At 35.6% G+C, this 72,089-nt stretch overlaps 1 protein-coding gene across 1 annotated transcript; it reads left to right on the top strand.

Moving 5' to 3' along the window:
- Nucleotides 1–49,176: 49,176 nt before the first annotated feature.
- On the top strand, nt 49,177–51,668 carry LOC131063835 (clavaminate synthase-like protein At3g21360). Its single transcript, XM_057997790.2, has 3 exons — nt 49,177–49,779; nt 50,011–50,264; nt 50,722–51,668. The coding sequence occupies exons 1-3, from the start codon at nt 49,423–49,425 to the stop codon at nt 51,077–51,079; spliced, it is 969 nt and encodes a 322-aa protein (XP_057853773.1). The 5' UTR covers nt 49,177–49,422; the 3' UTR covers nt 51,080–51,668.
- The last annotated feature ends 20,421 nt before the right edge of the window (nt 51,669–72,089 follow it).

Raw genomic sequence — 72,089 nt, 5'->3', positions numbered from 1 at the left:
GAGTGGAAAGCTCAGTGAGTAACCGGTTTATGATTGTTTTAGTTGTTCTGAGTTTTACCGGTTGCACTCTGTTTCAAACCGGTGTCACTATTTGCCATTCATTTGGAGTGATTGCTGTTGAACCGGTTTAGGTCTGTATTTTGTCTGTACTGATTCACCCCCCCCCCTCTCAGTACCGGTTTGGTACTATTCGATCATCATTGAGTTATCAATTGGTATCAGAGCACTCTAGGTCCTTTGTGTTGTAAGCTTAACCGCTTGAGGTAAAGATCCCAGTCAAATGATGAAGAGGGAAGGTCCAAAGTTTAACAAGAAAAATTTCAGTATATGGAAAGATAGGATGAAGATATTCATCAGAAGCATGGGTGCTCAACACTGGAGTTATGCTGAGAATGTCTATGTTGTCCCTACTAGTACTCTCACCGATGACCAAAAGAGAGAGATACAAGAAAATGGGCAAGTCATGGAAGCCCTTATTAGTAGTCCATCTGACATTGAGTTTATTGATGTTCAGGACAAGGTAAATCCCAAAGAGGTATGGGATGCTCTTGAAAATATCTATGGTGGTGATAAACATGTAAAACAGGCTAAGGAAGAAAGCCTGAGAGGGAAGTTTGAAGATATGCGGATGGTTGAAGGTGAGACCATTCAGCAGTATGGAATAAGAATCAAAACAGTTGTTGGAGAAATCAAGAGTACAGGTGGTAAAATAGAAGATTCCACTATGGTAAGCAAAGTCCTAAGATCCCTATTGCGGGTCTATGCAATAAGGGTTGCTGCTATTCAGGAGCTGAGATCAATAGACAAGACTAAGGTATCCTTGGACTCCATCATAGCCAAGTTGACAGCCTATGAGCTAAATAATTTTGATGGTAGTGTTCAAAAGACTGAATCAACTTTTAAAGCCTCTGCTATACCATCCAGAAAAGGAAAAGAAGCTAGCACTAGTGGTGAACCTAGACAGAGAAGAGAAATGGATTATGAGGAGATTCTGATGGCATTTGAAGCTCTCCTTGCCAGGAAGCTTCCTAAAGGAACCAGTAAATACAAAGGTAAGCTACCTTTGAAATGCTTTTCTTGTAACCAGATAGGACATATTGCTATAAACTGTCCTAATGGCGATAACAAGGACAAACCAGAAAGGTTCAGGAAATTCAAAGGAGGAAACCAGAGAAACTGTTTTGTGGTAGTTGATGAAGGTGTCACAGATGAAGAATTAGAGGATGAAGAAAATGAAGATATTGTGTTTGTTGTTGTCAAAGAAGATGTGTCAGACACAAGAAGGCTCTTGTCTCTTGATTTGATAATTCCAATGAGTGGATCATTGACAGTGGCTGTTCTCACCATATGATTAGTGACCAGAGCAAGTTTCTATCCTTGGAGGAGTATGATGGAGGTGTGGTTCGCTTTGGCAATGATGCACCATGCATGGTCAAAGGTAGAGGGTCCATCTCTCTGAATGGAAAGAGCAGTGCTGACAATGTGTACTGGGTTGATGGTCTCAGACACAACCTTTTGAGTGTCGCCCAGCTGAATGACAGTGGCCTCACTCTAGAATTCAAGAATGGAGTTTGCAGAATCAAAGTAAAAGATGGTGAATTGGTGGCCACCGGCATGCAGACCAAAGGTAACCTATTTCATCTGAATGCAAATATAAGTACATGTCTTATGGCTAAGTTTGATGATAGTTGGATATGGCATAGGATACTCTGCCATGTAAACTTTGATAACATTGTGAAGGCTAGTAAGATCAAGGCAGTTAGAGGGTTGCCGGTGCTAAGCAAACTGGATAATACCTTGTGTAGAGAGTGTCAATTGGGGAAAATATCTTCCTCGACCTTTAAAGGTAAATATTTCACTGCTGACAACTTGCTTGATCTTGTGCATACTGATTTGTGTGGTCCTATGAAAACTAGAAGTGTGCAGGGTGATAGGTACTTCATGATTCTCACTGATGACTGCTCAAGAATGATGTGGGTCACATTCTTAAAAGACAAGTCTAAACCCTTTGTGAAGTTCAAATCTTTCAGAGCATTAGTGGAGAAGGAAAGTGGTAAAAGGATCAAGTGTCTCAGAACTGATCAAGGAGGGGAATTCACTTCCGGTGAATTCAACAAGTATTGTGAAGAATTTGGCATCAAGAGGCAACTTTCTGCCCCCCGGACTCCACAACAGAATGGCCTAGCAGAGAGGAATAACCAGATTGTGGTTGAAGTAGCTAGAGCCATGTTGATTTAAGGAAAGGTAGCTCACACCTTTTGGAGAGAAGCGGTGAGCACTGCAGTCTACACAATGAACCGGGTACTCATCAAGAAAGGTAAGGACAAAACTCCCTATGAGTATTGGACCGGGAAGACACCCGTGGTTAGCTACTTTAGGGTATTTGGTAGCAAATGTTACATCAAGAGGAGTGAACATCATGGCAAATTTGAATCTAAATGTGATGAGGGAATATTCCTAGGGTATTCCACCAAGAGTAAAGCTCTCAAGTGTTACAACAATAGGACTCAGAGAATTATGGAAAGTATCAATGTAAGAGTTGATGAATCCTCTGAGAAAAATGAGGAAATCGACAGTGAGCAAGCTATAAATGAACCGGTTGCAACCTTTTGGGAACTGGTTGTCAGTCAACCAAGTACCAGTAACAGTGTTCCTGAACTAGTGAATGCTGATACTGATGAAGATGAGGATGAAGAGGAAAAGAAAGAAGAACCAGTCAAGACCATTCCTTGGTATGTCAAGCTGAATCATGATCCTAAGCAAATCATAGGAGATAAGGATGCAGGAATCCTTACAAGAAGAAAGATCAGAGAAAACTTATGTATGATCTCTGAATTTGAGCCTAAATCATTTAAAGAGGCTCATAAAGATGAAGACTGGATTAAGGCAATGGAAGAGGAACTTGACTAGATAGAGAAAAATGGTACATGGTCCTTGGTACCCTGACCAGAGCATAAAAATGTCATTGGCACCAAATGGGTGTTCAGAAACAAGCTGAATGAGGATGGCACAGTGATTAGGAATAAAGCCAGATTGGTGTGCAAAGGATATGCTCAAGAAGAAGGAGAAGACTATGGAGAAACCTTTGCTCTTGTAGCCAGACTGGAAGGAGTTCGTATGCTTCTTGCATATGCAGCTTTTAAAGGCTTCAAAGTATATCAAATGGATGTAAAATCTACATTCCTAAATGGTGTACTTGAAGAGGAGGTGTATATTGAGCAACCAGATGGGTTTTCCCTATCTGAAGATAGTGACATGGTATGTAGGCTACATAAAGCCTTATATGGTCTAAAGCAAGCACCTAGGCCATGGTATGAGTGCCTACATTCCCATCTTGTGAAGATTGGATTTGAGAGAATAAGTGAAGATAGCAATATCTACTTGAAGTCTGAAGGAAATCAGATCCTGATCTGTGAGGTATTTGTTGATGACATTATCTTTGGTGGTGATGACAAGATGAGTCATGAGTTTACTGATGAGATGAAGGAAGAGTTTGAGATGTCACTCATAGGGGAGATTAAGTTCTTCATTGGACTACAGATTCAACAGATGAAGGATGGAATCTTTCTCACTCAGTCCAAATATGTCAAAGAGGTGTTGAAGACCTTTGGCATGGAAGATAGCAAACCGGTTGGTACATCGATGGTGACTGGTTGTAAACTATCCAAAGAGGATGACTCTGCATTGGTGATGAGAAGGAATACCGATCAATGATTGGTAAGTTGCATTATGTAATACATAGCAGACCGGATATTGCACATGCAGTTGGCATTACTGCAAGGTTCCAGAAAAGTCCAAGAGAATCCCACTTGGTTGCAGTCAAGAGGATTCTTAGGTATTTGAAGGGAATTGTTGACTATGGATTGTGGTATCCATTTAGCAAGGACTTCAACTTGAAAGTGTTCACAGATGCTAATTGGGCTGGTAATGTAGATGACTGGAAGAGCACAACTGGTGGTGCATTCTTCCTTGGTGGTAGACTGGTCTCATGGATGAGTAAAAAGCAAAGCTATATCTCTCAGTCTACAATGGAAGTGGAGTATGTTGCAGCTTTCATGAACTGCACTCAGACAATTTGGATGAAGCATGTACTGAAAGGCTTCAAAATCCATGTACCTAAACCGGTAAGTATATTCTGTGATAACACAAGTGCTATCAATATTTCAAAGAATCCGGTTTTACATTCTAGAACCAAGCACTTTGAGCTTAAGTATCATTTCTTAAGGGAAAAGGTTCAGAACAAAGAGATTGCACTGGAGCATGTGTCCAGTAAGGAGCAGTTAGCAGACATATTCACCAAGCCTCTTCCAAAGACTACATTTACACATTTAAGAGGTGAATTAGGGGTATTGCCCCTTCAAGAGGTGAACTAAAGGTATATTCTCCACATCAGTCATGTATTGCATAGTCAAATATTTCTTTAGGATTGATGTGTTGAAGGATTCTACTCCTCAGGGTGAGCAACATAATGGAACTGAGAAGCTTGTGCCTCCACTTTGGCATTGTTGTCAAAGCTGGAGAAGATGTCAAACGGAGAAGATATCTATAGAAATTGGGGGAGAAGATGTGAAGCAGAGAGATATCTTTGTATATTGCCATCAATGCCAAAGGGGGAGATTGTTGGCATTATGTGAACCGGTATGTGGACATAATGACATTGTATGTTGTCATTGATGTCAATATGTTGAAGAGGTATGAACTGGCATATGTGAGAACCGGTATAACACTGTGAACCGGCATTTGTGCCAAAGTGAAGTGGTGTGCTTGTTCAAGATGAATCAGCATATGGTTATGGGAACCGGCACATGGAAGCGTTGTATGACTACCGGTTGGTAGTCTCAACTTTAGGGTTTCTGGTTGAAGTGCTTCAAGCCTGTATGGCTCAACCGGTGATCTTTGTGTAATGAGTAAGTAGTATAACAAAGAATAGATCATGTTGCCACGTCAGCCTTGCGTGCGTGAAGGATCTTGCATGAAGAAGACTATCCCTATCTACCTCGGGAATGTGCGAAGTTTGTAAACGGTGAAAACGCGTGATGGATTATCAACCATCATGAAATTGGTGGATAATGAATGATGGAGAATGTCTTGAGATTTATTCAAGATCTGTTGCATTTAATATAGTATGATCAATGATCAGGATTGAACTATTTGAATTCCTTAACCTAACAGGTCTAGGGTTTAGGGTTTATGCTACCGACCTGTCTGTTGTCCTATAAGGTCGATGTTGTGATTCTTTCAGAGGTTGTTGGCAAAAGCTGTGTGTGAGTATCTAAGAGAAGGGATACGAGATCCTTGCCAGACCAGAGGAGAGAAGTGATACCCGCAGAGTGTAAGTGCAGAAGGTGAAGAGGAGCTTAAGTGGATCTGCATTGACATTGAGTGTTGTTACCAGATCATTGTAATACCTGTTGATCTCTAACCACCTCAACAGTTGGAAAATCCCCTAACAGGGTAGCCTTAACTGGCTTGCTATAAATCCCTTAAAAGGGTAATTCAAAGTTATAGAGATCTGGAAAGCGAGAGAGCTCCGGAAATCCTTTAGCTATTGAGTTCTTGAAATCCTCTAACAAGGTACCCTTAATAGGGTTTAACCCTTAACCGGGTATTGTAGCCATCCCTTAACCGGGTGATCTCTAACAGGATCGGTTCCTAGCAAAACCTTTTGTAATGTCTTTAATTGGACAAGGCTTCTAACAGAGCAGACTTCCAAAGAGTTCAACAATAAGCTTGTGGGTATTCATCCCCATCGTGGTTTTTCCCAGTTGGGTTTCCACATGAAAAATATGTGTGTCATGTGTGATGCTTTTATCTTGTGATGCTTTGTTATTACCTGTTAAGCATATGATGGTTCTGTGTTTTATGCCTATCAATAAAACATGTTGAACTAGCTGTTGTGAAGATATGATGATAGATTACCTATTCATACATAAGGATGAAATGGTAGTGTAGTTCTGAGTTGAGTGGAAAGCTCAGTGAGTAACCGGTTTATGATTGTTTTAGTTGTTGTGAGTTTTACTGGTTGCACTCTGTTTCAAACCGGTGTCACTGTTTGCCAGTCATTTGGAGTGATTGTTGTTGAACCGGTTTAGGTTTGTATTTTGTCTATACTAATGCACCCCCCCCCTCTCAGTACCGGTTTGGTACTATTCGTTCATCATTGAGTTATCAAAGGACATTCAAATTCAAGCTAGAAACGGTCAAGTGGAGAACACAAAGCGGTGATTTAGCAATCGACGGAGTGTGAAGTGAAGGAGAATCAACAAGCCCTAATTTCACGTGTTTCAAAAGGTATTTCTCGAGTTCTTAAGATTTCTATCATGGTTTCCGCATCTCATACCAGTTCTAGTGCATTTGTCGAGTCTGCAAGTTTTATTCAATGGAAGTCCAAGTATAATGCTCTATCACAAGTTTCGGCTAGTGTGATAGTAGAAGAGGGAATTTATGACTACATAGATTGCAAGATTGAAGACGTAGGGTCTCTAGCTATCCACACCCCGTTAGGTTTATTTTGTGGAAAAGATAAGAAGATCAAACCAGAGTTTAATATTTTGGAGAAGAAAAAGCTCCATAATGTTGTTTACTTCTTGGAGAGAACACATGATATCACGTCGTAGGCAATTCATGCAGTCACTGGATTCTACAACACAGGGGAAGTGCCAGCCCTGAGGATGGTAAGCAAAACTGAAATGTCGAAGCTCACTGGTTCAGTGAGCGACTCACGAGGCATGATAGTAAATTCTATCAAGGATGATCTGGTGAAGTATGCATGCATGGTGATTGGATACCAGACATTCTCAGCCAGCAAAATTAACTTTGTATTTGTTGCAGCGATAAATGCCACTTATCGGATGATAAAGGAGGATGCATCATTTGATTAGTGCACAAGTATGCAGAGACAACTCCTGTTGAATCTAAAGTCGGTCAAACAGGATAATGCACTTAGGTTCAAGTTTGAACAACTACTGGTTGGGTTGTTTTTCTATTTCCAAGGCTACTTTCCAGGAGTAGGGGATGTCCAATGGTCTAGTGACCAACCGGTGACCAAGCAAATCAAGGAAAGCATTGAAGTAATTGGAATCGGCTACCCTGATGTTCTGAACAATTATTTTGATGAGTTCAGAAGGAAAATGAGCCAAAGAATGAGGATATCAAGTGACATCATCAAGAAATATGAAGACGATATCTGCTTCACCATCCAAGTAGATAAATGCATAATGGAGGTTGTTGAGCCTAGACAGGAATAAGTGGAGCCAATGGGCTATGAGGTGATGTACGATATGCTAGAAGGGTATTCCTCTACCCTTATTGCCTCACCGCTTGATCCTAAGGCAAAGAGAACCAGCACCTACCTAGAGAGGATAGCACCAGTTGAGGAACCACCAACAATGAAAGAAAAAGAATCGACAATAAAGAAGACAAAGGCAGTGCCTACAGCATTAGCACCGATTACTACTGCAACTCCAAAAGTGACCACGTGGTCATTAGTTAAGAAGAAACCGGAAGCTGCACCAGCTAAAGTGTTCCAAAGAAAGAGGAAGACAAGGAATACCTCTCCAGACTCAGAAGAAACTGTGTTTGAGGAAAAGCCAAAGAAAACACGTCAAGCAAAGAGAAAGACAAAGAATGAACCGACATCATCTACACCGGTAAATATAGATATATCTTCATATAAACCTTTGAAACATTGTCAAAGAACAATAAAGAATGTTAGGAGAAAAGTGCTAAATGACTTAATTGAGTGTTTTGATGACTTTAATGATGATGAAAAGGAAGCGGTTGAAAAGGAAATAATTCAGTATTTATGTGTTAATGACCGGTCACCCTCTGAGATTAAGTCTCAAACATTGGATTCTTTATATATGTCATTAGACAATAGATGGTGCATTGCCATAGAAAAGGAACAGGAAATTAGGGAGAAAGTTTTCGCACAGTACTTTCCTGACCTGTCAAATTTTGAATTGTTTGATGTTATTGACCAAAATAAAGGACTCTTCTTCACTAGAAGAAGAAGACTCTGGCTGTTAGAAGGTGGAGTTGATGATGTCGAAAAAGACACTCATCTGTATATGAGAACCAATGTCCAGACTCACAAAGTGCGTCTAGCCAACCAGCAAGCTGAAAAAGAACCGGTTACATCCAAACCAGATGAAGTATTTGATGATGAAGGAAATCTGGTTGTTGAACCGATTGACACCATTGATGTCGATGCACTAGATGTTGAGGATGTTACTCAGGAAACACCATTTGAGGCAACAAGACAAAAGCAACAGGCTAAACAGGTTGATAAGCAAGTCAAGGACAGATAGGAAGCAGCAAAGGAAGAGGCAGAGCAGAGGAAAAAGGATGAAGAAGAGAAGTGGAAAAGGGATGAAGAAGAGAAGAAGAAGAAAGATGGAGAAGAGAGAAAGAAGAAGGATGAAGAAGAGAAGAAGAAGAAAGATGAAGAAGAGAGAAAGAAGAAGGATGAAGAAGAGAAAAAGAAGCAAGAAGATGAAAAGAAAAAGAAGGAAGAAGAAGATAAGGAACAGGAGAAGAAGAAGAAGGAAGAGGAAGAAAAAGAAGAGGAAAAGAGGAGAGAAGAAGAGAAAAGGAAGAAGGAAGAGGAGGATAAGGAAGCGGAGAAGAGGAGAGAAGCGATGAAGAAGAAAGTGGAAGAGGACAAGGTGAGAGAAGTGGAGAAGAGCAACCAGATGGAGACTCCAAAGGCAACCAGGAGTCAAGCCAAACCAATTGATCTCTCCAGTCCTATCGATATCCAGTCTACAAGTGAAACGGAGCTAATGCAGAGCATCAAGGTAGCTCAAGAGTGCCTTGAAATCATTCGACAGAAGGAGCAGGATGTAATTCAAGCGGCTGTGGATACACTTACCGGTTTGATACCCGGTAAAAATCTTCCCAACATTGATTCATCACTAGCTAAACTCAAGCTCCTATGCACAGTAATGGATGATTAGGTGCAGAGCCTTGAAGAGGCAGCAGAGGCTAATGTCAAGAAGGAGCATCAAAAAGCTCTTAATATAGCTCCGGTGAAGAAGTTGAATGAACTCCAGACTGCACTAAAGAAAGAACAAAAGGATATAAGGGATACTCGAGATGAGGGGAATCTGCTACTCAGCAAGATCTGCCAACCCCATCTGTTCTATGATGATGTGCTAGCTCAAAAGCAAAAACTTGAAACGGACTTGCAGTCCTACTTGAGCACATTCAAGCTGCCTTATGATTCCTTTACAACTTATGGGCAAACCGTTCACCGGTTTCACATCTAGTCAGCAAAAATGGAGCAAGAGATCAACACTCGATCTAGAGATTTGCAAGAGCTACAACTGGTTCTACTCCCACGATTGCAAATTCTTCAGAAGTGCTATCTGAACCTGGATGCCTTAACAGTTACACAGGAGATGAGCACAATTGATGCCATGGAAGAGCAGGTCTCCCAGATGCAGACAGAGCAAGAAGTAGCCACCTCCCTACTTGAGTCCTGTTCTTTGTCGATGAAACAATTCTTGCAGGACTTTAAATCTGTTTTTGACAAGTATCATTCCTTGTTGTCATAAACTTTTATTATTTTTAATATCAAATGAAAATAGGGTTGTTCAACTGTACTTTGTCATTGTTGGCAAGTGGGGAGAAGAATTCTATTTGGAGAAGTATTTGGTAATCAAAATTTTGATTATATGCTCTGAATATCTCAATGTTTATGCTTTATATGCAAAATTGCTATACATTGTATTGTTAAAGGGATAGTGTATATTCTTGGGGGGAACAATTTTGCTAATGGCATGATTTTGTTGTAAAACACTTAGATGTCAAAATTTTATTTTCCTAAGTGTTGCCATCAATGCCAAAGGGGGAGATTGTTGGCATTTTTTATGTTTATGTTGTGATTGTCATTGATGGACACACACTTGCATTGAGATCCTCTTTATATGTATAAGTTAGAGCACAACTGGTATTTGTTCCAACTGGTATGTTGAATTATAGTCTTTAGACTATTGATGTTTTGCAGAATGTGTTTCCCGGTCTAAAGCGACATGTTGACCCCAAGCGGTTCGTGGATCCCAAGCGGTACGAGGGATTAAAGCAACATAACACATTTTTACCAGTCTTCATTTTTGTCAAACCAGCAACCGACATTTTGTATGAACTAGTAATACTCTGTGATGAGTTACCAACTGGCACTTTGTGATGAGTTACCATACACCGATTGTTTGATGGTGCCGACACATTAACGGTGCTTTTTGTGTCATGGTACCAAGTATGTCCAGGTTCATTGAACCTAGGAAATTGTAATGTAATCCTATTGGACTGACATGAAATCAGATTCCTTTATAAGGACATTGTGACTAGGGTTATAGGTTGTTGATGTGGATATAGCGAAAGTTTATATTGTTGCTAGGGTTTAAGGTGATTGAGGTGTTGGAGAGAATATGAATGTGTAGAAGACTGAAGTAATGCTAGAGTGCATTAGGAACGAGCTACCAAGGATCTAACCAAGCAGTCTGTGCAACTATCTAGATCAAACACTTGTTGATTACTCACATCTTTGACAAGTTTGTAGCCCTTAACCAGGTAGGCCCAAAAGCCTTTTGTAAATCCTCTAACAAGGTGGTTCACATCTGTGGATCTAAAATCTTCTAGCAAGGTAGTCTTTAATCAGACTTATCTCCTAACAGAGATTGAGATTCCTAACAAGATCTGTTCTGGTAAAGAACATTGTAAGACCTTAACTGATCTGACCTTAACCGGTCTAGTTCCTATTCTGTAGATAGTTACTTATAAGTTCCATCTCACCGTGGTTTTTCCCATTTGGGTTTCCACGTCAAAATCTCGTGTTATGGTGTTTGTGCTTCTATGGGTGAATGTATTATTGACTATTTGGTTTGCATATTTGTTATCCGGTTTGTCCGCTAAATTGTTTTACCGGTTTACTGTCAGTCTTGCAAAGTGTTTAAGTGCAAATATTTTTGGCATACTAATTCACCCCCCCCCCCTCTTAGTATTCATCAAGAACAGTACTCCACAATTGCACTGGCATCTCCTCTTTATCCTTGACCTTAATCAGGTCCATCTCCTTTCCAAAATAATCAGCCCCTTTGAACAGAAACATATGCATTAACATGGAGTACCATCCAAATGGCCTATCCACCTTACCATTTTTTTTTCCTACTAGCCCTTTATGAATTGCATCAGCAAGGTATGAGGCATAATCAAATGCTATTGCTAGGGAGGGGTTTAGAATTTGTGCAATCATTAACATATAATGGGTTGGCATATTCTTTTCAGCATCCTCTCCAAAAATCTGGCATAATTCCCAATACATACCCTTAGCTCTCAGAGTGAATAGGTTGAGAGAGAATGGTTCCATTGTGCTAGGGCCTACAACTGTTAAGCCCCCTATCTTTACAAAGAATTATTTCAATGGGCCACTTCTAAGATGATCCCTTTGTGTGTTGTAAACCTGGGCTAACGACTCAAAGTCAATAGGTTCTAACAAATTGGAGGACTCACTGAGTTTAAACACTTTCCTAAATTCATCTTCATTTATCTCAATCAAGACTGATCCCTTTATGTTCCTGATGCATCTTGCCACAGAGTCATAATTCTGTGCAATCAGGGCTAACAGATCTACATCCATAAGAACACCTGGGACCACAAGATTTCCTACATCCTGCTCCCATATGCCATTTAAAGGAGTTGGGGAATTCCTCTGTCCAAAACCGACTTTGAAGAGTCCTAAGCCTGACAATCCTATTTCAGGGTCCCTCAACCAATTACCCTTATCATAAAGGCCATCTCCAATTTTTAGACGAGGGTTCTTAGGTACTAGCTCTTTGGCCTTAGCCCCAGCATTGGTGGACATGGTTAATTGCTCTAAAAAATCATCACAGATATTTCAGTCCTGGTAATTCACTTTCCCTATTAATTCTCTTCTGGGTGCCATTCTGGTCAAACAATTATACCACTAGAAGCTAGCATAGACCTCTAATGAAGTAATTCACACAGCAGTATTTGAGAACAAACCAAGAGTTATCAAGAAAAGCACAAGAAACCTGATTATTCGCCTAAAGAAAATTGGTCTGCAACAATTCGCTCTGCAACAAACTTTGATGAAACAATACTTAGCAATCAAGTTGATGCGGACTCAAAAGGGCAAGTTGGCATTTAAGTTTTTAGAAATTAACTCCGCATGCTTCGGCTTTCTTTTCAGAATTGAATTCGACAAATCAAATTCAAAACTGGCTCCAACGGGTCATAATTTCTCTAAGTCTTTCCTCTGTTTCGCTCTTTCGCTACTTTGCAGAACATAAAACCAGTGCTCTTTTCTTTCATGAAACAACGCTGGCCGCTGGATCTCGAGAACTTACATTGCCTTTATCTCCATTTAATCTCTTTGCTTTAGTGTCGGGCCCTACCTCCTTTTCATCACTTTGTGGAGTTTAACAGTCGTGCACTTTTCCTTCACGAGGTCGCTCCAAGCGTTAGATCAAACTCAAATCACTCGGCCTTTAACTCCAACCGGGACCGTCAATCCTTTTAACTAACCGTGCCTCATCTTGACAGCTAACGGTTTTCGCCATTTCGCTGAGGTTAAGTTGCGGGCATCTTTGGGTCACGAAACAACGAGAAGCGTTGGATCAATCTTGAGATGAATGCCTTTTAAGTGGGCCCTTTATCTGGGAATTACTTACCCCACTTGGTCTCCGGTTAATAAATGCCACATGGCAGTCAGCCATTAGCCCTGGAAACTCCTTTTGGTTCCACCCTTAATCCACCACGTGTTCCCTATTACTATTCCCACATAACTGCCAGTTACACCTAGGCGGGCCCTCAACCACTTTTTTAAACCATGTGTCACTCGACACATTACTATCAAGCTCTACAAAAAGCGGCAGCTGTTATGCCACGTCACTCCTCCATGTGATTTCCACCTGTCTTTCATGACTTCACGAACATTATTCTTCATTTGGCTTGTAGCCACGAAACCATGAGAACTGTTAGATCAAAACAGACCTGATCTTCTTTTAACTTCATGCCATGCCTGTCCCTTGGGCCCATCGGCCTTTTCGCTACTTCGCAATGACTAACTTGCTAGCATCTTATCTTTGCGAATTTACGCGAGCTGTTAGATCTCAAGAACTTGCTCATTATTTACTCTTTTTATGACAACCTTGCCCGGACCCACTGCATACCACCAATTGAGTGCCTTGTCACCGCCATGTCATTGCCAACTAGGGTTACCACATTTACTACCACTCTTAGCGGGACCCTCCACCTTTTCGCTATTTCGCTGAAGGTATAGCTCATGCATCTCCCGGCCACGAAACAATGAGAAGCCATTGATCTTTTTCCAACCCGATCATTCTTTAACCAAAGAAGACCGCTTATCTCTGGGACCCGCCAAACCCTTTTGCCACTTCGTGAAGGTTAAAACACATTCAGCTTGATCTCACGAAACCACGTTGTCCGTCCGATCAGATGAAACTTGATCGGTGTTTAGCTTTGGTCCAAACCTATATGTCGGTTCCACCTTCGCCTTTCGCTACTTCGCGGAAACTAAGTTTCGAACACTTTTTGGTCGCGAATCAACACATGCCGTCAGATCAACAAAAAATTGCATGATACTTATAAGGCCCGACGGACATTAGAAAAGGCAGATTAAAAGTGAACAAGAATAAAATATTTAAAGGGACCGCCTAGGTAAATGACAAGGGGAGAACACTTTTATGATAAATGGACCCATCGCTTAAGTGAATAAAATAATGCCAAATTAGAAACCAAAAGGGCTTTTCTCAGGTATTGAAGCGACTTAAAACCTAAACCCTGAACCCCTTATGATTTAAAACAAATTGAAAGAACTTCCTTCCTTCGATGGCTCTTTTATATTTATTTTTTTTATAAAAATGATCATCGTCGGAATTACAATGAATACCAAGCTTTCAACCGATGACTTCTTTGACCGTTGGCAGAGTCCATTGGATTGTCGAATTTCTGATGGGCATGGCATCATCGACCTATCCGACGCCGAGTTTTCGACAGTGGATTTTGTTGACACTCTGACGAAAATTCATCGAAAATCCAACAAACAGCCATCGGAAATCAACTCCGAATGTACTAGTGATGGGTAGAACAATATTTATGAAATTAGAAGGCTCCGGGAAGCTATTTCAGAGATTTTGTTTGATATTGGAGGTAGATTGTTTCTTTTGGGGGGTGATTTCAATGCCATATTTTGACCATCCGATAAGAGAGGTGGGCTTGGATAGCAAAATGAAAAATAGAGGGACTTCAATGATTTTGTGACCAGTAATAGTCTTTTTGAAATTCAATTTAAAAGTGGGGATTTCAATTGGACTAATAGGAGAAGTGGTTTCTTAAATATAGCTAAAAAATTGGACATATTTTTCCTTGCAGGGAGTTGGGTAGATTCTCAGTGGAATTTTTAGGTAGATATCCTTCCCACCACAGGTTCTAATCACTGTGAGAATTCAAGAGGATGATGCACCCGATTGATACCTGTTTAAATTTGAAAAAATGTGGTTAAGAGAGGAGGGTTTTCTAGAGTTAGTTGTTGAATAGTGGTCTAATGTGCTACCGCTGGTTGGAAACAATGCTTTTTTTTTTTTTAAATTGCAATTCGTCAAGGAACAGTTGAAGAAATGGAACATAGAAGTGTTTAAGAATATTTTTATTGAAAAGCTCATACTTGAACAGGATTTAGGGGATTTACATCTGAAAGTTATAGAAGGGGGTATGAGAGAGGATGATTTTTTAAAAGAGAAAGAGCTTAATAAGCAATATCTAGAGGCCTTGGATAAAGAAGAGATATTTTGGAGGTATAAATCTAGAGAGACATGGCTCAAGGAGGGGGACTAAAACACACAAAAAAATCATAATTTGGTTAAAGTCGGGAGGTCTTGCAATAAAATATTTTCAATACATGGCATTCATGGAAATGTCCTTAAGGAAAAGGGAGATGTATGTAATGAAGTTGTGCACTTCTTCTCTGAGACCTTTAGGAGTAATCAGATTGGAACTCCTTAGGTAGATGAAATTATGGATGTAATCCCCCCTTGTGTTTTCGAAGCTCGGAATGCTTCGTTATCAAAGGCTATCACTTTGGAAGAAGTTAAAGATTCTTTTTTTAGCTTAGGGGATGACAAAGCACCTGGCCCAGATGGTTTCTTGACTTTCTTTTTTCAGCAATTGTGGGGGGTCTTGGTGAAGGATCTTTGGGAGGTTGCGGAAGAGTCAAGAGTGGGTGGTTTTGTTCTGAAAGATTTTAATAATACTTTTATTTCTCTTATCCCTAAGAAAGATGAAATTATCTCTTTTGGTAATTTTAGGCCCATCGTTCTCTACAAAACGGTCTATAAAGTCATTTCGAAGGTGATGGCCAATAAATTGAAAGGTGTTCTTGATGTGGTGATCTCTTTGGAACAAAGTGGATTTGCATTGAATCACTCAATCTATGGAGTAATTGTTGCCCATGAGGCGATACATTACATATGGATTGCCCGAACTGAAAGAATGTTGGTAAAATTGGATATCAGGAAGGCATATGATGAGGTTGACAACAACTTTCTTTTAAAAGTTCTTAGGAAGTTTGGTTTTTGTGTTTCTTGGGTGAACTGGGTTGAAAGCTGCATAAAAACTTTGTGCTTTTTGGTTCTAGTGAATGGTAGCTCTCAAGGTTTCTTTGACTCTGGGAAAGGATTAAGACAGGGGGAACCAATCTCACCTTTCTTATTTATAATCGTGGTTGAAGCTCTAGGAAGGATGATATCCAAAAAAAGGAGAGATGGACTTTGGAAGGGTGTGAAGGTGGCGGATGATATTGATACTCTTTCTCATCTTCAGTTTGCTGATGACACTCTTCTGTTGGGGATGCTTCTTTTAGGGAATACAGGGTGATGAAGGAGGTTTTGGACAAGTATAGCAATGCCTTTGGGCAATGTATCAATTGGAGAAATCCCGAGATTTTCTTTTTTAGCACTAGTTGTCAAAAACAAAGGGAAATTTGTTCTATTTTGGGTATGAAACTGGGTTCTCTTCTTGGAAAATAATTGGGTATTCCATTATTTGGGGGAGAAAATAAATCTACAGTGTGGAAGGAGTTGGTGGATTATTGTTTTAAATGTATGGATGGTTGGAAAATTAGGCGGCTGACGTCGGCTGGAAGGATTTTGATGTTGAAATCTGTAATTTATGCTACCCCTATTTTTTCAATGGCGTGCCTTAGGATTCTAAAAAAAGTCATAAAGGTAGTTAGGCAGAGAATGCAAAAATTCTTTTGGAATGGTGCAAATGATCAGGACAAAAAAGCCCTTCTCTCATGGGACAAAAATTGTATGGCAAAGGATAAAGGGGGCACGTGTCTAAGAGACTGGAACTTAATGAGTGAGGCTTTGGGTGCGAAATTGGTATGGAACATCTACTCCCAACCCTGCCAGTTGTGGGTTAAGATCTTAAAAGATAAATATCTAAATTCTATGGAAGACAATAGGATTCTAACCATGCGTAACCCCCCAATCTAGTTTGGCAATTTGGAACTTCATTATTTCATGCCGAAAGGTTATTGTTGATCATATTACTTGGCAGATTGGAAATGGTATGAAAGCGAAATTCTGGGATGATTCTTGGGATGGTTTTCCAGCTTTGAAGAAGAATGGTGATTTACATGATCTAAGGCTCTAGTTCCTTCAGCATTGGGGTGAAAAGGTTAGTGACTATTTGGTTTATTGTGGGGATGTTTTAGGAGGTGAATGGGGATGAAAATCTCTTTGAAATGCTAAAATTTCAAAACGTCAGCGAGTTTTAATGCAAGATATCTTTAATTCAAGAAAAAAACTTAAAGTGAATAAGGAGGATAAAGTGGTGTGGTGTGGAGCTATGGATGGCAAATATTTGGTCAAATTAGGGTATCAATTCTTGGAAGTAGAAGTAGGGGGTGAGGAGTGGCTAGCTAGTTTATGTTGGGGGAAAGAATGCTTACCTAAAGCAGGGACCTTTGTGTGGCTGGCAATTAGGGGTCGCATTCTGATAGGAGAGAGGAGAAAAAGGTTGGGTTTTTGTGGACCAACTGAATGTGTTATGTGTGCAAAGGCAGAGGAGACAGTTGATCACTTATTACTACAATGTAGGGTGGTTTCTTTATGCTAGGAGATGTTGATGAGATCGCTAGGGTGGCAGGGTCCACTTCCGGATACATTAAAAAAAGTTTTTGAAGGTTGGCCTTTGGAGAATAAAAAATCCACCTTCTCCTCCATATGGAAGGTCTGCCCATCTGTTGTACTATGGGAAATTTGGAAATAAAGAAACATGAGATGTTTTTTAGAAAAGGAGGATTCGGTTGATAGATTAAAGTTGAGAATTAATCATGCTATAGAGGAAGTGATTGGAGTGGTGGCCTCTCAATTTTTCAACCTAAGGGTTCCCTTTACATTGGAGGATAAACTAATATAGGAACAATGGCTGGGAATTCAACTTAGGCCCGTTAAGGGGCTTGGCTGGGTTAATTCAGCTTAAAAAGAGCCAATTGAGGTTGCCTGCAAAAAACCGATGGAAGGATGGTGGAAAATTAATTTCGATGAAGCGTCTAAAGGGAACCCTGGGCCATCAGGAGTAGGTTTCATCGTTCGAGATTGGAAAGGGGATATGGTGGCTTTGGGAGTGAAGAAATTGGATGATGGAACAAATAATGTAGCTGAAGCGTTAGCAACTTTAACGACTATTAGATTTGGCAAGAGTTTGGGAGCTTTGAAAATCCATTTACAAGGTGACTCCCTAATAATCATTCAAGAAATTATGAAGGGGAGAATCGATGCATGGCATCTCCAAAATCCAACTGCTAAAATAATGAAAGAATTAACATTTTTTCGAAGATTTCCGTATTAGTCATGTAAGGTGATCTGGGAATACAGAGGCTGACACCCTATCAAAATGGGCTATCACATTTGGAGAGGTTGGAAAACTAAGGATTGAAGATTTTAGGCATATTTCTTTAGAAGAATTTGGTGAACATTAAAGCAATTAGTTCATAGTATTAAATGAGCAAACTTTAATGACAAAATTACATGACTGTTTCTATCAGGAGAAGTGACGTGAAGGATGATGGAGTAAAAAGGGCACTCCCAAGTTTGTAGTGGAAGTGTTATTTAAAAGATGGCATGTCCTCTTTTTTTGATGATGCAACAGTTTGTTTTGTGTTGAGGAACCTTGTGATTAGGTGTGGAGTAGGGTGGTGACACTATTGTAGCAGCAAAATTATGGAGGTAAACTTTACTTTGAAGACCAAAAAGTAGTTGTGCCCTTTCTTCAGTGATGTAACTGAAAGGAGATTGAAGGGAATGTTTCTTTTAAAGATGACAGACTAGTTAAATGTGTGCAATTGATCTTGGGCAAGGTGTTTGGTGATTTGAGACACAAGTATCGAACAAACATGGATGTTTATTCATTAATCATGGCATGGGGATGGGATTTGGGTGAGTTGCTGGAAACAGTAAAGTGGGTAATGGAGTCAATTGTACACTGATTATTTGGATGGAATGGATTCAATTCTTGAGTGGGTGATTTTGGGTGTAGGAATTGGTGTTCATGAAGGAATTGAAAATGATGAGCATGAAGTTTTTGAGAACTGTGTTCCCTTTGTACGATGGTTAGAGGGACATTTCAAAGCTCGTTACAAAGCGGAGGCCGGACACGAATGGCAGGCTTTGAAATTCTTTGTGCAATTGATAGGTGTGGAAGCATTGATTGAACATGCTAAGGTAGAAGCGGAGTGTTCAGGGTGCAAGGAGCTACGACCGTGAAAGAGAAGCAATTGATGAGTAGACGGGAGGAGTGGATATGAGAAGCTCGCATCGTGCCAGTAAATGAATTTCCTTGCTTTGTAATGGAATTTTTACAGTTTTTGGGTTTGTTGTGTCTCGCATCATTGGGGTTTAGCCCTGTTTAGCTTGTAGTTTTTTTGTATCAATTGGTTAGAGCAAGAAGGTGGTTTATTTTTCTAATTTTTTTAAAAAAACTGTAAACTTTTTTTCTGAGTGATTTTTTGAAACTCGACAAAGTTGTAAATGGTTTACGGTAGGGTGGTTTGCTTGCTAGAAAACATGGACAAATGGTTTTGGTTTGGTGGTTTTGGTGGGTGGTTTTTTGGAGGATTGGAAGTTTACCTTAAAACGATGATGTACTCTATTTTAGAAATTGAATAAAATAAAATCTTACTACCGAACAAAAAAACAAACAAACAATGCTTCTCAATTTTGCAAGCAAGTTTTAGATCCAAAAGAAAAAACAAAGCAAATTCACACATGAGGTTTAGATACATGCAAAAGGATTAGATGTAGAATCACATATCCAATTCTCTAATTACATTGATCACTTTTGCATTTATAAAAGATGGCCATCATTGTCAATACATTTTGTATATTTAATACACTTGACCCACATACTTCAAATTTCCATGATTGAATCAAATAACATCAAATCAAAATATCGCTATTTATTATAAATTGAAATCATTTATTTTAATTATCTTTATGGAAGCCATCTCTTAATGCTAGAATATATGTTTATAATCTCTTTAAGTAAAAATTTAAGTCCTATTTCACTACAAATTTATATTTGCATTAAAGATGTACCTCATTTTACTTCTCAATAATATGAATTAGCTTTGTTTTTTATTCACTCAAAGTGAGGAGGAAAAGACACTTATGCTAGAAATGACAAAGACTATTTAAAGGCATTTGAAGATATGTTAGTATTTAAACCGACATATAAAATCATTCAATAAAGATATACTTTAACAAAGGCTTTCACTAAATTGGCGTAAACTCCCAAACGTGTAAGGTGCAGATTCATTCCATTGGGGTTGGAGTGCATCCACACCATCCCGTACAAATTTGGTGACAACTCCTATATAATTACAGCATTAAAATAATGATTGCCTTGATCAAATATTGACATTCTTTGCTTTTGTATGATCAAATGAATCAAAAGGAGTTTGTCTTCCTTAAAATAAAGAGTTTTTTTGGAACTTTGTTGAAAGAACATGTATTTAGATTATTTGTCACCATTGATCATGCTTAGTTAGTTAAAGTATAAAAGTGCATATTTTAATACCGTTTATGTTGATATAATATTTGGATTAGGTAAAACAGGAGAATATCTAGACCTTACATAATTAGAACATGTAATTATATAATGTTGTGATTATGTTGATATAATATTATTAAAATATGATAGAATCTTTTTAGTTTGCTTTTATGAATATAATTTGTTAGTATTTTTTTTTTTGGATTATGGTTATCTTTAGTCTTTGTTTTTATAGGGTTTATATACTTCTTTTTCATTGTATTTTTGTAAAGCTTTCTATAGTTTCAACTGTTATGTATGGTGTCTTTATATTTTTGTAGACTTCTCAATTGCTTTATTTCATGTAATTGAATTTTGCTCAATAAATGTTTTACTTAAAATCATTATTTGATTAATTTAATATATTTATTGACTTACAATTTAATTAATTATTTTGTTGCATTCTATTATTCTATTTAGAACCTTTACAACTTAGTTTGGAGTAATTTATTTCTTTTTAGTTTGGAGTAATTTATTTCTTTTAAATAAGACCACAACTACAATTCTATTACTAAACAGGATTGTTCGTTTGAGTGCATCCCATAATTTCATAATTTCAGGTTATCATTTTAAAAATCTATCCATTATCCATTACCATGGATTACAAAGGTTTATATTTATGCATTAAGAGTTGCATGTTCAAAGACATTATCACAAGAACATACAATCTCTTCTTATTTTCTAAGTAAATTAGTTATTAGCCTGTTTTGTCAATAATCAATAATAATTCATCTATCCATAATAAAATTAGTGACATTTATTATAAAAGCACACTCCAAAGACACTCTTGTACACAAATACTTATCAATTTACATTAGTAATCAACAATAAGAAAACAACTCAATAGAATTCATTTCAACCTCAATGACATTGATTTCAATCTCACGACTTGACAAAATAAACTCTTGAACTTTAATCCTTGTGTAACAATCTCGACAATATTCCTTAGCACCACTAATATTTTTCTCATTTTAGATATAATTAAGCAAACAAGTATTACAAGTGCCTCAAAATAAATATTCCCCTTCAAAAAAATAACATTATGTCACTAGATAAGATAAATTACATGATTCTATCTTAAACATTTAGATTCTTAGATTTAAAAATATCTTGATTATTTGATCAATAATCCAATTTTAGATTATCATCACAACATCACATTAAATAAAGTTTACTCTTCTCTAGTTTCATGTTATAGAAACCTTAATCCATCTCATTTTTAACATGTTCAATTATAGTAAGTACATTTATACACATGGCTACAATCTCTAGGGTATCACTCACATTTACATTTAGTTAGTTTTACTCATTCAATAGGGTATCACTCACATTTACATTTAGTTAATTTTATTCATTCAATACATTAGGTATTTTTTACATTTAGATTAATTTTTTTCATTTTAGTGAAGCTATAATAGCCACTACTAGCTCTATGTAGTTAAATACTCTAATTTTTTTATGCTTTAGATCTAAGTAATTTGATTTTCTCATTTTTTTAAAAATTGATTGTTCCTTATGCATTTATGACTTCATAGAGTGTTTGTCTCTTAATTGATTTTAACATTTTTTATATCTCTTTTCTTATTGCCGAATCTTTAAATAAGGATTACAACCAATTCATATCCTTTACTTATGTTAGTTTTTCATAAAATGAATCTTGTTGGTGTGAAAATGGATATTACCAAACTAGCTTCACTATAATTTCTTTTTTACACCTTATCACTTAAGTTTACTTAGGGTACACATAGGGTACTTATAAATTTATGCCTCATATTAGAAGATTGAGACACTTTTCATGATCTTATGTTGTCTTATGTTTCACCTTGTCCTATATAACCAAGGGGTTCTCTTTGTAATATTGTTCTATTCTATTTGTATTCTTTGATAGGAACACAATTTATTCTTGTCATATTGATCTTCAAATATCTTATGCTTTTCATTAGGCCTCTATAGCTAGGGTGGCTCTATCTCCATACAAAAATCTTATAGATCTTAATATGACCCCATTTAGTTTGTTGTCTCTTATACATTGTTTCTTGAGGAAATCATATCCTTTGACCACACCGATGATGCCATGTGCTTTATGATTATATTGATTCATCGAGTATTTAATTTCTCATCTTTCATGGTTCTTGTTAGAACATTTATTTCCATGTTAGAGGGTATCACTTTTATTCTTGTAATACATGTTGATTTTACTCCTTTGAATAATAATAGGGCGATTTCCCCAAAATTCCTTAGCCAACAATTATTAGTTTTCCTTCACCATTTTTGGGGGCTTTTTTTGCTGTGTACAATCTCCCTTTGCACTTTGTTGGTCTAAATCAATGTTGTCACTTATTGGGTGCTTTTTGTATCTTCTTTTCTTATAATGAACTTTTTTCAAATCTTTCCTAAACACAACAAAATAAAAGAAATGGTCAAAACTTCTAAACCTCTTTTAATTTATATTTAAATTTGTGTATCAAGTATGATTTTATTTAAATTTTTGGTAATAACATAGCGTTATGGCTAGATCATGACATTGTGTTTCTTGCCACTAAGTTTCAAACGCTTATTGGGATGTTATTACTAAGTATTCATTTTGACAATGAAATCATTCATTTGTGATTTCACTTGTTCATATTTGTTTTATCAAAAACAATGTTTACCTCCAATTTTTAAAAATTTAAATTAATTCAAATCTAATTGCTATCATTTGATTAAAATATTTCTAGTTTTACCAACTATAATTAATTATAATTATAATTAAATCATTATTTGAATCTATAATCTTTATTGTATTACTATATACTTCAGATCTACGCATTCCTCATTCATAATTCTCTCTCTTTCATTACACTCTCTGAAATGGAAGACCCACCTCCACAAAATAGCCTGTTAAACCTCGCTTCTGTCTTCCCATACATAGCAGCAGGAATATAGTTGAACCAGACCTTCCTATCGCCATAGCCTCGAAAACTTCTAGTGTCAGGGAATGGGCCAAAGATTATGTTTGCATTTCCATTTTCTTCCATCCACTGCAACTTCCCACCTCCATCTTCAACCCTGCATGTCTGGTTTTACCCAATTCAGATATCTAAACTGATTAAATAAGATAGAAAGTTCTGAACAATAAGCAGCAGGTTAATCTTACTTTCTGTGGGCTTCTTGGGGATCGTTGGTCTGGAAATATGACTGCCAGCCATTGCCAAGAAAATAGCTAAGATTGTCCTCCTTTGCCAGGAGAGTGTGAGTGAGTATTCATTTTTTATCCACTTTCTTAACAAACTCCGGGGAGTGGTGTTCCCTGTGGGCAGCCACTCTGTGGCTATGCATTAGAACAGCATTTTCATGGTTAGCCTTAACCATCATGAGCCTTTTCAGTGTTTGTGTATTTGTAATTGTTGATGATATTATGAGCACAATTAAAGTCAAGTATAATGATATGAATGAATGCTTTTAATAACGTCTATTAGGTCAATCAGTTTATGGGACCTACGGTTAGTCAGTAAAGAAGAGTATGCAAAGATCAAAGAGTTGTTTCTACTAAACCTCCTTTTCCTTTTCTTTCTGCATCTTGGATCTTAAACTGTAACTTGATCAAGAAATTTGCAACTCTAGTTATCTTTTCTTCTTCAAACAAATTGTTCAAGGTGTTTACATTTAGCATGTCAATGTAGTGGATCCAGATATCCTTGTAAGCTGGGTATTCCATGATGTAATGTCATTCTGTCTCTACTATCCCTTGGGTGCAATATCGACATTTTCTATCTGCCCACTCCTCTTTAGGTATCATCCATCTTCCAGTTTCACATCTAAGTTGATGTGAGCTGATTCTAATCTAAGCAATTAACATTTTTGCTTTCCATTTTATATCCATTCCTATGTAATTCTTTTGTGTATAGTCATGTGTTGGATTGAAATGTTTGATATAATATTCTTTTTTCCTCCCAAGTTGTCCTATCCACATGCTTTCTCTAAACTTTCCTTGCATGCACTTTTTTATTTCCTTATTATTATTTGGGCAGTCCCTTATGCTAATATCCCATTTATTCATCCATTTAATGTTAAGCTTCATTCATGTATTCTTCCTTCTCTCTAGCTTCTCGTCCACTGCTATTTTTGGTCAGCGATGTATCTCTATGTTTTCTACTCTTCTTAGATAACTTAGTAACTAGACCATAGCTGCCACTTCAATAGGAAAAGCCTCTGCTTCCGCTAGGACAATCTCGTATGGAATAGATGATTTAATCTTGAGGTTATTTGTGATTAAATGTTTTTGTAATCTCTCTATTTGCCTCCATTAACTTTCTAAAGTGTTGCTGCCCCAAACCTCACAACTATATAAAACCATTGGAACTACAAGAAGGCCAAAAAGAGTCTTCTTAGTTTTCCAGTCCCATTGCTCAGCTCTTCTACATCTATACCTCTCTTGAAAAGTTGGGGGAAAATCCACAATACCACTTAATACATGTATTAAATCAAGTAGAACAATAGAACATTCTATATCTCTTGAAAAATTGGGGATGGGAGATCTAGAGTACAACTTAATACATGTTCATCAAGTAGAACAATAGAACATTGTATATGTCTTGAAAAGTTGGGATGGGAGATCCAGAATACCATTTAATACGTGTTCATTACTTGTAAAACAATAGAACATTCTATTTCTCTTGAAACGTTGGAATGGGATATCCTAAATGCCACTTAATACATGTTTATCATGTTTATCAAGTAGAATGTTTGAACATTCTATTTCTCTTGAAAAGTTGTTATGAGAAATTGAAAATACCACCTAATGCATGCTCATAAAGGAGAACTCTACTTTTCTTAAAAGTGATGAATCGGAAATTGAGAATACCATCTAATATATGTTCATCAACTAGTACAATGGAATACATTATTTGACGTTGGTTGTGTTAATTCTGGGAGTGGGCCTTTGTAGGGCTACTCTTCACATCCAAAAGCTTCTACAAAATCATTGAAGTCATTTGCAGACCTTAGTCCAAATTCTCTGAAGAGAATAGCTCCACTCTTCTGTATTTCACTTTCAATCCATGCTTTGTCAACGTCTGATATTCCAGACTGTACCACAGCACCGCTTTCTTCACTCTGAGAATTAATGGCAGGAAAGAGTACTTTGGGAGACGTGACCATCCGGAGCTTCTGCTCTGGAGTTTTTCCTTCCAAGAAATTCACCATACTAGTAGACTATCCATGTTAAAATGATGAATCACAACTAAAATTTAGAGTGTGTTTTTTTGGGCCAAATTCAATTTAAATTTTAAAGAAAAAAATATTTAAAAAAATTTGATCATAACGAGCACAAGTATCTCAAACCAAGCACTGGATCTCTATAATACACCAATGCCCTTTTGAGATTGCTTTTAAAGATGAAATGGTAGGAACAATATCAGTGAGTTATTAAATTGAAAGGCAGTTGAAAATATCAATGTAGCCATGACAAACGCTGTGTCTTGTGTGGTGGGTTATTTATGTGGGATCAGTTATAGAGTTTGCATTACATTTTCAGTATGTGAATCGATGTTGATTAATATGCTGCATTTTATCTAATTTTTAGAATGTATAAGACATTATTATCTTTTATAGATTAAATTCAGGTGATTTGAATTAGTGAAACTGCTCTAATTTGAATAGTAATATTCACCCTCTACATCAAGACATAATGAACGTTCACTATGTTATCTAACTGGTTTACTGTTTGTTGAGGAGCTTATCAATTTATCCATATGGTCAGATAAGTCAGAGAAATGAACCTGAGGAAACGATTAGGGGAAGAGCACCAGTAGTTGAGCATGTACCAATTGTTGTGAGGGTTGTTGATACCTTTTATTTCAAAAATTGAACAAATAAAACTTATTGTTTGAAACATAAAATATCAATTTTTGTTAGGAAATGTACCAATAGTTGTTAGGAAATGTACTAATATTGTAAAAAGTAACCAATCAGGTGATGCCATATCAGCTGCACAACTATTGGGGCCTCTTTTGCACGCCTATTGGTCTCACTTTTTTTGGGGTTGTTTTGGACACCTTGGCAAAAAGCATGCTGATGTGGCACCATACTTGATGATGTGGTGCTGAAAGCTTAGTTATAAGCAGTGGACTTGCCAAATAAGCTACTGTAAAATATTGGGAGTGATTTGAAATTTCCACTTAGGATTTTGAGAAGCGTGAAGTTAGGGTGCTCAACTAGTGGTGCTCTTCCCCTATGTTGTTTATCATGGAACAATTTTTCTGTAATTTGGTTACAAACTAAATTTTAAGAGATTTCTGTAATGATGACTTTTATGCCCACAAGTTTTCATTTTGTTGAGGCCAGCAGAAACAGGAAATATGTACAGATCATAAATCACATTGATGACACTAACAATACGGACGTGAAAATGATCTAGCCAATCATTTCGGAGGAGGAATGTTTTTGATTGTTTTTGATGTTGTTTAATCACTTTCTTGAGAGTGATTTATCTGAAATTAATTAATAATATATTATTATAATTTTAAACAATTCATTTAAACAAATCAAAGTTTAGAATGTTTTGTCAAGGTTCTAATTTTTCTATTTTGATATAATGATGTTAAATTTTAATATAAATGATCATTTCTAAGTTGAATAAGTGAGAAAGGAGGACCATCTACACCTTTATGACAAGGATCTATAAATTTTGAGTTATGAGAATTTGAGCATACATATACATATGTTTTTAGGTGTCTAATCTCGATAGAATAATATAAATTTAATTTAATTTTTATTTCAAAATTTAAATTATAAATAAAAATGAAGAGTTTAAAAAATATTTATTTTAAAATATATAAAAAATTATACAAATTTGTGTGTTTGTGTATATAAAAATTAATTTAATAAATAGTTGTTATACTAATTAAAATTATTGAATAGTAAATTTTGGACTAACAATAATAGAAATTTAATGAACAACAATTTTAACAAGTATACATAAAAATTACCATTACAATGGTGTCATCGATTACTATTTTATTTTAAGATAAGATTAAGAACTTTGGTCTGCAATTTTTCACTCCATTATGCAGGGGGGCATCCCGAAATTTGGTTGGGGGGACGAGGCGATTGTAGATCCTCTGCCACCTGCGGATCCCTTTGGGCACCAAACGAGCCACGTGCCTCAGTGGGTTTTTCGAGGGGGGCAGTGGGTTGACATGTCCGTTCAACAAGGTTTTCGATCTAGTGATCTTCAGCATGGTGCTCGACACGGTAATGAGGGTCTGCATCAGGTGGTTGATCAACGAATAGACTTTCGCTATCACCCTATTTCTGGTTATTTTCGTAGTTTTTTTTTGGTAGAAGGGAGGGCATGGTCAAAAGGTTGGGAATGAGGCTATGGGTGTTCGACAGTAAGGTTTAGGTGCTGAGAATTTTAGGACTTCCAAGGGTCCCATTAAGGTGAGGCCTAGTTTAAATGGTGTGCCAAATGAGGGGGCTAGGGTTTCCTCCACTAAGCAGGCTCCAATTGAGTTGCAGTCGGCGGTATGCCCTAATACTTCTTCAGCGAGGGTAATTTCGGTTGGCACTGCTGGTAATGGTCATCCTTTGGCTAATCTTGATACTTCGAAGCCACAATCTGTTTGGCTTCTGGTGCCCTCGATTGATGCCTCTATTAATTCTCTGGGAAAGAAGGCTCATGATCTCCAGGTGCTTGCAATTATCATCCAGGTTTGGGGTGATGCTATTCCTCTTTCAAAGTTACAATGCAAGATTCATTCGCACTGGTATGGCACCTTGTATTTTCAAGTTTTGTCTGTGAGTTCTTTCATTGTTGTTTTTGATTCATCTGAAGCTAAGGATAAGGCTTTAGAGGTTCCATTTTTTTGGTTGGGAAAGAATTTGATTTTTGTAGAGATTTGGAAACCTCTCTTCGAGCCTTCTTGGGTTTCCTCCAAACTAGTTCCTCTCTGGTTTAAACTTCCTTAGTTGCCTTCTGAATTTGTTGATTTTGATATCTTAAAAAAAATTGGGGATTCCTTTGGCAAGTTCGTACTATCTCATTCGGTATTTAAGGATGATTTTTTTTGGTTAAAATTTGTGTGTTAGTTGGTTCGAATATTTCCCCTCCTCGGACCTGTAACATTAGATCTTCTGTTGGTATTTGGCGTCAAAACATTGTTAGGGATTCTGATGATTTTGCTCACTCCTTGGTATCTATGGACTCGGCTTTATTTTTTGATATGAAGAAGATTAAATTTGCCTCTAGAATGCTTGAATCTTCTATTGAGAGGGGCCTTGAATCTCTTTCTTGGTCTAAATTGCAGACTGTGTTGAAGGATTCTAATATCCCATCTTTTATTCCTCCTTTGGACAAGAATGTCTCGGTTGGGGTTGGTACTATTCCAAATACAACCAATTGTTCCATTCTTATAATTTCCTTGGGTCTTGATAAGGGCATTTGTGTGGAAAATATTAATTCATTGCCTACTAGTGTTGTTAATTTGTCTTTGAAATCTGTGGGTCTTGACAAGGAAAAACCTGTTGATAAAGTTAATTCTCCGCCTTCTGCAGTTGCTAAATCTGCAAATTTGGTTAAACCATCTTATGAGAAAGACATATTAGAGTCTTTTCAGGGTTTTGACAGTCCTCTTATTGTCCTAGATGATCATCTCATTTCCCAAGTGAAAAACATTGTTAACAGAAATAACATTGCTCTTAATTCTGAGTTGATAGACAAAGTGATTACCTCGATTGCAATTGATTTAGGCAAGCTAGATAAATATTTATCTACTTTTCCTACAAGTAATCCTTTTGAATTGCTTGATCTAGATAAGGATATGAATCAGGTTTTGTTCCTAATGTTCCTTTGGGTTCTAATGGTTTTGAGGGTCTAGATCAAGATAAGGATAGGGTCCCTGATGGAACTACACTTTTAGGTTCTAATGGTGGATTGCCTTTGATCCAGTCCCCATTCTCTCCTATATCTCCTTTTAATAATCCTGCAAAGAGGGGTCGTAAACCTAAAGATGTTAAGACACAACTTCCAAAATTGATGTAGGTATCCAATCAACTCTTCTTTCTCCTTTGGATTCTTCCAAAAATAAAAAGGACAAAGAAGCCTTTTAGTCCACCAGTTACAAAAGCCTTGGCTTCTACGAGGAGTCTCCAAAAGGTTTTCTTTGAGGGAAAGGTCTCTCAGACTTCTTATTGTGAAAAGAGGGGAGTCATTGCCTCCCCTCCAGGCCAATGAAGATCTTATCTTGGAATGTTAGGGGCTTAAATGCCCCTAACAAAAGACGCTTGATTAAGTCCCAATTGGACTTAATAAAGTGTGATATTGTGATGGAGCAAGAAACCAAGTTAAATTTGTCTTCAACAGAATTGTTGTTTTCCTCTTGGAAGCCCTGGAAATTCTGCATTTCTTCCTCTCTGGGGGATTCGAGAGGGCTTTCTTTTCTTTGGAAGGATTCTAGTGTGGATCTCTCTTTGGTTGCCTCTTCATCCAATTGGATGCTTGGGCTAGTAAATAGTAGACTTTCTAATACTATATTCTAGTTTTTTAATATTTATGGTCCTATTAGCATTGTTGAGAAAAGGAAACTTTGGGAGAATTTAGTTTTGATTGCTTCTCCATTGTTGGGTGCTTTTTTGGTTCTTGGGGATGACATTAATGTAATTTCATGTCTTGAAGAGAAAGTTGGGGGTATCATTCCAAACAAGCATATCATTGATGATTTTTGTCATTTTATCAAAAAATTAAACTTAGTTGATTGTAAAACTCAAAATGGCCCCTTTACTTGGACTAATATGAGAAAGGATTTTTGTCAAATTGTTGAAAGGTTGGACCGTTTTTTGGTGTTTGAAAAATTGATATAATTCTGGTCGAGATTTCTTTTCCTCAGTCCTACCTTTTACTAGTTTGGATAGTTTCCCTATCTTATTTTCTATTCTTGAGGATAGGGCCCCTAGGAAGCTTCCTTTCAAATTCGAACCGATGTGGTTTAGGGACCAATATTTTTTGCCTCTATTGAAAATGTGGTGGTTGTCTACTCCACATGTCAATGGATCTAGGATGTTTTAGATAGTTAAGAAGTTGGTTTCTCTTAAAGGTAAGATTAGAGATTGGAATACTTTACATTTTAAGAATATTTTTGGGGAAAAGGCTAGGATTCAAGAGGAAATTGAACAAATTAATGAGGTTATTTTGGCTTCGGGTATGGATCCTTCATCCTATGATAGGCTTAAATGTTTGAAAGCCCAATTTGAGGAAGTTCTAGCTTGGGAAGAATCTTATTGGAGGCAGGAATCTAGGGATCGTTGGTTATCAGAAGGTGATAGGAATACTAAGTTTTTTCACTCTTCAACTAAGCTAAAGAGGCAGCGTAATAGAATATCTTGTATTCATGATTCCAATGGTGTTTGTCTGATGATGGTGAAATTGCTTCAGAGGCTGTTAAATTTTTTAAGTCTTTGCTATCCATCGAGTCGGTCTCTTTAGACAATAATTTTATTAATTCAGTCCCTCCACTTGTTAATAAGGATGACAATAAGATTCTTATGGCTCCTTTTACTATTGATGAATTAAGAGAGGTGGTCTTTTCCATGCATTCATAGAAGGCTCTAGGCCCGGATGGGTTTACAACTTTGTTTTTTCAGAAATGTTGGGACTTTTTGGGGAATGATGTTTTACTAGCCTTGGAAGAGTCTAGATGGAATAGAACTATTTTGAAAGAACTAAACACTACTCTTATTGCCATTATTCCTAAGGTGGATAATCCTATTTCTTTTTCTGATTTTCATCCTATTTCTCTTTGCAATACTTTGTATAAAATCATTAGTAAGGCAATTTCAGTTAGGTTGGCTAAGTTCCTTCCTAGGATTGTGTCTCTTGATCAAGGTGGTTTTGTTCCTGGAAGGGAAACTTAGGAGGGTGCAATTATTGCACATGAGATTCTGCATTCCATTTCACTTTAGAAGATTTCGGCTATGATTCTTAAACTTGATGCTTAAAGCGTATGATCAGTTTGATTGGCATTCCTTAGCCTCTGTTATGAATTGCTTTGGGTTTTCTCATAGTTGAGTTAAATGGGTCCTTTCCTGCATTTCTTCTACTCATTTTTTGAGTTTTGCTGAATAGTCTCCTACTGGTTTTTTCTCTTCCTCTCGAGGGGTTAGGCAAGGGGATCCTCTTTCCCCCTTTTTATTTATACTTCTGGCTAAGGCTTTAAGTAGGGCCATTTTTTATGCTATATCTTCAAGTCTGTGGAGTGGTATTAAAATCGATGGGTATCCTTCTTCGCAATCTCATTGTCTTTTTGTAGATGATACTCTCTTATTTGGTTCAGCCTCTATGGTAGAGGCCAAAGTTATCAAAAAGATCATAGATGACTACTCTTCCTTTTCTGGGTAGAAAGGTAATAGTCTAAAATCAAAGGTGTTTTTTCTAAATCTTTCCCCTCTGGTTAAGTGACTCATTTCTGGGGTTTTCAAGTGGGTTCCTTCCCTTGTAAGTATTTAGGCATTCCTTTTTTTGTTGGTTCGGATAAGGAAATGTTTTGGGATAAAGTGGTTCATGCGATATCTTCCAGAATCTCTTCTTGGAATCATAAATGGCTCACTTTAGGTGGTAAGATTCTTTTGATTGAGTCAGTGCTTAATGCCATTCCTATTTATTTGATGTCTGTTTTGAAAACTCCCCCCCAAGATTGTTCATGATCTCAAGGTGTCTTTAAGATCCTTTTTTTGGAATGATAACATTGGGGTTAAAAAGATGCTTCCTTTTTTAGCTTGAGATAGGGTGTCTCTTCCTAACGAGTTGGGGGGTTCGAGTATCAGAGACTTGGTTTCTCATAACAAATCCTTGGGGGATAAACTTGTTTGGAAACTATATATGGATCCTTCTAGTAAATGGGCTTCCATTATGCTTGCTAAGTATTTGAAGGGGGCTCCTAGAGAAAGGATTTTGACAGCCTCGTCTCTCCCAAAAGGATTAGTTTTTTGGAATTTTATTGTTAGTTGTAGATCAGTTATCCTTCCTCACCTCTCTTGGGTAGTCCATAATGGGAAGAGGGTTCGGTTTTGGGATGAAGTTTGGAATGGTCATGCTACCTTATCTTCCATTTAGGATTGGTCTCCTTTGTCTGATATCCTTTCTGGTCTTTGGGGTGTTTTTGTTGTTGACTATTGTGATATTGATACCTCGGGTCCTTATCCCGTGTCTCGATGGAAATCTATTGATTTTCTACTCATTAGTAAAGACCTCAAAGTTTATTTTGAACTCGATCTTGAGAAAAGATTTCTTGTGTTTCAAGATCAGGATGATGTTTTGGTTTGGGCTAAGAGTACTTCAGGTTCTTATTCTATAAAGGAGGGGTATAAGACCTTGTTTCATTCCTCTTCTTCCTCCCCTTGGCCTTCTTAGCTCTTTTGGCATTCATCTTGTCTTCCTAAAGATGGTTCTTTTTCTTGGCTCACAGTTCAAGATAGAGTTCTCACTAGGATGAGATTAGATAGGCTTGGGATTACTGCGGTATTTCCTTGTGTGTTTTATGGTTTCTTTATGGAATCCATGGATCATGTGTTTCTGCATTGCCTGTTTGCTTTGGATTGTTGGTACTAGTTATTTGGTATACTTGGATGGTCTTCTGCCATTGATCCTAATTTATTGTCTCATTTCTTGGCTTGTCCTTTGTTGTATTCATCTTCATTTTACTCTTCTCTTTGGGTTGTGGCTCCTTCTATTGTCATTTGGAACATCTGGCTTGAGAGGAACTCTAGGATTTTAAAGCATAGATCAGCTTCATTATGGGATGTGCTTGATAGGATTCAATCCTCCATTTCTGAGGTGGGGCTTTCTTACATTTATAAAAATTTGAATCATTTGTGCTCCTTTTCTCATTGGGATAATTGGGTAACATGGAAATGGAAATCACTTCGATTCATCCCATCTCATGGGGATATAGCATCAGGATTATCCTCTCTTGCCAAACGTAGGCTTGCTAAATGGTTTCCTCCCCCGCAATTCTCATTTAAATTAAATTTTGATGGGGCTGCTAAGGGTAATCCGGGAAAGTCGGGGATTGGAGTTGTCCTCTTTGATCATAATTCTAAGATTGTCAAAGCTGTGTGTAAATTTATTGGTGTTGGTTCTAACAAATCTGCTGAATTTCATGATTTATCTTTTGGTATATATTTAGCCATCTCTTTGGCCATTAAGGATATTATCATTGAAGGGGATTCAATGTTAGTCTTTCAATTGGTCTCTAATAAGAAATGTGTTACCTGGCACTTACAGTATCTGTTAGATCAAATTCTTGCTCAATTAAAGTGTTTTAATACCTTCACTATATCTCACTGTTATACGGAAATCAATTGTATTGCTGATTATCTTGCTAACAAGGCTATAGTTAAAAGTGTTGAGTATCTGGAAATCTTCCCTCGAGATATTCTCTCTTCTTGCATTAGTGTCCTTTATTAAGTTTGACTATTTGTGGTCTGTGGCTTTCATCACTCTCCTTGCTAGTTGTGGATTTTCTTTCGTGTATTATATTAGGGAGGGTGTTCTCTGGCCTTATGGCAACATTTTTGTTGGTGGCATACTTGGTAAGTATTTTCTCAATGAGTAAGGAGGGTTTTGAAGTTGCATCTGTATGGTTTGTATCCTGTCGTCCAGGTCAGATTTAGTTGATCTTTTTCAAGCATTGATGCCCTCACACACTTGGTTATTATTATTGGTTGACACTTCGTTCTGTAGGTTGACTATTTTTGTGTGTTGGTTATCATGGTGTGAAGCCTCCTTATCCTCATTGAATTAAGGAGGATGGTTGATGATGACATTTTTGGTAAGTTCTACTTTTTCGAACTTGTTGGGTGCCTGAGATTCATCTGTGTGATGCTATCTTCCTGGTAGATTGAGGTTATTTGGTTAATCATAGAATTGATGCGCATGATTTATCTGGTTAATCATTATTTCCTTGCTTGTTCACTATTATGAGTTGGCATTTCTTTAGCTTGATTTGCAGTTGGTTGTTTCGATTTGGTAATCATGTTGTGATGAGCTTGAGTAAGGTGGCTTGTGGCAGCTTCTTCGTGATGTTGTATTGTTTAATCATTTTTTTGGCAGCTATCTTTATCACGGCTTGCAGTCTGCTTGCTTGATTGAGTAATTATATTTGGTTGTGCTTCGTTCACTCCCTTGGCAAGTGGGTTTGGTAATTATGATTTGGTATGTTGGTTCCTACACTTTCTGTGTTGTATCATTCTTTTCCATGGTTGCATTTTTTATGTTCTCTCACTTGGTTTGGCTTATATACGGGCTCTGGTCTTTCTCTTTCCATGGTTTTCTCTCTTTATTTTGGCAGTTCTTCTCATATGATAAGATGATCTGTTTCATTCGAAAGTTATTTTTAGGGCTTGGAAGATGGTGGTTGTCTTCGGGGCCTTGGAATTTGCAGGTGGTTTGGTATATGTGGTAGTTTCTCATCTCTCTGCTGCTAACTTGGATACTTCTATGGGCTATTATTTGGCTTGGCCTCATTTTGGTTCCTTCGGGTCTATAGCATCCCCTCCTTCTTCTTATTTGGATTATTTTGTGTTTGCTTACAGTGTTTGTCTTGGCAAGTTCACTTGTAGTGGTTTCTCTTCTTGTTCTTGGTCTCATATTAATCATTGGGTTGGAGACTTGTTCTTTATAGGCAGGGGTGGTTTGTGGTCGACTTTATGGCTAATCTTTCATTTTTTTGGTGGATGTTGTTCTTCCTGATGATTCGAATGGCATTTTATGCTTGTATTCCTCTTATGACAGATTCTTTTGTCTAATGAAAATATTATGTAATATGGGGAGGTTTTGGTGGAATATGCCTAGGGAGCTTTTGTAATGGGTAGGTAGGTGATAAGTTGAGACTTTGTCATGTTTTTATCATCAAAACTCTTAGGTTTTTGACATCTTTTGGTTTGCATAGTAGTAGTGATGTATTGTAAATTGACTATATGTATTCCATGTGTTAAACCTGAACTTATGAAATCATGTTTGAACTTTGTCGGTCTATTCCTGCAACCATGTCATTTATTCCTGCAGCCATGTGATTTGTTCATGTTGCTATGCGGATTATTTAGGGTAATATCATATGTGAATTAATAGATGTGTTAATTAAATAAAATGCGTATTGTCCTTGTATGCTATTTTTGTTGTAGTGCAGGTAATAAATGATGTCGTAGTAGATATTCTCCTTTTGCACCTGAAGAAGGAAAGATCACGTAAGAGATAACTAAAGATCAAACTGAAGAGGAGTTGAGCGAGCGCAAGGTACGGAATAGGCGGAGCAGCCAAGCAACACTATTGAATTCTAAATTTAGTGGGCATTGAATTTGCAAAACACCGCCACGGCATGCAAAGACTGTGGTTCGGTTTAGATCCATGTTTCCTGCAGCCAAGCTCTAGTTATCTTCTTTATCAGTCAATCATCTGCCTCTTCTTCTGGGCGTGATTTGTGTTGTCTATTGTAGTTGATCTTCTCTTTATTAATAATCTCTACCTTTTTCTTAGAGGTTAGACATAAGAGAAAGGAATGGAGCAGAGGATTTTTAATAAGCATTCTTAAGTTTCTTTTCAAAAAAATATGTAATCACTTTCTAGAAGCAATGAATAAAAATTATGTTGTTCTGATCCGTTAAAGGTAGTTTTCTGGAAGTTTGATATCACTCATCCAAGGGGGTCCACTTGGTGAGTGATCTTGTGTGTGCTCATTGAAATTAGTTTTTCTTTAGTTGTAGTAGAGGTTCTTGCTTTGACCATTCCTGCAGCCACTGGAAATAGATCCATTGACTGTTCCTGCAGCCACTGGAAACAGATCCATTGACTGTTCCTGTAGCCAAGCCAAAACAGAGTAATTTCTCTTATCTATATTAAATCTTTCCAGCATTGTTTTTATGAGTTTTTCCTGTAGCCTTTCATAATTTCCATTCTTGCCTTTCCTTTTCGCATAATGTTAGTTGTTGCAGTAATGCAGAATAGCCATTGAAGGAACTTAGTGCATATATAGTGCAGACCCATTTCAAGTACTACATCCCCGGGTTGATAACTAAATGAGCACTAGCCATGAAAATAGTAACTTTACCAGATGAATGTCCAAACTTCGGGTTGAGACTTCAATTAGAGTTATTATTATTATTGTTGGAGTAGACAGTAGGCTTTATGAATTTTGAGCAATGCTGAAGGGTTTTCTTACCGATTCTTTCCCTTCAATGTTCTTTGAACCAGACACCTTGTAAAAAAAGAAAAATATTAATATAATTCAGGGGTATATCCACTTTTATCAACAAAAAAAAAAAAATTGTGTATAATTTTTTAAAAATATTTCATCATTTGTTCTTGAAAAGAAAATAAAAATATTTTTTCAAATAATTTAGTGTAAAGTGATAAGTCTAGTAGTATTAGTAGGTAATTAATTTGAGATTCAAGTTGTAACTAATAAATAACATGTTTTTCAAAATAATTTTTAGAATGAATACAACCTAGTTTTGTATATGATTCAAAGGCTTTTCATTGAATAATGTGCTTAGAAGATTTAGCTTGTGATTTTTTATGAAATATGTGTTTAAATAAATTTTGATAAATGATTGAATGAATTAAAAATCTAAGGTTATCAAACCATCTGAGAACTACTATTGTGCACCAATGCAAATAATCTATCACACAACTTCTAGATACCCTCTATCTACGCATGATACATCTAATTAATTTGTATCTTTAGACATAATGGATTGGTAATGCAAGAAGTGATTTTTTCATTACTTTACCCAAAGTTTTAAAAATATAAAAACACATAATCTTACATTCAAATTATGTTCACACACTTCATTCTCAAAGTTGAATATTAAAAAAGTTAATTTACAAACTATTTCTAGTCATAATGTCTAAAATATTCATCTTGAATTTCACAATATGTATAAAAATCATTAACCGGATTTCAACATAGATTTTGGAATTAATGATTCTTAAGATAACCTTTTGACTAGAAGAGTGAATGGACACACATATGCAAATATGTATGTGGTTTCTTACATACATTTATATCCTATATCCTGATTTTTAATTCATTAATTAGATTGGATTCACAAACAATTCTATGCAATCAAATTTAGTCAATAATATGATACAATTTAATCATAAGAGTCAAAAGTATTAATGCATACTTATTCTATTATAATAATGTTACTCTATTATAAATGTATTGATCTTATAAATGTATGTATCTTACATACATTTCTCTTATATTCCCTCCAATATTTCCTATTTCTCACCCTATGCTTCACGAGGCACTCTATGTTGCCTTCTTATTTTCTTATTCATACTTGCCTTCACCATACACCACCTTTCAATCAATTGTTATTATAGAAAGATCATGTCCTTTCACCTTTTTTTGACCAAGCCTTATGTTCAGATGAGCATGTCCTATCTGTAAAAGACGTATCATTTAATCTATATTAAGGTATGAAGGTCGAAGTCTCATTACATATATTGAAATGCCCTAGCCTACGGGACAACACCTTTGATCGCTTGATACATTAAAAAGAAGAATGTTTTTGTGTCATAGCATACAGTGGGAGTGAAATTGGATGGTATATTTTTTTCAAAAATTTAGTTTGAAGAAAAAATATTGTCACTATCGTTCAGATAAGACATTCATTAAAGCTCTACGTTCTATACCAAAAAAATTAGTAAAAGCTTCTCAACTATAGGCTGAGAATGGATATGTGATTCGAATTATGGATCCGGATGACAACACCTGAGTGAGAACCTGCGGTATTGTGGATTTGGTTACATGAACAAGGTAAACACAAAATTGAAACAAGCCAAAAAAGTAATTCATTCAATTCAAAAATCCAACATATAACAGTTCATGAGATTCCAAGGGTCACCAAAACCCCTTGAGAATCGAAACCCAATAGTCATATTTGTTTATTTACATAATAAAATCCAAAACTACGAAATTTTCAAAAAAACTATATGAAATTTTGTCCTAACTTTAACTAGACATAACTTTCTACTCAGGACTTGAAATTGCAAGCCGCTTAACTCGTTGGAAAGGTCTCCAAGAGCTGAAGGCGAAGTCTTGAAAAAATCTGCCTATGGCAGCATTCCAAGGGACAGGCCAAGGTTTCAAAGACTGAAAATGCTTGAAGGCCTTTAAAAACGCCAATTACTAACATGTAGAAAAACTAGGATTTTTAATATTTCAGATTTGCTTCTGATCAATATGCCTGAGATCATGTTGAACACTCATCATGACGATAACCGTTACTACTCTCTTACATACATAAGGATTTACCTTAATAGAAAACCAAAAAAAAATGAAAATTTTTCTAATGTTCAAGGTCTGTATAGTTTACAAAATGAAAGCCACGCCATTTGTAACAGTCTTCTAAATCTACTCACAGCTTACGTTATCTATGCATCCTCCTCATATGGAGAGATTCAGATTTTTTTTTTTTGAATCTACATTATTTGCTGGTTGTTGTTTTTTAAAGATTTTTGGCATATGCTTTTAATCTATTTTAACAACGTGTATGGTAAGATCAAATGTGTGAAGGCCTTTGAATAAGCTACCATTCACATCATTCAACACAATATCTAAGTCATCACCATCAAGTTAGATCCTCCTTGTATTTTTTTTGGTCTGCGACGCTTGAGGAGTCGACATTCATCAAAGGTGGCACTAGGATTCAGCTCATGGTCATCACTACCTATCACAGTCTCATTTGCTTATCACTTGACCATAGAAAAATATCATGGAATATATCCTTCATTTGTGCAAGAACATCGACCTACAATAGGTTACAACGAAACATCTATTGCATATTTGTGTGTTGTACATATAGAGAATATTGTTCGCAGTATTGTTGTTGGCTTTTGATCTGCCTTTCCAATAGCCACGCAATGCAATGGTCACTCCATTAAATATAAGAATCATAGGCCAAATCAATTCATTGGACACTTCATTAACCATAAAGCTTTTTATGTGGGTTTGAAGGTGATTAAAGATGGGGTTTCATCGAGGGGGTTTCTTAAAAAAATTCAATGGGTGTTGAGATTTTTAAGATTATTTAAAGCAAGGGGTCCCATCAATTTTGTAGTGCAGATTAGGCTTAAAAGTTTAAGCTCCAAAATTTAAAGAAGCTAGTGATCTCATTCATTTTGTTATTGAGCAAATTCAATTCAAATAAGGAAACAAATATTGAAAATAAAAAAATTAATTGAAAAAAATTGAAAAACTATAGATGCTTGACAAGTGGCAAGAAAAAAGTCTAAGTTGGTGGGGTAATTTATAGTGCCCCACCTTTTCCACCTGCTCAAATCTACAACCCTAAAAAATAGGGGCTACTAGTTTTTAGAGAAAGATTCCAATTAATCCAGTAGCAATTTTTTTTTACTTCATGGGACATCACACGCCTTGATTGTAGATTTTGAAGCCCCCCTCATGGAATCGCACCCTAATACATATAATCAAATAAATGGGACTCAGACTCGGCTCGGACTCGGCAAGGTTGACCCGGACTCGGACTTGGGACTCGGAGTCAGACTCGGCTAGACTCGGGAAAGTGAAAAACTCAAGAAATTTAGAGATTTTTAAAGATTTAAAACTTATTTCATGCACCCTTTATTGAATACACCTTAAAGACACAATAACATCATCAAACTCGACTCATTTGATTATATACACAAGTATACATCAATCACATAAGCATAAATGCAAATTGTAGCTGAAGGAAATAACAAACATAGATATATAAATATTGTCAAATGTATACAATATTACAAAAATCATGGAATAAAAAATCCATGTCATCATATGATCATCATCAAATGTTCCATGCAAATACCAAAGGTAAATACAACTACAAGCCTATGGCTAAGAGGAGTGTGGACCCTCCGGCCCCGACCCCCTGTGAAGGCATCTAAGGTAGGTCCTGGATGATTTGGCAACCATAGGCGCTCCCCGTGACACTATGCCATGCTCACCAACATCAGGAACATATGTTTCACTATCTGCCTCTGAATCTCCTGTCTCTACTCATGCTTTCTGCTCCTCCTTTTCCATGGCTACAACCTTAGCCTCTATATCTACTTGGTCAATCCAATCAGTGTCATCATCATTAAAGACAACCACAGGATCTATCTCAGTGGCCCACACTGCATCAGAATCAACCTCATCTAGAATGATAGGAGAGATATCAACTAATGCATTCTTTCTCATTCTCAAGCGAAGGTTGTAGTGAATAAAGACGAGATCATTCATCTTCCCCATGGATAATCTATTGTGCATCTTGGAGTATATGTGCTCAAACATATTCCAATTGTGCTCACAACTAGATGCGCTGCATGGTTGGCTCAAGATGGGAATGGCCAACTTCTGAAGATTTGGTGTCATTGGGCCAAAAATGCTCCACCAATTATCTGAGTTTGAAATGAGAAAAATAAATAAAATTAGTCTCACTCATAAACTCATTTAACAATATACAATAAAACTAAAATTAAGCCTTACAATTTATTTTTACCTGGCATCGTAGTTGTCCTACTTTCTTTGGCGATAGGATGAGAGAAGGTCTCCCCTTGTGCATTTGAGAACAATTGTAGCTCTCGAATAAGCTCTGTCTAAGAAGAACCAGCAGGTGCCATCTTCTCCATGATTGAGTATAGCCCATTAAGGACCTCCACATCAGCCTTGAAAGTAGGGCTAAAATGGAATGTCAGATTCAGATAATAGGTTGTTGCATGGATGGGCCTATGAAGTTGATGATGCCATCTCCTATCAATGATCTCCAAAATGGGAGCATACTTTCTCTCATCTCCTCCATAGATGGATTTGATGCCCTCCTTCGCCATATCCATGCCCTCATATATGTAGCTCATTGTGGGCTTTTCTCCATCTGCAACTCGCAACAGAACCACCAAGGGCTTAACAAACTGCAAAATTTAAAATATTGTGTAATTTAGAAAAATGAGAAAATAAGAGAATATGATGAATAAGTTATAAAACAAAAAGTTAAATTGTACAATTTATAAAAAAAATTACCTTCACTATCTCATCACAAGGGATCCAAAAGTCTCGCTCATCAAAAATGCAGTTTGCCATAGCTTTCCCTATAGGGGTGGTAGCATAGGATGAGGAGGACCACTCCTCACCAACAATCATATGTCTCAAGGCCGACTTACAGTGAAGCATGGACTGCAATGTGATGAAGTTTGTGGAAAATCTTGTGATTCCTAGATGAGCTAACTCCTTCTACTCTGTGTATTGTCTCATAAGAGCCAACACCCATGAATGATTATATAGAAATTTGCACACATTTCTTGCCCTTTCTACACATCTCTTGACCCATGGGAGTTTGTGAATATCCTCCAACTTGAGGTCAATGCAATGGGCGACACATGGACTCCAAACTATAGATGGGTGCCTCTCCATCAATAGTCTACTTGCAGCAACATAATTTGTTGCATTGTAATGAATGAAGTTACAAAATAGTAATTAATTTACAAAAAAAAATAGTTTGTAATCAAAATTTTACCTGCAGCAACATAATTTGTTGCATTGCCGATCACCACTTGTACCACATTCTCCTCACCCACCTCATCAATCACCTCCTCTATCTACTCACATAGATAGGTGGCATTCTTGCAATGGGCGGAGGCATCAATGGACTTGATGAAAACGATGCCCCCGAAATAAAAAAATATAGCAAGATCACTGATCATTCATTAATAAATAATTAAATGAAAAATAAAAAACTAATGACTAAATGAAACTAAAATTGATCAATCACCTGTAGAAGAAACAATAAAATTAAGGAGAGTTCTATTTCTCCTATCCGTCCAACTATCAGTCATGATGGTGCAACCTTTATTGCTCCATACTTGGTGTTGATCAGCCAATTCCTTTTTCACACCATTCACCAATTCAGTCAAAATGGGTCCCCTCAAATCAGACTCGGAAGGGGCTTTGAACCCTGCCCTGCATATGGTAACGGAATCAACCATTTCTTACCAATAAGGAGACCTGTCACAAATAATTTAAATGAGATAAGTATGTAGTAATGAACTATGTACTATGTACTATGTATGACAAAAAATAAAACAAGCAATCAAAGTATAAAAATTAAAACAATCAAACATAAAACATTCACCTAGCTATGAAGAATGGAACACTGTCGTAGACTCAAAACTTGCCAACTGCCATTTTAGTGGCATCATGGACCTCCTTGTTCCAACCCATTCTCTCAAGTGATTGTTGGGACCTAGGAGTAGTGTGAGGCATAAAGAAGGTATCCAACCTAGATTTACAAATTCTAGGTCCAATGCTAACACTCTCACTACCACTAACAGTGCTAGGAACATGAGAAGTGGCACTTGCAGAAGCAGAAGCAGAAGCACTAGTAGTAGAAAAGTGAATGGGATGATATCGAGGTAAGGAAGAAGGCCCTCCAACACAACCTAAAGGTGTCCCTAAAGTTGTCCCTCTTCCAATGACTGCGAGATCCTCCCTTTGCTTCTTTTTCTTTTCAATTTCAAATTCTTCAACCATTACATAGCACTCACGTATGGCCTCAATGGTTGCTTATGTGAATGGGTCGGAATCATGCCCACACACACCAACTATATGGTATTTCAATCTATATATGCCTCCATGGAATATTGTTTTGCAAAAAAAAAACTCTTTGTCTGCCCCTTTTTTTGCCCTGAAAAATCCTCATGAAATTTCCAAGCAGGGTCCTTTCAAATGGGGGGTCTAGAAGAACTAGAAGACATTGTATGATAGTTTTGTGAAACTTGAGGCAAATAAGAAAGTGAAGGTTTCTGCAATAAAAATTAAAAATACAAAAAGAAATTAATACATTCATTCTTTATTGTGCATTCATTCTCATTGAACATTTTTTTCAAAAAAACTAAGGTAGGGTTTGTAAATTTTTTTTTTTTTAAATTGTAGGGTTTGTCAAACCCTACTTTTAAAAAAAAAAAATTACAAACCCTACATACAACCCTACATAGTAACATACAAAATATTTTGGAAGAAAATGTAAAACTTTCAAAATAAATGAATAGAAAATGGAATTTTTGCATACAAGAAACAAAAAAATCTAAAAAAAAAACAATCTTACCTCTTACAACAAGCTTGAAATGAGCTGAAAACTCTTCCTATCCAACTCTTGATGCACCAAATCCAAACACAATGCAGTCCCAATGTGATAAATGGAAGAAATCTTGAGCTTCCTCTTTGTTGGATTTTCTTCACAACTCACTTTACTCCTCCTATTTTTGCAAGTGAATGAAATGAAGTCCACTTTTAGGGGCTAAGGATAAATAACAAAAAAAGAGAAATTAAAAAAACTTTTAATTTTTATTTTTTTTTGTCAATTTATTTAACCCAGTGAGCGGCTGAGTTTCAGGCACAGGACTCACCGAGTTTGGCAATTTTAGGCCAAACTTGCCAACTCGGCGAGTCTAGTGATTTTTCCTCCTAGACTCAGTCAAGTCCAAGTCTAAGATCTGCAAACTCGGGAGGCATGACTCAGACCCAAACTCACCGAGTTTGGGTGAGTTCGAGCGATTCTCATTTCTCTGCATATAATATAGATTATTTTTATTGCATAGAACATGCAGGGCGAGCCCTTGTCATAGGTTATTAGCGACTTGTTACAAGTAGACAACGATTTTGTCAAATATAATGGTCAATTTCCCATGTATTCTATGAGATCTCTCATTATTTCATGTTGTCAAGCTTTTTAAAGGTCTCCACTAATTTTTTACACTTCACATACATGTAAATAATCTTATCATTAAAAATGGCCATTGTAAGAAAAACACATTGTCTATGATTAATGTAAAATTATTTTTTGTTGTCAACACATTATGGAAAATACATGTATATGTGAAGAATATTTTTAAGGTAGGTTACTTTCACAATGTTATAAGAGATGACCTGTAGAATTGTACTTTCCTAGATCATCCATAATTCCCTTATAAAGGTGCTTTATAATATTTTTTGATAGTCATTTAGTATGGGTGGATATAGTAATGTTCCCTTTTCATTTTTATGCTATCTTCCTATAAAGAACTTATTAATGAGATGTGAACAAATAAGCAAGCACTCATTTTCATTTTGTTGGTTGTGGGAGCCAATTCAAAACCCAATTCATGTTGTGGGAGCCTTGTAAAACCCATTATTTAGGTTATGGGGGCTTGGAAAAGCCCTTGGTTTTTGTTGAAGGTTAAGGGAGCCATGATAAAACCCTTGTGCTAGTGAAAGGCTTTGGCCTCCTCCCTTTTTAGCTAGGTTTCATTGATATCTTTTTGTTGCTAGGCTGGTTTTTGGTTGTTGATTATCTTTGATGTATCTTTTGCAGCTATTTGTTTTGGGTTTCGGATCCTTGTAAAATTGGAGGGTTTTGGGTCCCTTCAAAACCTATTGTAGGGGGTTTCGGGTCCCCTCAAAACTTGTTTATCCTAATAAAAAAAAAAGCAAGCACCTCATAACTAATCGTGTTGATATGTATATTTTTTTAATAAATTTAGTGCATCTAGTCTCAATTCCTATTTTGAAGTTGTCTTTCCTTGAATTAATTGGTATAATATTGTTCTAAGTTGCATTACAAAAGACTCATAAGTGCACTATTTGGGGCAAAGGGAAGGAACATCATAGTTTATCTCTAAATAATTTTTAGGGGCATTTGATGAAGGATATGCCTTATATTGTAGTGAGAACATTCTTAGTTATAGTGAATTTGATAAAAAAAATCTTTAATATCAAACCAACACAATAATAAATAGGAAATAGTCTATCTATCCATAAATAGAGGATGAATTATTTATTTATGGAATGTACAGGCTAGTAAATATGCATAAGTAAATTCAAAATTGGTAAATTGCTCATTAGTATCTCTTTGGAGATCAAAGAGATTTGTTGTTCTATTTTTTGTTTGATCCATTTTTTAAGCATACTATTATAGAAAAATAAAACAACTTCTATTGATCATATGGGTGGCTATCGCCCTTATAAAATATCTAGGGAGAAAACCTAGAAAGGATAGCTATCTCGTTGCTTGATTTTTTTATGGATCATTACTATATGTAGTAGGATGTCTACTTTTCTTTTAAACAAGACAATTAATTATTTAAGTTTAAATATACATTAATCTCCTTGCTACTTTTATGAGGAATACTATATGATGTTTGGCAAATGAAAAATTCATAATATTATGTTTTTCTCTGCACCAAGAATCAAGTTTAATTGATTACTATGTTATTGATAGCTATATTGGTGATTCTATTTTAGATTATTCTTTCAAAACATATGGTGTAGGTGTTATTAAATGAATGGTGCAATACTCTAATAAAAAGGCAATTGTCTAAGTGTCTTTGAATTGAAAGGGTGAAATATGAAAGTAGCTCTTGAAGAATCAATATGGCTTTGAATTTATTTTACTCTTTTCAAAGAATATCATTTCTAAAGAGAGAAAAACATGTTGAAGATAATGGGCACCTTACTAAAGAAACTATTCCATCATAAATTTCTCTCCAGTTCTATCATAAAAGCACATTGAAGATCATGGGCACATGCTATATATTGGAGTTTTAGCCATCACTTATTAAAATCTCAATGCAATGATTATTTTTTTGGTGATGTCAGTTAGGGGGAATGTACGTGATACCACCTAGTGGCTAAATCCTAGATGCAAAACCTAACATGCATAAGGCTTTTAGGCATTATATGCTCCAAATACAAATCAATGCTTGGCTTTAGGTAATGCTATTGAGGGGGAGAGTGCATGTCAATGTCACCACCTAGTGGCTAAATCCAAAATGTAATTCCTTATGGCATAGGCAAGTCCTAATATAGGCATACCATAAGATCTTTAGGTATTAGTAAGTCCTTCTAGCATAGGCAAGTACTAATAGTCACACCATTAGATATTTAGGCACTAGTAAGTCCTTTAGGCATTTTTAATGTAAGTCCTTTTGGCATAGGCAAGTAATAGGCATACCATAAGACCATTAGGGACTAGTAAATCCTTTGGGAATTTTTAAGTCCTATGGGCATATTATAAATTATTTTCCTTGTAAATATTCTACTTGTAAAAGCATTGTAGTAAGACCTACGGGTAGTATGTAATGAGCCTATAGAAAGGCTAATTTGAGGAGACTACAACTTCAATATATTTTTTATAATACCTCATAGCATTATTTTTAAAACACAAGGATTATAAATTTTGACAATATAACTTTCATGTAGCTTGGGATGCATGATCTTCATGTTGGCATATATTTGTGTGCTTGTTTATTATTATCATAGAAGACCTACTTTATTGAGTTGTCACTTCATTTTTTTTTTATGGAAACTAACATGTGATGCTCCCTATTACATTAAGGGAGAGTGTTAGAACATAATCTTATTAGGGGTCATACCCTTATATATTGTTCTAATATATGGTTATAAAACCATATATTATATGGTTTATTAAGCATATCCTATTTGAAATAATTAAATCTAATAACTATTAGATTATTAATTATTTATGAATGGTGGTTATTAAAAAGCTGTGACTAGTGACATCATCCTTCCTCCTATATTTAAGGAGGTTCTCTCTCATTTGAGAGAGTGGTAAATTTGGAGATTTATAGTGAGTTATATCACTATACACAAGAGGTATTATTGGCCACGTGGAAGTATGTGGAGGAGTATCCCTAGGTTCAAGCCTATATTATTATTTAGACTATAAATTTGGTAAGTGTTTTAATAAAATGATGCTTTATGGGGTTCTCTACCCAAAAGGGTTCTCCCCATGTATATCTTGTGTAATATGTAAATTTATGGTTGTATGATTCTCATCTTTTTGTTTTATCTTGTTTTATAATGATAGGTATCCTAAGATCCTAATTTCTAACAAAGACTCAATACCATAAGTCTTTTCTTCCTAAGAGATGCTAGTTAGATAAATTTCAATAGAAATGGATCAATCATGGGGAAGTGTTTTTTTCTTTATATTTGATTCCCTTTAATTTTCAAGATTTTACTATTGCCCTCTAGCAAGCCATTATTGCTAGGATTGAGAAAAACAACTACTACTGGATTACTAAACCTCATTCTTCACCTAGTAAACACTAGATTAATTCTAAAAGTGTTGGATACCACTCGTGTTAAATATTATTCCCCTTGTTTGGAACCTTCAAATCCTATTATTTAAATATTGATAAATTATTACACATTTATGGATTCTTCATCTCCATTTGTCTATTTTGTGGATAGTTTGACACTCTCAAGCATCTTTAGTAGTTTTTTACCAAAGTTCATGAAGCTTGGAATTGGATTCATGATTTATTTAAGCTTTTCATGCCTACTCGTTTTTCATGGCATATGGTTCTGTTAGTGGACTCACCTTGTCTCCCTTTCAAGTATATACAAATTTTATATGCTTTCAGCATGAAAAGTTTCATTAGTATTTGGAAAAATAGAAATATAGTTCATTTTTACGATGTTCAATTAATATTTATTTCTATGTGTATACTAAAAACGTGATTTTCTCTAGTGTACTTATGTATATTTTAGTGTGAACTAGCAAAGTTACACTTGAAGTAATACATATGAAAGAACATTTGGATCATTGGGGTAATCCTTTATGCACTATTATCATTCCTTCATCCCTCCTCTTCTCCTTCTTGAGGGTGTTAATGAGGTTGTAACCAATATTTTAGAAGAGATTGAAATTCCCAATCTTGTGGTTCTCAACCCCTGGGAATTAGAGATAATGCTTATCATAGTTGGTCTCGGCCCTCACTGGTACTTTCCACCTCTTCTCATGTGTATGGTGCTCTTGGTTAACTAGACTCTAGCTAGTTTCCTCAACTAGATCTTATCATTTCTGTAGTTTCTACTCAACCTTCAAAAGGCACTCTTGAAAATCAGGGTGCTCTCACTAACTAGAGTTAATTGATGATAAACCTACCTTTAGAAAAAAAATGATGATAGAGATCCCTCTCTTACAAGTAATTTTAATAGAATAATTAGGAAAGGCCCCTCCTACTACTGTTACTTTACCTACTCAATTTTTGTAATCTTATGTTTAGAGTGGTCCCTTTGAACTGTTATTTTTAATACGAAGTTGGTCTTACATGATCCTTGCCAATATACTATTTTACTGGCCATCCTTTTTTAAATATTGTACTATTAGAAAAACAACTTACTTTATTTTAAAAGAAAGATGTTTGTTGCTACTTGTAATCTCGTGATCCTTGTTTTATATTTTCTAAATGGCATGGGAAAGAATCAAACTGATTGCAGAGCTCCTCCAATCAGGTAGTTTTAAGAAAAGAGAGTTGTTTCTCGTGATCCTTGTTCCATTTGTTTCAAATGGCATGGGAAAGAAAAACGCTGGTTGCAGAGCTCATCCAATTATTCAAAATGGCATGGGAAAGAATAACGCTGGTTGCAGAGCTCATCCAATTATTCAAAAGGGCATAAATTTCACGATGATCATAATCAAATTGAACATAACCTTGATCGACGTGTTAGGAGAAATTATTGTTCCTATGATGTAGTCGGTCACCTATACAGGGAACCAAAGTCTTTGTCTTCCATTATTTTTAATATCCCGTCCTTTTACTTTCATTCCACTGTTGAACACGTTCGATTAACCAGACTCTTAAACAAATTAAAATTCCATTTAAACCACAGATTGTGGAAGTTGTCTCGGCTGAAAAGGACCACACCCATATACCTGGTTATCCATTGGTGTTTGGTATCTGTAAGACAAACAGAAAGCCTAATTTCTATGGCATTATTTAATAACAACTCTTCTCCATACAATTAGTTTAAAGTCAATTTGACTCTGCATGTAAAATTCTTTATACAACATGTTTATTAATTATCTTTCTGATTTACTTGGTCAAACTGACTATGTTTCCCCACCACCCAATGTGAACAGGAACAGTTTGTTCCGTGTGAGGATCACACGTTGAAATGTCGTGCAATAGAAGGCGGGATTTTGTGATAAAAGTCCAGCAGCCCTAAGAATCGAAACAGGCATAACAGAAATGTTTTGATGGGTTCTTCAGACATAGAAGTAATCACTGATCAGAATTCAAACACGAATCGAAGAAAAATTCCACACAGGTAACCGACCACTCATTGTCATGAATTACTGTATATTCTTTGACCTGCCCAACTCAATGCATTCACCTGCTCTATAAAAGCCATCTCAGATGGGAAAAGATGTACTTGTGGCTTCTTCTTCTTCGCCTTGAATTGAATTGTGAGATTTTGATTAAGAAAGATGACGAATTTTTTGGAGGGTAGGGTTGGGGAGCAAAAGTTCCAAGATGGTCACTTGTTTCCCAAAGTTCTTGTTCCTGCTCATAATTCTCACAAAGAAGACTTTGCTGCAGCTTCCATGGCAGTAGAAGAGAACAGAGCATGGATAGAACAAGAACTGCATGAGTGTGGAGCTATTCTCTTCAGAGGTTTTGGTTTAAAGTCAGCAGAAGATTTCAATAGCTTTGTGGAAGCTCTTGGATGGGAAGAGCAGCCCTACAAAGGCCCTGCTCCAAGAAAGAATATCGTTGGTAGAGTTTGGTCTGCTAATGAAGCTCCTCTCCATCAACACATCTTCTTCCACCATGAGATGGCCCTGGTAATTCATCTCAAATTAATTTTTTATGTTTTTTTTTAAATCGCAAAAAAAAAAATAGTCTCTATATGCTATAGTATATCAGAAAAACTTTTTAACGTGACGACTTGTGACTTTGACACAATATAGCCTCTGATACCATATAAATTAGAAGAAAAATTAGATAAATTCTTTATATTTTCATTCTGTTTTCGTTAGAATGAACCCAAGTTTATGCTCTATGTTTGGTTGCAGACAAAAGAATTTCCCTCCAAGATCATCTTTTACTGCGAGGTTGCGCCACCAGAGGGCGGCGAAACGGCAATTGTGCAGAGCCACCGAGTGGCCGCCCACATGGAACACAACTTCCCGGAGGTTGTTCAGCAACTGGATACAAATGGAATATTTACTCACACTCTCTTGCCGAAGAACGACAATCTTGGGTATTTTCTTGGCAAGAGTTGGCAGTCCCATTTGCAGACGGATAATCCCAAAGAAGCTCAAAGAAAGTATGTTACTCTTACTTTTCATCTGAATTACTATCTATCTAATTAAAATCTTCTAATAATTAGAAATAACAATTAGGATGACAATTAGCATAATAGAAAGATTCTTTTGCATTCTGACATTTTTAATATTAAGTTTTTTCCGAATTCAGATGGTAGGTCATGAAGTGTGATTCAAAATATTGATGTAAAATAAATTTTACACAATTAAATTTAAAAATCAGCTAACTAGTCATTATAGATTGTAGACTGTAGAAATCTGATATCTTTAGTATTAAATCTTATAAGAATTTAGATAAGAGATCATGAAGTGTGATGAGAAATAAATCTTATACAGTCGAATTTAGAAAGATTATAAGAATGTGATCTAAAACGGTGCGAAACATTGTGGAAATCTGATGTCTTTTTAATATTGAGTCTTGCAAGAATTCAGAAGTAACTAATGGTTGTAAATCTACAGGGTGGAAGATGGAGGTGGGAAACTACAATGGATGGAAGATGGAAGCGCTAACATCATTGCAGGGCCAATTCCTGCTACCAGAAGTTTCCAAGGCTATGGAGATCGAAAAGTGTGGTTTAACTATATTCCTGCTGCTACTTATGGAAAGAATGAGGCAAGCTTGAACAGACTGATATGTGGAGATGGAAGTGACATTCCAGAGAGAGTAATGGAGGAGAGTGGGAGAATAATGGACGAGGAAAGCGTAGACGTCAAGTGGGAAGCAGGCGATGTGCTGCTAATTGACAACTTGGCCGTGATGCATGCAAGAAGGCCATCCAAGGGTCCTCGACGTGTTCTAGTAGCTATCTGCAAATAGAATTCAAAACAACCAAAACTCTCTGCAATTATTTCGTGTACACAAACTACCTGTATGGATCTATAAAAGTAGAGGGCACGTACAATGATAGGCAGAATCCCAACTTTTTTTTTTAGGAGTTGTTTTAGGTAGATGTACATAGTTGACTTAGGATACATGGATCAGAAATTTGTCTCTTGTTCTTTTTAAGATTGGCCCAATTATTGGTTCTTGATTCCTGATTCATTGGCTTCTCAGAGTAGTTGAATTGTGAAGAATCTGTGTTACGTATGCAAGAACAAATTTAGGTAGTGATAGTGAAGTCTCTGGGCGAAAACAAAGCCCGGTTGGACTCTGAAATCTATTTACCTGCAGATTAAAGCAGTATTGTTTATGAAAGTTCTATAAAATGTATACTTTAATCAGAATACAAATCCATATCCTCCATGTTTGGTATTTGGGTTGTTCTACATTTCACTGTGAAAAGTTATCTTTTCATAAAAGTGGGTTGAGATCTGAGATCTTCTCTTTTAGGCAAGGGTCCCACTGCAATTTGTTTCTGACGTTGTGTAGCAAAATAAGTAGATCTGAAGATCAATGTAAATTAGGTTTGGAGGAATATACTGAGTTTGGTTGATGAATCAATCGAGTGATTGAAAGCTTAAAATCGTTTTGTTAATGGTGGGTAGTCGATGTGAGAGCTCTAACTGTGTGAAATGCTTGGTAGTTAGATTTTGGACTCTAGAATGAGAAATCTGTTGTGGATTCTCTCGTAGATTTCTTTCTGTTCTTTGTTTTGAAATATTTGTTTACGATGCACAATTCACTGTCTAGTAGTTGTAGACTTTTGAAATTTGTGTACAGCTACGTACGGCATTTGATTTTGTATAATTTGGTTTTAAAGAATACTTTTAGGGGTCTATTATGTTATGATTGAAGTATTGAATCGGTATGAAATATGGTTATCATATATAGAATCCGTGTTCACATATGTAAGAGAAGGTTTGGGATTGTACTTTTGGGGGTCTATTATGTTATGATTGAAGTATTGAATTGGTATGAAATATGGTTATCATATATAGAATCCGTGTTCACATATGTAAGAGAAGGTTTGGGATTGTACTTTAGGGGGTCTATTATGTTATGATTGAAGTATTGAATTGGTATGAAATATGGTTATCATATATAGAATCCGTGTTCACATATGTAAGAGAAGGTTTAGGATTGATGTTTTAGTAATGATTTCATGTTTAAATTATTGTTACTTTCATGTTTGAATAATAATTATATGGTATCAAAAAGTGAAATATATTTAAATATATATATGGATTTGTTTTGAGAAGTTTTGTCATTTAAAAATATATATTTGATCTTAAGTTTGTATGCGAATTTTATGGTTCTTAGAAGAGGTAGGTTCAAGAAGATTGATTAAGTGATGAATCTATCATGGGTGTGGCAAAAGCGCAATCTCTTCTTTATAGAAAATGATGACTCCTCATAAGGTAGGATATGGATTTGAATTGCTTTCTCTTCATGTCTTGAACTTTTGGGTTTCTAATTGTGCCCCAAACTCTTTACATTCATTAAATGAATCTTATAAATCATAAAAGATTGATGCAAGGGGTCTCTTTGGTCATAGTAGCTCATGCAACCATTGCTTACTTGTTTGGGGTAGTGGGAGCTTTGTTCTTCTTGTGTACTAAACCGGTAGGTTAATACAATGTTTTAATACCCTTTATATCATCAAAGAGCTAATGGTGATCAACGAATGGTCAACAAGAGTGTTCAGAACATGTGTAGTCTCTTTGTTCATATATTATACTAGTGGGTTAGTGTAACAAATATTAATTTATCCTAGAGAGGGTGGAGGTTTGTATTAGCTTGCTATATTCCAATTTTATTGTATACTTTTCATGATTTACATTCATTTAGAATGTACACATGTGGAATAAGAAAAAACATCTAGAAAATAAATTAGGGGACCATTATCATTGTGCTCTAAGCCCATGGTATTGTAAAACTACTTAAATAGATACTTATTGATGCATTTGTATATTCTCACACATACATTAGGATAGCATAGAACTTCAAAGTACATTATTGCATAATTATAAGCTATCAAGGTTAATGCAATAAGGAAAAGTTGTTATGCTAGTTTTTTCCCTTAAAAGATTTTCACAAGTGAAATCTTATGTATTGAGTGTTTGTTATTTTACTATTATATTTTAACTTCAATATTTTATTAATGCAACTTATTATATGAGTTTATTGGATTATTTTTTTCTTAAGAAAAGCAATAGACATGACATTGTTTAAAGCATACTTTTAAGAAATGACCTCTTAAAAGTTTTATAGAAGCCCTAGTGAATTCACAACGAAGCATAATATTAAATTTTGAGCAACTGTAGAATTTTTTTTTCTTTATACCTGTTTATTTTATAGTTTAGTGACTTAAATTTTCAATTAATATAATATTAGTATTTTTATCCAATGTCCAATTATTCTATTAGTATATAACCTATAATAAATATATTTAATTAAGACAATTTTAGAAGATAAAAATAACCCATGATATAAACTAAGGAGAATATAAACCATTTTTATATATGAAAACATGGTGCATTTATATGAAAGAAATAAAATTTCCAACTTGAAACTATTTTTATTGGAATTTTTTTAAATCAATTTAGGTAAATTGGTAAAAACCCTAATAATAACCAAATCTAGGGAAATTGTCTAACTAGCCATTGAAAAAATTATTGGTGTTACTAGTCAATACTTGATATCATGAATGAAAACATTTTCTTTCAATGTGGTTGTGGAATGGATTGTGTGTTTGGGTATCTTGCTTATGACATGGTTGAGCATGATACTTGGTGTACGAAAGGTTACTCTTATAACTTCTAAAATATATTAGAATTGTTGCTAGAGTTTTCTTGTAAATGTAGGTTTTTGTAGGATAAATAATTGTGTTATAGATTTCCTTTGATGTATGTAAATTTTTTCTTATATTTATTTAGTTGTAAAACTAATTTAACTATTGATAAATGATTTAGCTGATAATGATATTAATTTGCAAGTTGAACATCTGATGAATTGGAAGTAATTTAAGGTTTAATATGGAAGGTGGTTTTTATTTTTCATCTCCTTCATATTTATTTTAAAGGGTGAAATATTTGGACCAATGAAAAAGATTTTGAAAAAATATATTGTTGATAATAAGTGTGTGAAATCCTACCACATCTTACAAAGATTTTTAGCATGCCTAACATTTCAAACTAAATTTTTTTTTATTTTTTTTGGCTAATTAAGTATTCTAGAGTAAATACAAAAAAGTGATGTGCCAAATAGTGGCCAAAAAATATTGTGGTATGAAAATTATAAATAACATGATTCCATCATTAAAAAAAATTAACAGACAAGCACATTATGATTTAGTAGTGTCAACCTTGCGACTGATTAATACCAAGACTAAATATGCTAATGTTGTGACATAGTTACATTATGTATGTCATAAAGAAAGCTAATTGTGACTTCTTTTATTTATGTTTGCCCTTAAAGTGTGTGAGAGGTATCACAAATGCATTTCTAAGCGAATTGAATTAATTTATTATAGATGAAAAATTCCTTAACAACATGTAGGAGGTAATTTCAATTATTTTTTAACAATTTTAGGTTAAGTGAAAAACATGAATTTTATTGGTGTTGATTTGTTAATTTTTATTTTTAGAAAATTCAAAATCCCCCTCTAAGACCTCTTATAGATAATTAAAATCTTAATAAAAATACAAGTAACATATTCCCCATCAAACTCCTCCTTCAATTCATATGTATGGTCTGGGTTCAAACAAACGTCAATAGTTACAAAAGGTCGAGTTCATTCGAACCCAGCCGTTATATGAATGTGCACATCATAATTTTGCCTAGGGGGTTCGAGCAAACAGTTTGCTCGAACCAGTGTTCGTTTGAACTCGCTTGTTAGAGGTCTCTCCCCAAATTTTTCAGAGTTCTGATAAATTTTGCCTTCAGACCTTTGGTTAAAGGCACAAATGAAATAATCTTGATAACCCAAAAATATAAGATAGTAATACTCGAAGCAAGCTTTCCAACGAGTATAATTTTATTACATTGTGAATTTATTATGTTCTTATTTTTTTAATTTTATGGAATATTGGTTTTTCATTAAACATGAACTTCTTTGTTCAACGCATTGGGACAAATAGGAAACTAATTCAAAAAAATTCTGAAAAATATCTATGCCTCGGGTATTGATGTCTTCTTTCTAACAAAAAAAAAAGGATTTCGATATATATAGAACAAGTTATGTGTTCAAACTTAAACCTATGTCTGAATTATGACTAGTCAGACTTCAAAACTTAATAAAATAAAAAATATACAACATATCACTATGAAACCAACTGCAGACCCTACATATTGATGTTACAAACCAAAATTTGAAAGAATTGAGTTTTTATCATTTGTAAAAAAAGATGTGTTTCGGGAGGCACATCACTCTTAAAAAATGTAGTTTGCTGTAAAAAACTACTTTTCGAGGGAGATGGAAAATTTTGAAAAAATCCTTCAAAAAATATATATAGAATCTACAGACAAAATCCTACAAATCACTAATTTACATCATCTTCAAATTCTTAATAGTTTAAAAGTTATAGTTCTCAGAAGTTGAAGATTATTTTAAAAATGTTCATCTCAGTGTCAAAAGTGGCAAAAAAGAGGGAACCATTATTGTGAGTTCACCCGTATCCTTCAACAACCTAACAAAATGGTTTAGGATAAATTGAAAATTAAAAAAAGTAACTTTAAATATTAATAGAAGCTCTAAAATATCCTAATATTGGGAGAATTGATCACAAAACCCTTGTAATTCATTTGGAATCTTTGTATCTCAAATTGATTATATGGAGAGAAAGGGAGAGCCCAAGTGAAAGAAAGAAATAGAGGGAGAGATACCTAAGAGAGGAAGAGGAAGACTCTTGGGGAAAGAGAGTGAGAGATCCTAGAGAGAGAGAGAGAGCCCAAGTGAGAGGAAGGGATGGAATTTAAAGAGTAACAGACCAAAGATAGAGAGGTGAAGAGAAGGAGAGAGTGAGAAAGAGAGAGAGGGAGGAAGGTGGGGGTTGAGGGAGAGACTAGAGGGAGAGAAATTCCAAGTGCAAGAGAGGTAGAGACCTGAGAGAGAGAGAGAGAGAGAGAGAGAGAGAGAGAGAGAGAGAGAGAGAGAGAGAGAGAGAGATGAATGCAAGGAAGAGACCAGAGAGAGAATGTTGATATGAGCATGTTGATTACAAAAATTTTATAGCCTAAAATTTATATGAATACTCTAAAAACCAGAATCTGCATTATAACTACTAGAGATTTGAAACCACTCTCAAACATCCTACCAATATATACATAAAATATAACTTAAGACTTAGCTTGGTCATCCAACCCAAAGGTTTGGACACCCTTCTCAAGCCTAAGATGTGTTTTCTAGCAAACATTGAAAATTTTCTAACTTTTTTGTTCGTGCTCTTCGTCAGGTTTGCACATGTTTCAATGCAAACAAAAAAAAAACACCATAATAATCAAGCTCTCTTATCTATCCATCCATATAATTATTTTCAAATTTTGATGACATTTGTTAAGGTCTTCATCTCTAATTTATTTTGTTAGTGTGTCTGTTTTTTGTCAAAAACCAACATGTTGTATTTTAGGCATAGATTTTTACTCGTTTATTGAATTTTGAAACAAATAACATTTTTAGAAACTAGACTCCATTCTACACAATTTTAAAAAAAAAATTGGTTTTTGATTAGTTTTCACAATTTTTGGGGGGGATCACGCTCAAATTTTTGTTTTTCAAGATGTGTCCACTTTGGAAATTTGTTAAAAATCAAATATTTATCAAAAAAATAGCTGAAAAATCTGGCATAAACTTCAATGTGTTAGCTACTTTTTCACTAGAGCGATTTGGGTATGTGCAAGATCATGGGGGGCCAAAAAGTGGCAATGGAAAAAAAAATGCGTTTTCAACCTTCCCAAACACGCCAAAATCCTCTTTGACTTTTTGTTTGGGTCAGGCGAAATTTGAATTTGGTTTGGTAATACCAAACCAAATCAGATATCCAATTTGTGATGTCACTATTGTGATGTCACCATTGTGATGTCACTATTGTGATATCATACTTTTCAAATCGGATATCCGATTTTCTCAACAAAAAAAATATAGTTTAGTAAAATGGGCATAACTTTTGCGTTTCTTATCAAAATTTTGATTTTTTTACAGGCGTTGGAAAGGTAATTCATAGACCTATCAAATGGATGAGGTATTTGGATGATATTATAGACAAAAATTTAATTATAATCATTTTAAGTTAGTCCTTCAATTTTAAAACTTTAAATACTCACAAATTTTGCATACAAAGTCTCATTTTTTTTTCCTATCACCTCCTTTATCTATCACTTGTCTATCTATACTTATATAATATATTTTATATATCTCTTTCTTCTCTACTTATGTCACTTGTTTTCTCATTCCATGTAGATAAATAAATTCCCAAGTTACTTGCATCTCTGCATATATCTCCATCTTTCTATTCATATCTCTCCCTCTCCCACTCCATCATTATCACTCCTTATTTCTATATTTCTCTCTAATTATCTCTCTTCTCTCTATTTATCTCCCTCCTTTACCTTATCCTACCTATACTTATATATTACTTGTCTCTATCACCTCCTTTCTCTCCCTATCTTGTCCCCTCTCTCTCTATATCCCTATAGATCTATCTTCATGTATATTTATATCTCATTATCTCTATATCTCACTTATTCACTCCATCTCTCCCTCCATTTGTCTTACTCTCTCTATCACGTTTTATCCATATCTATCTCTATCTCCATCTTCACATCTCCATCTCTTTCCATATCAATCTCTCTTTTTATATGTTCCTCTATCTTTATATATATTCATCTATGCATGATTAATCTACTTCTTTGTCTCTTCCTCTATCGCCCTCTTGAAGTATCTTTCCCTTTCTCTACTTTTATCTCTTTATTTACTCCATCTTTATATATCTTTTTCTCTCTCCCCACATCCTTCTCCATAGTGCCTTTATATATCTCTATATCTTCCTCTTTTCCTCTCTCCCTCTCTATCTATCCCTATCTATAATCCCTATCTCTCTTTCTCACTCTCTTTCACTATCTATATATCTCTATCTATCAATATTTCTCTTCCTTTATATCTCTCTATCTCTTCCTTTTTTTATCTCTCTCTTTACCCCTCTCTATCCATTTTTCTCCATCTCTTCATATATTTATCTTTGTCTTTACCTCTCTCTTTCTCTATATCTATTCACCTCCCTCTCCCTTTATCTTCATTTTTTATCTCTATCTTCCACTCTCCTTTTCAATATCTAGATATGTCTACCTCTTTCTATCCATCCTTGTCCTTTAGTTTTTCTCCCTCTCACTTCATACTCCTTAATATCTATATCTCTATTTATGTCCTTGTCCTTTAGTTCCTTTCCCTCTCTTTAGTTCTTCATCTCTCTCCACCCTTATATCTCTCCTTATTTGAAAATTAGTATATATGGTATCCTAAGGGGTTATATCGTGTCCTAAGGGGTCATAGAACATCATATGACCCCTTAGGGCATAATATGACCGCTAACGACACCATATGGTCTCCTAAGGGGTCATATGGTGTCATAAGGGGTCATAAAACACCATATGACCCCTTAAGACACAATAAGACCCCTAATGACACCATATGGTGTCTTAAGGGGTCATAAGACACCAAATGACCCCTTAGGACACCATACAACCCCTAGTGGCACAATGTGGCATCCTAAAGGGTCATATGGTGTCCTAAGGGGTCATAGGACACCATATGACCCCTTAGGACACCATACAACCCATAGCACCATATAGTATCCCAAGGGGTCATATGGTGTCTTAAGGGGTCAAAGAACATCATATGACCAATTAGGACACAATACAACCCATACGACACCTAAGGGGTCATATAGTGTCATAAGGGGTCATAAGACACCATATGACCCCTTATAACACCATATGATCCCTTATGACACCATATGGTGTGCTAAGGGGTCATATAACACCATATGACCCCTTATAACACAAGAAGACCCATAACAACACGATATGGTGTCCTTAGGAGTCATATGGTGTCAAGAGACACCATATGACCCCTTAGGACACAATATGACTCCTAACGATACCTAAGGTGTCATATGGCGTCCTAAGGGGTTATATGATGTCCTAGGAACCTTTAAGACACAATATGACCCCTTAGCACACCATACAACCCCTAATGACACCATATGGTGTTCTAAGGGGTCGTAGGACACCATATGACCCGTTAGGACACAATATGACCCCTAACAACACCTAAGGGGTCATAGTGTGTCCTAAGGGGTCATAGGACACCATATGACCCCTAACGACACTATATGGTGTCTTAAGGGGTCATATTGTGTCCTAAGGGTTCATAGGAGACCATATGACCTATAATGACACAAAATGACACCTAACGATACCTAGGGGGTCATATGGTGTTCTAAGGGGTCATAGGACACCATATGACCCCTTAGCACACCATACAACCCCTAATGACACCATATGGTGTCCTAAGGGGTCATAGAACACCATATGACCCCTTAGGACACCATACGATGCATAATGACACTATATAGTGTCCTAAGGGGTCATAGGGCACCATATGACCCCATAGAGGACTATACAACCCATAACAACATAATATGGTGTCTTAGAGGGTAATAGAACACCATATGACCCCTTAGAACACCATACAACCCATAACGACACCATGTGGTGTCTTAAGGGGTCATAAGACACAATATTACCCCTTAGGACATAATATGACCCCTAACGATGTCATATAGTGTCCTAAGGGGTCATAGGACACCATATGACCCCTTAGGATACCATACAACCCCTTGTGACACCATACCACCCTTTACGACACCATATGATTTCCTAAGGGGTCATATGGTATCCTAACGGGTCATATAACACCATATGACCCCTTAGAACACACGAAGACCCATAACCACATGATATGGTGTCCTAAGGGGTCATATGGTGTCATGAGACACCATATGACTCCTTAGGACACAATATGACCCCTAATGATACCTAATGGGTCATATGGTGTCCTAAGGGGTTATATGATGTCCTAGGAACCTTTAGAACACAATATGACCCCTTAGCACACCATACAACCCCTAACGACACCATATGGTGTCCTAAGGGGTTGTAGGACACCATATAACCTGTTAGGACATAATATGACCCCTAACAACACCTAAGGGGTCAAAGGACACCATATGACCCTTGAGGACACTATATGGTGTACTAAGGGGTCATATTGTGTGCTAAGGAGTCATAGGGCACCATATGACCACTTAGCACTCCATACGACCCCTAACGACACTATATGGTGTCCTAAGGGATCATAGGTGTCCTAAGGGGTCATATAACACCATATGACCCCTTAGGACACCATATGACACATAATGACACTATATGGTGTCCTAAGGGGTCATGGGACACTATATGACCCCTTAGGAGACCATACGACCCATAACAACATAATATGATATCCTAGAGAGTCATAAAATACCATATGACCCCTTAGAACACCATACGACCCATAACGACACCATTTGGTGTCCTAAGGGGTCATAAGACATAATATGACCCCTTAGGCCATAATATGACCCCTTAGGACACAATACGACCCCTTAGGACATAAAATAAACCCTAATGACACCTAAGGGGTCATAGGACACCATACGACACATAAAAACACCAAATGGTATCCTAAGGGGTCATATGGTGTCCTAAGGTATCATAGGATACCATACGACCCATAGCACCATATAGTCTCCCAAGCATATGGTGTCCTAAGGGGTCATACGACACCATATGACCCATTAGGACATAATAAGACCTCTGATGACACCTAATGGGTCATATAGTGTCCTAAGGATTCAAAGGACACCATATGACCCCTTAGGACACCATACGACTCCTTGCGACATCATATGGTGTCCCAAGGTATCGTATGGTATCCTAAGGGGTCATATAATGTCCTAAGGGGTCATATGGTGTCCTAAGGGGTTAGAGAACACCATATGAACCCTTAGGACACCATAAGACCCATAACGACACCATATGATGTCTTAAGCTGTCATATGGTATCCTAAAGGGTCATGGGACACCATATGACCTCTTAGGACATAGTATGAGCCCTAAGAAAACCTAATGGATCATATGGTGTCTAAGGGGTCATACGATGTCTTGTGACCCCTTAGGACACAATATGACCCCTTAGAACACCATAAAACCCCCAACGACACCATATGACCCGTTCAGACACAATATGACCCCTAACAATACCTAAGGGGTCATATGGTGTCCTAAGGGGTCATAGGATACCATATGACCCCTTAACACACCATACGACCCCTAATGACACCATATGGTGTCCTAAGGGCTCATAGAACACCATATGCCCCCTTAGGACACCATAAGACTTATAACAACATCATATGGTGTCCTAAGGTGTCATATGATGTCCTAAAGGTTCATGAGACAACATATGACCCTTTAGGACACCATATTCTCTCTCATATTATTTCTTTTCCTCAATTACCCTTGATCACCTCTCTCCTCCTATGGGTTTATAGATACTTCCCTCTCCCCCTCTACCCACCCCCTAATTACTCTCTATGTCTCTCTTCACCTCTGTCCCCATCTCTCTTCTCTCTTTGTTGATACTTTCCCCTCTCCCCCTCTCTTCCTACCCCCTAATAATCTCAAACTCTCCCTCTCATTCTCTCTTCACCCCAATCACCCCTCCCTCTCTCTCTTCACCTTCCACCTAATTACCTATAGCTCTCTCTCTCACACTCTCTCTTCCCCCAATTAATCTCTCCTTCTCACCTCTCTCCCCCTCTCCTTTTTGTATACTTCCCTATGCCTCTCCTTATCCCCTCTGAATTTTGTTGCTAGAGATGAGAAGGAAATGCACAGAGACTAGTCTAGATCTTAGGGAAGAGAGAGTGACATAGAGGAGAAAATTATGAAGAGGTAGAAATATAAGCACCTTGTAGAGCTTGAGATATTTAATGAGGTATTCATTGATAGTTAGAGATATAGGTCTAGAGAGATGTATAAATATGGACAAAAGAGAGGGAGGAAGAAACAAATAGGTGGAGTGATAGGTTTAGGAGAGAGAGGTGGAGAAAGAAACAAACATAGATAACATGGTTTATCAAAATTAATTGAACTCAATAAAATTCATAAAGATTCTATTATTAATTAATTACTTATTTAGTTTATTTTGAGATGATTGTTACAAAAATTCATGCAATAGGGAAATCATATGAAAAAGTGATGTTTTTTATGTTTTAAAAATGAAGGATGAATTTAAATGAATTATAATTATTTTTTAAAACAAATAATTGAAAATATACCTATTCCATATCATAGAGCTCTTAATTACCTTTCCAATGCCTGTAAAAAATCAAAATTTCAATATAAAACGCAAAAGTTATGCCCAATTTTCTAAAATATATCCGATTTTAAAACATAAATTTTTCCCTCCATATTTTGGTTCGGGTTTGCTTTGGGATTTGGCTTGGAAGTGACAAGCCTGGAAAGTCAACTGAAAAAACACGTTTTTCAATATTCCTTGATTTCCCAGACTTTACACTAGTGGCTGATGACTTTTTTAATAGCCAAAATTGATCAAACGAAAAGGGTTTTTTAAGGACGTTCTCAGCTTTCCAACAATATAAGGCTTGTCTTATTTTGACTTTAATAAATAATTATTATTTATTTTCTAATTGAATTCTAACAAAAGTCCTGATTGATAGACTAGTTGAAAAATACTCATAACTTTCAAACCGCATAACATTTTTTGAATCTGAAACATGCGTCACATCCTATGCTTCGTCTACTATAGCGAAAAATTTAAAAAAATGAATTTCATAAGGTTTTGACCAAGTTAAGGTGGTCAGACGTAGGAGTTTCTGAATTTCTGAAAAGCTGTACTAAAAAAATCATAAATAATTATTTACTTTATAAAAAAATATGTGTCACATCCAGACATGAGTTTAATACTTATATTATAAATCTTATAAAAAAATATTATGATTTGATTGTGATTAGGGTGGTCAGACATACACCTTCTTCTTATCTTTTTCTTGAAATTTTTGTACCACTGCATTGAAATTTGAAATTTTTATCAAATAGGATTTTATTTTTTCAAAAAACAACTAGTAGCTTAAAAACTAAATTCAATTTTCTATAGATTCTCTTCTTACATGTTTTAAAAATAATGTTCATAACTTATTCAATTTTTCATGTCAAGTTGCATAACTCTGATTTTTTGAAATTTCATTGCCACTTAAGGCCCTGTTTTGGCATACCATGATCCTGCACATACCCATTTGCAAAATTCTAAAAAAAAGTTAAACATTTTAGGGGCACCACATTTAATGCTATGTTATGTTTTTTCTAAAAAAATGGGACCAATAAATGTGGTGCCCCTTTTTTAAACCCTTAATCTCCACCATTTTCAAAACAAATTAGTAGTTTAGAAAGTATATTCAGAGCACTTCAACTTTTGTTCTTGTTGCATCTTCAAATTTTGAGAGTACCTATTTTCAACTTCTTGTTGAAGTTCAGACTTTAATGATTTCATAAAAAAAAATTTTAAAAATGGCATCTTAAGACCCCTTTTTGGTCCCCCATCTTTGTGCACATACCCTTTTTGTTGAAAATACTTAAATTTATTTGTGTTGATAAGTTGGCCTAAAGTGGGGTGCAATTTTTAACTTTCAACTTGCTTTAGTTTGTCTTCCATGCCTCATACTTAGCTATGAGCCAATGATCTAAATATCATTATGAAATTTTTTTAACTAACATATAGTATAGTGAAAATAAAATTATATTTATATTTGTATAATATGCTTCTTTGTGCTTGCCACAAAAGGAGGTGACAATTCCAATTCATTTACTTAAACTTTTTTTTTTTATATAGGTAATGGGTTGAAGGCGATAAGGATTACATACCCTACACCCTTGTGGGATTTGAACTTGTGACCTCTCTTTCAAGAGCACAAAGTTATCCACCACTAGGCCAACTCAAGTTGTATATTAAACCTAATATTTTTAATAATAAGCATAGAAATAGAAATGGATTTTTAGATTGAAATAAGTGATTATTTACTTATTCTATTGTAGTCTTTACTCCATCAATGGGATGAAGTACCATTTAAAAAGAGAAAGCGTGTCAAGAATGAATTCAATCCTTACACCATCAGTTTGATTTATTACTTTATCTTTGATATTGCCACTATTAGAATCTAGCTAGCCAAAAACATTGCCTTCTTTCCCAATATTATTTTATATTGAAAGATACACATGTAGTCTATAAAGACTATATATACTAAATAGTAACCCTATATATGTTGGCAATAAGTGTTGTCATTGATGTCAACCTGATGTCTAGAAATGTGTATTGTCATTGAGTTGGATGAATGGAGTATGTGTTGTATTCAATGGTAAATTAGATGATGATGTGCCAATTTAGATGTTCTGTGTTGGACAGCTTTGAGAGAAGTAAGGCAATCTGGAGATTCATCAGATGGTAGCATATCAATTTGGAGCAAGTGTAATGTATTGGTTCATATGATTCATTATTTGTTCATAGTTTGCAATCATCTTGATTGATGTCTACATATTTAAGAAGTCAGTAGAATGATGTTTAAATTCAATCTTCATGTTTCGTGGTTGATGAAGTGATGAGATAGTGCTCATTTCCTATATTTGTGAACTGGTATTTTGCTCCACACTTTACCACATTGTGTGCCTTGGGTGTGAGGTTTTAGATTTGTGATAAGGGATGTATATGGTGTCTTTTTACCAGTTTCTAGGCCAAAACGGTTGCACGAAGAAAGTTATGTGTGTTTGTTCCCTAGCTAGCAGTTGGTCAATGTATAGTGTTCTAGTTGGCTCACTAAAATGCTCTATATTCTACTGTGGTGATCGTTTTAGCTATGCACTTTTAGGAAGATGTTGAGGATGGTATATTGGACTAGTGAAATGAGTTTCAAAGTTGTTGGTGCTTCAGTATATGCTATTCATCATGTTGTTGACACACAGTGTATCCAATTTGCTCTATGTTTGCTAATTCAGTGGATTACTTTCTTTGCACCAGCATTTGATGATTAGTTACATCATGAAATGACTGAAGAAATATTGATAATGGTCTACATATCTTTTATTGTGGTTCACATGGTATTAAATGGTTTCTCTCTAGTGATAAGAAGACAAAAGAGTTAGCATTTTTTTATAGTGGTGGTGAAATTTGAGTCGACTAGGTATGTATCTTCAATTATGGTCGATCTTGGCCTATCTTATTGGCTTTGAAGGATGTGGAATGAAAATTTTGGTGTTTGTATTGATTGTTGGTTGATCTGCAACCTATTTTTAAGTGATGATAAATGCATTTGAGGTCGACATATAGTGGGTTGCATGTTTCATCTATTAAGCCCTATTTCGACCGATATAATCGATGTTCTAGAATGTTACAAATGATATATAAGAAAGAATAAATCATTTGTGGAGGTGTGAGAGTTGATGTGAAATTTTATAATGTGCAGAATTGATCAATAATACATCAAATGATTATGAAGTGTGTAGAATCAATGTTCCAAAATACTTGGGCTACAAAGAGGGTTGCACTATCAGCATTTATCAGATGCTTCATCAATAGTAGTTCACATAAAAAAATTTGTAATCTCAATGTATCTTTCTCTAGAGAAGTGATCTTCAAATTGCAAGTCAATTGTACCTTGTCACAGGGCAATGTGCCTTAGCCTACAAGTTCATTATGGGAGCAATGAGCTTCCTTGGTAGTGAGCCTAAAATAAACTTTGTAATAACTTGTTTTATACATTGTGAGCTAATCCTCATTGTGATTTTTCCTCCTAGGGAATTCCATGTAAAAAGCTCAGTGTTCCTATGTAGTGCATGTTGTATTTCATTCTTTACTTCTATAAATCTAGTTTAAATATTTAAAAGTTAATGAATGGTTAAATTTTGATTTATGCTAATTCACCCCCCACCCCCCCTTAGCATCTTGGTGTGTTCAGCAATTAGTATCAAAGAAATGTTCCTTAGGAAAAAGTATAACAACTGAGGTAGATCCTACATTTGAACACAAAAAAATTAGTGTGATATTGAATGATAGGATGCTTCTAAAAGTGGACTTTAAGGCACGAAACCTATATGATGGGATATGGATCCTATTGAATGTGAGACATATTTAGAAGGATTTCTCATGTCTCCTCTTGATGATTTGGATAGTGAAAGAGTTTAAATTGAAGAGTACAAAAAAAATTCAATAAGCCTACAAGGATAGTTATCAAGCTGAAGAATTAGATTTCAGAAAGCAAGGAATGCAAAGACAAACTTAAGATGGCAGAAGAAGAAATTATCAAACTAAAAGATGAAGAGAGTAGAGTTTGTGGTGATAATATCAAGAAGATATAAAATGATATAGTAAATTTGAAGATTCAGGTTGAAGGAAACAAAGCTGCATATTGTTTGGAAACTAAGCTTCATGATAAAAAGAGCTAAATGTGCCAAACTTGAGGAAGAGAAATTGCAATTCTGAATAAAGAAAGTGAAAGATGCAAAATAACAAATATAGAAAAGTTTAAAACTCAAAGGTGGTAGCAACATGCTTGATGAGATGCTCAGTAATTATAATTACAAAAGAACAATGGTGGCCTTGGTTTTGAAAAGTGGGAATGTTCTAAGGTTGATAGCATGAATGAGAAAGGTATAGAAAAGGTCCAATATGAATCCAATAAGACATAAGGAAATCAAAACAGATTTACTCAAGTGCAAAACAAACTTAAAATATTCAATTCCTAATCAAGCTACACAAACTAGGTACTCTCAATATTTTAATGGCAATTGGTTTTCCTACAACAAAATTGGACATAAGGTTGCATATTGTAGGAGTAAAATGAACATGAACTCATCTAGGTCCTCTAAGCCTCAACCCCTTCATGATCAGTTCTATGTGTGCAACAAATATGGTCATAAGGCAAATAAATTCCAAAGTAGAGTAATGAGGAATAGTTTCATGAATGTGAACAATGCTAGAAATACTCAATCTTTTAATGGTTAGTGTTATATGTGTAACGAGTTTGGTCATAAGGGAGATAACTATAGATCCAATACAAGGAGTGAAAATGCTCTGCAATAGGACATGTAAAAAATAGGGATAATTTTTGCAGAGGAAAGAATATTATATCTTCTATTCCACAGAAAAAGGTTGATCTTACTCAAACAAAGTAGATGAAAAATATGTGGGTTAAAAAATTAAATAGGGTACCTCAAGATGGTACAAATGGTTATTTCAAAAACTAAATTAAATAGGGTATTCATTCAAGGGAAGTTATGATTATAGATTTTCAAAACCCCTGAGAAGCAAAGATGCTAAAATCTTTAGCATATTGGTCTAGGGCATTATGGACATGATGATTTGATAATACTGAGTTGATTGGCTTGATTTCTGGAGCAAATGATCTTCTTGTGGAGGTTTGTGAAGTGTTTGGCATATCATTGTTGCAATAGAAGGGTTAAAAGCTACTAAAACATGAAGAACAATTAACGTTAAATTGCTAGGGTAGATGGAAGAAGTATATATGCTATACGTAGTCATTTTTTACCTCATTCAAAGCATTCAAGATTGAGTAAGGTGTTAAGGAGCAAAGAGAGATTGCAAGTGAATGTATGTACAACCTTAGTTGTTGGTTTTCCAGGAATTTATTAGTATTTCTATAAACCCTAGGCTCAAAGTTAACTATGGATACTTCTAGGGTTATAGATATTGTTGATGAACCCCAACCAATTCTTAAGAAACGATCACACAAATAAATCATAAATGACATAGCTTAGGCATTTTCCCATGTATCGGTGAATGTCATTCAATGTACTGAAGATGTTCAAGTTTACATTCATGCTCCCATGGAAGAATATGATCACATGAAATTGACAAATTTCAGGGATAAACACTTAGTGAATAATGAGTCCATGTTGAAACCAAAATACACGAAGAAAATAAATTGGATGTTTGGAATTATTTTCCCATGTTTTATGAAAAGGAGATGGTTAGAATTGTATACAACTCTTCAAGTTAGACTGGCCCTATATGATAAAAAAAGGAGGTTATTAGGGCTATAACAGGATTATGTTCTATTGTAGATGTCTTGCACTGAAATTGGTAAATAATGGTGTGGTTCTTAGGTTAATCGAGGCATAATTTGACAAGAGGGTACTTACAATAAATGAAATTTTTGATTTGGGTATTCAATATGCTTCTATGGGCATCACCTATAAGATTTATTTCACCAATAGAGAAGGGTCTTCTTCTACTATTTCCATACATACTACATATCAAATGGTCAAGGAAGGAAAATATTTTGATCTATGTGAACTACTGAGATAACAAACAATGGAGCATTTATAAAAGACCAAGGAGACAAAGTACTCTTTCTAGTATGGATCTTTGATTATATATTTAATGTTATGCTTCATGAGAGAATTTCCTGGTAAAAGGAATATGGTCTGGAGAACAGATGTATCTATAGCCTCAAAAATAAGGGATCTTGTGCATAGTTTTCCAGATGGGAAAACCAGTGATAGTGCTTTTTGGGGATTCTTCAAAACCTTTCAGGGTGACATGCAAATGAGACATAGAATACCAATTAGTATTGTAGAAATATATAACGAGATAATCACATTTATGGTTGACAAAGACAACTGCTATATGGAGGTCATTGAGCCTAGAACCTCTTGGATCCCTAAATTGTCATATGAGCTCCCCAGAGATGAATGGGTTGCCCATGTTGAGTTGTTTCTTAGAAAACCTATAGATCCTAATATAGAAAGGTTTGGACATTATGAAGAAATTTTCAATAGTCAGATTAAGAAAAAGGTGGATGAGAAGTTTGAGAAGATAAAAGGAAACTTAGAGAAGGAACTTGGTAAGAGCTCTGTTGAGGCATCTAGAATTGTTGTTGATGTCCCATGTGATCACTACCTGCATTGCGATAAACTGGAAGGTCTAATGCTTCTACTAACATTCTTCCCAAACCTTTTGTAGCAACACTAACACCACCTAACAAAAAGAGGTTTGTGTTGGCAGTTTGCATTGGACATTGTTTTGGAAATGGTAAAGCTGATATATTATCCTTCTAAATTTTAGCAAAAAAGCATCAAGCAATTCTGCCTTGAGCACTATTGTCCCAACAAATAGGCCCAATTTTTTATGGATCCAAGATAATAGGTTTTTTATACAAGAAGTAGATTTATATGAAATATTATAATGTCTAGGTGTGGGAAAAGGTGCATTGAACTTTGAAATGACATAGGACCCATATAAGCATGAAATGAAATAAGATAACGGGAACACTTAAAATAAGGGCCCAAGTAATACAGTGTCCATGCATTAAAGTGAAGTAGGACTCATAATATTGAATTAAATATTAATTTAAATAAATAAAGGTCGTAAAATGCATAAAGAAATGGAAAAATTAAAATGAGTGCTAGGAGAGTGTGAAAATACACACCCTAATTAAAGGTGTACAATTTACGACACTACAAAAATAACACCTGCAATAACATTTACTAACCTACATATATATGTCAACACTTTTGGTTAAATGCCACAAGGTGATGAATCATTTCACAATATTGAATTCATTTTTTATATGAGAAAATCATCAAGGCTTGAGAATAATTGAGATAGTTTATTGTAGATAGAGACAACATATAGTTACATGAGTAAACTGGAAATCCACGGGAGTCATACTTGACGAGAATAGTCAAGTCAATGTTTGACCATTTTTTGGTATTAGGGTTTCTAAGAGAGTATCAAATCCATGTAGCTTGTAAGGATTGAGACATTGTGGTAGTAAAACAATAATACTAATCCCATCTACTAGCCCACCTAGACTCTTTGGTGTCATCAATTTGGTTCCATGAGGCATACGATAAAAAATAATATTGGTCTTAGTACTCTTATATTGAATGAAATCAAATCCTTTTGTAATTTTGTATTTGTTGTCACCTTAAGAAATTGATTTGGAGTTTAGAAAAACTTGATTATATTATTATATATGAACCTAACATCCTCCTATAGGTGTATAAATAACATTTCTTTCTCTCTCTATCTCTTTATTAGTTTAATAATTTTTCAAATGATATATTTTGTCATTTGTTTGAAATAATGTTATGTGGTTTCATATGCCAATTCACAACTTCAACATCAAACATCCAAGATGGCTTTAGAATCATAATGCTTGCAATATCTCTAGACTTTCTTGAATGCTAGAGCTACACATATGAACTATGATGAAGGTGTGTCCTTGCAACTTTGCTTAATTGTGCAAGATATATGGTAATGAAAGAAAGCACAATGGGTCTCGAAGCTATCATCATCATGTAGGATGGTTTCCTACAAATGATCCTATTTTGTTCCAATAAACAAAGCTATGTAATACTTAAGAACAATCATCAAGATCATATTCCCATATTCATTGGTAGAGCATCATGTCATGACACTTAGCCTGGAAGCATGTGGAAATTAAAGTAGAATCACTATATACACAAAGGTAAGTCCCCAAATACTCTTCCTATTAAGTGTCAAGGAAAAGATGCAAAACACAATCTCCTATATTTTAAACTTCTTAACATAACTATACTTAAGCTTTTTAATGTTTATGTGGCTCATGGTTTTTTTGTGAATGTTTATGTGGCTCATGGTTTTTTTTTGATATACATTGTGATTGGTTTGTAGACATTTCCACATATTTCCAACATTAACATTTTTATGACTTACAGATGAAGCTATCTTGTAGCCTAGAATTTGTTCTTAATAGTTATTGTGTTTGTGGTGGCACTTATACCCTATTATTTACACAACTAGTATCATATTTTTCATAATAAAATGTATGTGATTATTTGTAATTGTTTTTATTATTAATGACAATGGAATTGCTTACTGTAGACACCTAAAATTGTCATGTCTAATTAAATAAATATTTTGTTTATTTAATTATCTAAGCCTAATTCTTCTATTAATTGAATAAATCTTTATTTATTTAATTAATTCATTTATCCTCTTCTAGCCTTATTTCTCATTTGAATAAATACTTTTATTTTTCTAAATTACCCTTTTCCTAAATTAAATAAATATCTTATTTGTTTAATTGATTCCACTTCATCTATTAATTAAATAAATATTTATTTATTTAATTAATTCATTAGCTTTTTCTACCCATGAAACATGTCATTCATCTCTTAATTCATACACTACCTACCCTCTTATTATTTTCTTATCTTCTTTACCTACCCTTTAATCATAGCCGACCATTTATCTTTTACACCTCTCAATCTTATCCCTCCATTTCATAAAGTGTCTTCTATATAAGGAGATGCTTCCTTCATTATCAAAACCTGACTAACTCAATTGCGCACTCGACTACACTACGCCTTTTACACTTTTATATGTGATCCTACTTGCAACCACATTTCTGATCTTTGTTGAGCTCTTGTGCACATAAAATCTGAGAGTAAATATATCAAGCAAGATCAATGGAGATAGGAAGAATGGAGATTCAAACCCTATTGGACATGTGATGGTATAATCTTTGTGATTTCATTTGATTTGCATTGTCTTAGGTAATCTTCATATGTTATGGTGGATCTTTGTTGTTGTTAGGCTAGGGTTTTGTGGTTGGATTCATTTAGTCTTTCAATATTGTTTTATCCATTTTCACCGTATACATTTTAGCATGCCCTGTGGGACTCTTGTCCCTTTTGCATTTAACATCTTTTGTTGCAGATTTTGTTTTAAAGTTGCAGATTTGACATTTCCGACAACATTTTGATATTTTCG

This window comes from Cryptomeria japonica, chromosome 10 (genome assembly GCF_030272615.1).
Source record: "Cryptomeria japonica chromosome 10, Sugi_1.0, whole genome shotgun sequence".
NCBI lineage: Eukaryota > Viridiplantae > Streptophyta > Pinopsida > Cupressales > Cupressaceae > Cryptomeria > Cryptomeria japonica.
Note: the sequence above shows the minus strand (reverse complement) of the source record. Positions and strands in the feature narration are given on the sequence as shown.

Coding starts and splice junctions, on each gene's coding strand:
- LOC131063835 (XM_057997790.2), top strand. CDS start 49,423: ATGACGAATTTTTTGGAGGGTAGGGTTGGGGAGCAAAAGTTCCAAGAT. Junction 49,780..50,010: donor TCCACCATGAGATGGCCCTG/GTAATTCATCTC, acceptor GTTTGGTTGCAG/ACAAAAGAATTTCCCTCCAA. Junction 50,265..50,721: donor CCCAAAGAAGCTCAAAGAAA/GTATGTTACTCT, acceptor GTAAATCTACAG/GGTGGAAGATGGAGGTGGGA.